This window comes from Panicum hallii, chromosome 3 (assembly GCF_002211085.1).
Source record: "Panicum hallii strain FIL2 chromosome 3, PHallii_v3.1, whole genome shotgun sequence".
Lineage (NCBI taxonomy): Eukaryota > Viridiplantae > Streptophyta > Magnoliopsida > Poales > Poaceae > Panicum > Panicum hallii.
The window spans coordinates 5,289,996-5,356,258 of NC_038044.1; the positions used below are offsets into that span (position 1 = coordinate 5,289,996).

General features: G+C 47.4%; 11 protein-coding genes across 16 annotated transcripts in view; 6 read left to right on the forward strand and 5 right to left on the reverse strand.

The window, feature by feature from the left end:
• Positions 1-10,154: 10,154 nt before the first annotated feature.
• LOC112888049 lies at positions 10,155-11,381 on the reverse strand. The gene is made up of 2 exons (XM_025954385.1): positions 10,987-11,381; positions 10,155-10,884 (listed from the first exon to the last, which is right to left on the reverse strand). The coding sequence occupies exons 1-2, from the start codon at positions 11,103-11,105 to the stop codon at positions 10,761-10,763; spliced, it is 243 nt and encodes an 80-aa protein (XP_025810170.1). The 5' UTR covers positions 11,106-11,381; the 3' UTR covers positions 10,155-10,760.
• A 622-nt stretch (positions 11,382-12,003) lies between these two features.
• LOC112888047 (nudix hydrolase 15, mitochondrial-like) lies at positions 12,004-14,628 on the reverse strand. The gene is made up of 4 exons (XM_025954383.1): positions 14,229-14,628; positions 13,978-14,120; positions 12,628-12,747; positions 12,004-12,497 (listed from the first exon to the last, which is right to left on the reverse strand). The coding sequence occupies exons 1-4, from the start codon at positions 14,617-14,619 to the stop codon at positions 12,270-12,272; spliced, it is 882 nt and encodes a 293-aa protein (XP_025810168.1). The 5' UTR covers positions 14,620-14,628; the 3' UTR covers positions 12,004-12,269.
• Positions 14,629-15,805: 1,177 nt separating this feature from the next.
• On the forward strand, positions 15,806-16,653 carry LOC112884564 (RING-H2 finger protein ATL40-like). Its single transcript, XM_025949975.1, has one exon. The coding sequence runs from the start codon at positions 15,806-15,808 to the stop codon at positions 16,550-16,552; it is 747 nt and encodes a 248-aa protein (XP_025805760.1). The 3' UTR covers positions 16,553-16,653.
• Positions 16,654-18,379: 1,726 nt separating this feature from the next.
• LOC112888039 (mannosyl-oligosaccharide 1,2-alpha-mannosidase MNS3) lies at positions 18,380-22,152 on the forward strand. The gene is made up of 6 exons (XM_025954371.1): positions 18,380-18,644; positions 19,536-20,485; positions 20,627-20,888; positions 21,042-21,239; positions 21,368-21,516; positions 21,599-22,152. The coding sequence occupies exons 1-6, from the start codon at positions 18,546-18,548 to the stop codon at positions 21,867-21,869; spliced, it is 1,929 nt and encodes a 642-aa protein (XP_025810156.1). The 5' UTR covers positions 18,380-18,545; the 3' UTR covers positions 21,870-22,152.
• Positions 22,153-23,055: 903 nt separating this feature from the next.
• On the forward strand, positions 23,056-26,812 carry LOC112888045 (gibberellin 2-beta-dioxygenase 3-like). 2 transcript variants are annotated; one of them, XM_025954380.1, is made up of 4 exons: positions 23,056-23,501; positions 23,597-24,213; positions 24,957-25,290; positions 25,745-26,812. In XM_025954380.1, exons 2-4 carry the CDS (start codon positions 23,753-23,755, stop codon positions 26,021-26,023), a joined length of 1,074 nt encoding a protein of 357 aa, XP_025810165.1. In that variant the 5' UTR covers positions 23,056-23,501; positions 23,597-23,752; the 3' UTR covers positions 26,024-26,812. The 2 variants fall into 2 exon arrangements, with proteins under 2 accessions (XP_025810165.1, XP_025810164.1); XM_025954379.1 differs by having other exon boundaries at positions 23,056-24,213.
• Positions 26,813-28,541: 1,729 nt separating this feature from the next.
• LOC112888046 (mitochondrial dicarboxylate/tricarboxylate transporter DTC-like) lies at positions 28,542-32,159 on the reverse strand. Its single transcript, XM_025954381.1, has 6 exons — positions 31,920-32,159; positions 30,931-31,014; positions 30,470-30,531; positions 29,489-29,850; positions 29,048-29,262; positions 28,542-28,936 (listed from the first exon to the last, which is right to left on the reverse strand). Exons 1-6 carry the CDS (start codon positions 32,052-32,054, stop codon positions 28,880-28,882), a joined length of 915 nt encoding a protein of 304 aa, XP_025810166.1. The 5' UTR covers positions 32,055-32,159; the 3' UTR covers positions 28,542-28,879.
• A 2,825-nt stretch (positions 32,160-34,984) lies between these two features.
• On the forward strand, positions 34,985-38,709 carry LOC112888041 (probable serine/threonine-protein kinase PBL7). The gene is made up of 5 exons (XM_025954375.1): positions 34,985-35,559; positions 36,654-36,789; positions 36,919-37,177; positions 37,361-37,493; positions 37,925-38,709. The coding sequence occupies exons 1-5, from the start codon at positions 35,059-35,061 to the stop codon at positions 38,165-38,167; spliced, it is 1,272 nt and encodes a 423-aa protein (XP_025810160.1). The 5' UTR covers positions 34,985-35,058; the 3' UTR covers positions 38,168-38,709.
• Positions 38,710-59,034: 20,325 nt separating this feature from the next.
• LOC112884700 lies at positions 59,035-61,382 on the forward strand. The gene is made up of 2 exons (XM_025950186.1): positions 59,035-60,057; positions 61,004-61,382. The coding sequence occupies exons 1-2, from the start codon at positions 59,759-59,761 to the stop codon at positions 61,218-61,220; spliced, it is 516 nt and encodes a 171-aa protein (XP_025805971.1). The 5' UTR covers positions 59,035-59,758; the 3' UTR covers positions 61,221-61,382.
• LOC112884698 (putative pentatricopeptide repeat-containing protein At1g53330) lies at positions 61,173-63,213 on the reverse strand. Its single transcript, XM_025950182.1, has 2 exons — positions 61,439-63,213; positions 61,173-61,313 (listed from the first exon to the last, which is right to left on the reverse strand). The coding sequence occupies exon 1, from the start codon at positions 63,198-63,200 to the stop codon at positions 61,818-61,820; it is 1,383 nt and encodes a 460-aa protein (XP_025805967.1). The 5' UTR covers positions 63,201-63,213; the 3' UTR covers positions 61,173-61,313; positions 61,439-61,817.
• On the forward strand, positions 63,066-64,178 carry LOC112884701 (mediator of RNA polymerase II transcription subunit 32-like). The gene has a single exon (XM_025950187.1). The coding sequence runs from the start codon at positions 63,448-63,450 to the stop codon at positions 63,922-63,924; it is 477 nt and encodes a 158-aa protein (XP_025805972.1). The 5' UTR covers positions 63,066-63,447; the 3' UTR covers positions 63,925-64,178.
• Positions 64,179-64,521: 343 nt separating this feature from the next.
• LOC112884697 (putative pentatricopeptide repeat-containing protein At1g53330) overlaps positions 64,522-66,263 on the reverse strand; it is a 2,995-nt gene continuing 1,253 nt past the window's right edge. The window contains exons 1-4 of one of the 5 annotated variants that reach the window (XR_003227159.1): positions 66,063-66,263; positions 65,794-65,824; positions 64,915-64,964; positions 64,522-64,796 (exon numbers count right to left, since the gene is read on the reverse strand). The exon at positions 66,063-66,263 is cut by the window's right edge and continues 1,253 nt beyond it. Coding sequence is in view for 1 of the 5 variants with exons in the window: in XM_025950181.1 (XP_025805966.1) it covers positions 66,115-66,263 (149 nt within the window). In the remaining 4 variants the exon portion in view is untranslated. Of the gene's footprint in view, positions 65,825-66,062 lie in introns of all 5 variants that reach the window. The other 4 variants (XR_003227157.1, XR_003227160.1, XR_003227158.1 and 1 more) reach the window with 4 other exon arrangements.

Consider the following 66,263-nt stretch of genomic DNA (forward strand, 5'->3'; position numbering starts at 1 on the left):
CTTTTTCTTTTTTTTTCGACGAACATGCAAAAGCAAGATTGATAAAGTCACCTTCAGTTCAACAATGCACACACACATGTGCGTGCATCCAATTATTTCATCCAGATGGCATATTCTGCATAGATATCACACACATGGACTGTCCATGGCCATGGAGATAAACAACGAAACAGAGTGATAGCAAAGCCATTGGGTGACCTCAAACTCTTTACCTCTTCCAGTGAACCGTCAGTTGCGAGCTCACATCATCTTTCTTGAACTAGCTCTAGCGTGCACCCGTGTTAGGCATAGTGGTGTGGTTCACATCACCTTGCAGCAGGTAGCTTTTCATGCAGACATGCCCTTGCATGCCTGGACCAAACACTTTTCTTGAGAGGAACTTCGGCAGGCTTAGCGCTGTCCAGAATAGGTTGATTGAAGCATGAAAAGTCCCGGGCATACAAGAATTGTGAAAACAGAGTAAAGGGTAAGCAAAAGCTACAAATCACATTATTATGACATCATTGGACCAAAAAGTTGTGAATGAGTAGTAAGAAGTATGATCACTTAGTTCCACCACATGACTACAATATATACACAGTAATAGGGGAATAAAGGTCAGTAAGCATATATACATCTCATATCAAAGTATATATAAGAATCCTCTTTATTCCTTGACAGCCACAAAGAACCATACTGTTATGAGCATAGGACATTAATTCTGTTATGATCTTTATGAAAAGCAGGACTCCGAGACCAAAGTAGGGAGGTAATCTTGAGATCATACATTAGATTACAGTCACAGCTAAGAGTTCATTATATCAACGAAAAATTCTTAGCACATACTACACACTAAATCAAGGAAATTAAGGGAACGCTATGTCAAATAAAATGAAACAAATTTGTAGGAAGCTTGGAAGATAAACATACTGGTGCAGTACTGCAGTGTGCCCCCTCCTTTTGCAAACCTTAATGCCACTCAAATCAGGACCAATATCAGTTAGGCAGACAAAAAGAGGATCAAAACCGAAACAGTTTGGTGATAACAACACGCGAACAACCACTAGTACTTCACCAACTAGTGGATGCCCAGGGCACTGTACCAGTTAAGCTTGGACATACCACTTGTCTGGGCTCTCTTTCTTTAGTGCTTTGGTAGTAGGCTAGTAGCTTCACAATTAATCTTACTCCTTTTTTGCATGTGAGGCTCTTGGAGGTTCTGTGTGCTTGTAGTCTGTAATTTGGTCCCCTCACATTGCTTGGAAGCTAGACTAGAGCACTAGAACATGCATGGGAGAACATGTTCTTTCCTTGGTTCTCTCATGTCTATGTGTCTTTTTCGTTGGAGATTCTAATCTTCTACCTGCGTGCCACAGTGCTAGCATGAGCTTTAGTGACCTCTTGAAGCATTTCAAAGCTAGGGCCTAGGGTTTGTGATGCTCAAACCTCAATTCACGGTCATGCAAGGATAGATATGTTAGGTTTAGGGATCGACTAAGCGTGAGTTAGCTCGGTGATTAGCCAAAAACAATGTATCATTTGAGTCTAACTTAGAGGGTAACAGAGAGAGAGGGAAAAAGATGCCGTACCCCCGGTTGATGTGCCGGCATCGCCATTGCTTGCCATGGCGATGAAGAACCCGAGCCGTAGACGAAGACGAGGGTGGAGTGGGGCCGGCGGTGAAGTCGAGCAGAGGCGGCGGCGCTTGGTGTAGAGGCGGCGGCGCTTCCCGTCACTTCAGCGCCCCCTTAGATCGCATCGGGTAGGGTTTTAGGTGGGCTACAGGCACGGCGGCGAACCTCGTGTCGCGTGCCCCGGCCCCCACCTCCTATTTATTTTGGCGCTGCGCGACGGGGGCCCACACGCCATTGACTTGGCTGTGCGCCCCCGATCGGGGCGCGTAACAGACTCCGGATCGGTCGTTGGACCGATCCGGGTCGAGATCAAGTTAACATTCTCCCCTTTCATCTCTACTAACGTACTCACTTCTTACGTCCGATTTCATTCAGATTAGTCCATTGAGCATGCCTCGTCTCAACAGTTATTACTATTGGATTAACAGCCACAACATACCTTTCTGTTTGAAACAGAACCATACTTTTGGGCCCTTACTGTCCAGGAATCATAGGCTTTCCCGTAAACCCATGCTGGCTAAGTGTTCCCTGAACACATTGGGCGGTAAGCCTTTTGTGAGCGGATCCGCTAACATCTTCTTTGTGCTCAAATACTCAAGACTGATTGTATGATCCTGGATTTGCTCTTTAATAACATAAAACTTTATGTCAATATGTTTGGCAGCTCCACTTGACTTGTTGTTGTGAGCGTAGAATACTGCTGGCTCATTGTCGCAGTACATCGTTAGTGGTTTTTCTATGCTGTCAACCACTCTTAATCCGGGTATGAATTTCTTTAGCCATTTAACCTGCCCCGATGCCTCGTAACAAGCTATAAATTCTGCATACATCGTAGACGATGCAGTGACTGTCTGTTTGGAGCTTTTCCACGATATAGCTCCACCTGCGAGAGTGAACACATAGCCTGACGTGGATTTTCTATCATCCTTATCTCCCGCAAAGTCTGAGTCTGAATAACCTCTATCACTAGAGATTCAGATCTACTGTATGTTAGCATGAGGTCTTTCGTTCCTTGCACATAACGCAAGGCTTTCTTAACTATTTTCCAGTGTTCTATCCCTGAATTACTCTGGAATCTGCCAAGTATCCCGGTGACAAAAGCTAAGTCAGGGCGCGTACATACTTGAGCATACTGTAGGCTTCCGACAGCTGAAGCATATGGTACCGCTTTCATCTGATCGATTTCATACTGATTTCTGGGACACTGAAATTTTCCATAACTATGGCCCTTGACTATAAGAGCAGGTGTTGGCTTGCTCACGTGCCTACCGTACTTTTTTAGTACCTTTTCTAGATTGCTTTCTGCGATAATCCTAAAACCCCCTTGTTTCTATCTCGGTGAATCTCAATTCCTAAAACGAATGAGGCTTCACCTAAATCTTTCATATCGAACTTTGAGGACAAGAATTTCTTTGTCTCTAATAGCAGATCAATATCACTGCTAGCAAGCAGAATATCATCCACATACAGAATAAGGAAAACGAATTTCCCATTCTTAAATTTTGCGTAAATGCAGTTGTCCTCCTCATTTTCTTTGAAACCAAACTTTCTTACGGTTTCATCGAATTTCAAATACCACTGTCTGGAGCCTTGCTTTAATCCATAAATGGATTTCTTTAGACGACATCCCATCTTTTCTTTTCCTTCTACGACAAAACCTTTTGGCTGTGCCATGTAAACATTCTCATAAAGGTCCCCGTTTAGGAACGCCGTCTTTACATCCATCTGATGTAACTGTAAATTATAATGCGCCACCAACGCCATTATAATTCTGAAGGAGTCCTTGCATGAAACAGGAGAAAATGTCTCATTATAATCTATCCCTTCTCTTTGCGTGAAATCTTTCGCCACAAGTCGCGCTTTATATCTTTCTATATTCCCTTTGGAGTCGCATTTTGTCTTGTAGACCCATTTACAGCCTACTGTTTTAGCTCCTTTAGTAATTTCTTCTAGATACCAAACATCGTTGGTACTCATCGATTTCATTTCATCTTTCATGGCTTCCAACCATTCAGACGAATGAACGCTTCTCATGGCTTCTTCAAATGAAGTGGGGTCACCCTCCATCTGAATTTCCTCGCTATTATAGATTTGATAATCACTCGAAATAGCGGGCTTTCTTATTCTTTGAGACCTTCTCAGTGCCTCAGCTATCGGCACTTCTTCTACTTGGGGCTGCTGTTGCTCCCCCTGATGTGCGGCTACCGGTTCTGTCGAATCCTGAAGGACAGGTTCCTGATTCTGACTCATCGCCGCAGCTGGAGAACTAACAACAGGTGCTGGCACTGTAGGTGAAGCAGCAACTGGTGAAGAACTAAGAATAGGTGCTGACACCGTAGGTGAAGCAGCAACAGGCAACACGAAAAATGGATCTTGGATCATCGGAGTAGGTACGAAAACCCGCTTCTCCTCAAGGTCAATCTTCCGAGCTACCGTGCTCCCCATCATCATCTGATCCTCCAAAAAGACAGCGTGTCTCGTTTCTACGAACTTTGTGTATCCATTAGGACAGTAGAAACGATAACCCTTCGACTTTTCTGGATAGCCAATAAAATGACAACTTACTGTCTTAGGGTCTAACTTTCCGATATTTGGATTGAATATTTTCGCCTCAGCTGGACAACCCCACACATGTAAATAATTTAGTGTGGGTTTTCTCCCTGTCCATAACTCATACAGTATTTTAGGCACCGACTTACTTGGTACGCGATTAAGAATATGAATAGCGGTTTTTAACGCCTCCATCCATAAACTAATTGGTAACGTAGAGTAGCTTAGCATACTTCTCACCATATCCATTAAGGTACGGTTACGTCTTTCAGCGACTCCATTTTGCTGAGGCTCGCCCGGTGTAGAGTACTGAGCTACTATTCTATTTTCCTGTAGAAACCTTGCAAAAGGTTCAGGAATTTGGCCATACGGGGTGTGTCGACCGTAGTACTCACCTCCACGGTCAGATCTTACCACTTTTATCTTAAGATTTTGCTGGTTTTCTACTTCAGTCTTAAAAATCTTGAATTTATCCAATGCTTCTGATCTTTCTTTAATTGGATAAATATAACCATAATGCGAATAATCATCTGTAAACGTTATGAACGAATCATAACCGTCCACAAACTTTATAGGAAATGGACCACAGATATCTGTGTGCACTATTTCCAAAACCCCTGAACTGCGTTTGGCTCCTTTCTTTATTTTCTTAACGTGCTTTCCTTTAACGCAATCGATGCAATATTCTTCATTTGAAAAATCTAACGGATGGAGAATATTTTCTTTAATTAATCTCTCAATTCTCCCCCTCGAAATATGGCCTAAACGACAGTGCCATAATTTCGCTGAATTTTCGTTGTCGCATCGTTTGCGCTTATTACTTGCGTTAGTCATGCGTTCAATACTCGTAGTATTGCTAACAGAATTGACAGTCTCATGCATAGGCAACATATAAAGTTTGTCTTGTCGGATGGCAAGACCAACACACTGACTTTTAAATATAATCTCATATTGTTCTTTGCCAAAATGACAATCATAACCATCATCTGCCAAACATGATACTGAAATTAAATTTCTAGACAAAGAGGGTACATAAAGAACATTATGTAACTGGAGTTTAAAGCCGTTCTCTAATTCTAACGTGAGTTGACAAACTGCTTCAACATCGGCTCTAACTCCATTGGCGACTTTCAGCCATCTATCCCCTCTTTGCAGCATCGTCCTTGTACTTATACCCTGCAAGGAATTCGTAATATGAACAGTTGCACCTGAGTCAATCCACCAAGTAGATTTAGAATAACTTACGTACAGGATCTCAATCTATAAATGTGATAACATCCTCACCTTTCTTAATTAAATGCCTTAGAAAATTTGGGCAATCTTTCTTGTAGTGTCCCGTCTTGTGACACCACATGCATTGATCCTTTTCAATGTGTGGTTGATCTTTCTTTGCACCCTTGCCTGGGTGAGTCGAAGAAGAAGAAGAAGTGGAACCTCATTTGAACTGAGGTTTCCCTTGTGGCCTCGTGTTTTTGTCAGAAGAGTTATTTCTTTTGTTGTGCCTAACATAGTTGAGCGTGTCACCATGCGAGGCTTTAAGTCTTTCCTCTTCTTGCACACACATTGCGATGAGCTTCTCTAGATCCCATGTCTCTTGGCTGATGTTGTAGTTAACAACAAAAGTCTCAAACACTTTTGGCAGGGAAGTCAGAACCAAATGGACCACAAAAGCATGAGGAAGCTCCATGTCCATAGGTTTGAGCTTAGATGCCATGTTGCTCATCTTCAGTATGTGCTCTCTCACACTACCGCCAGTGTACTTGTCATTTACTAACCTCTGAATTAGAGTTTGTGCATAAGCTTTTGAAGAGCCAACAAATTGACTCTCAACTTTCTTCAAGTACTCAACTGCGGTGGCGCAATCTGGGATTGCTCCCCTGATACTGTCTATAATGGAACTCTTGATGACCATCAAGCACTTTCTGTTGGAAGAGTTCCATTTTGCTCTCTCAAGATCATACTTCATTTGAACATTTGCATGTTCTCTTTGGCGAGCTTGCCAATCGGCAAAACTCTCATCCGCTTCCCTCACCAGTTCCCCAGGACTGACGGGACACGGTGAGGTGATAATTAGGTCAATATCTGAGAGTGCGAGAGCCACTTCTAGCTTCTGAGCCCATATCCCGTAGTTGGAACCATCCAACGACGGTATAACATTAATGAAGGTCATTGCGTTAGATCCTGAAATTTAAATCAAGAAAAGTGAGAACTGCTTTATAGAATAAGGATTGCATATCTTAATTCAACGTTGGTCAATATTAAGACATACAAATATCTAGCTGCATTATTTCTAAAACACCGTTGGGCAGAATTAGAACAAATGCATGGAAACTTACTGAAAAAATTATAATACTGCTATTATCAACGTTAGTCAGAAAATAACAATATTATAACGGAAGAAAAACTGAAAACTGACTCCTTTAATTATAATGTCTCGTTGGGTCTAAAATAATTAAAGGATGTAACTTAATTAAATGTGCAGCGGAAAAAAAAATAAACTGTGCTAACTTTCAGAACATTCTAACTTACTGTCTCTCTATAGAAATTATCACGTTGGTGAAAATTAAAACAGAGATTAAAACATACAAGGAAAAGTCCAAAAGAAAAGTTCTGAAAAATACTTAAGAAGATTCACTGTGTGTGTGTGGCCCAAAACGGCCCAGTGCAGCCCGGCCCAGCGCGGTCAACGCGCGCGCGGGGCGCTGACCCGCGCACCAGGCCGCAACCTGGGCCTGGGCCGGGAAAGCCGCGCCCCGCCTGGGCCAAAAGCGGCCCGTGCGCCCGCGGATTTACCACGACCGTCCGATCACGATCGACGGTCGCGCGTCGATCCCGGCGGATCAAAACCCGCCCGCGAGCGCCTCTCCCGTAACCCTAGCTCACTCATTTCTCCGTTCCCCTCCAACCTCTCCGGCCTCCTCCTCGCGACGGCGACCGAGGCGACGGCGCCGCCGCGGGCCTCCTCGCCGGCGAGCGCGCTCGCCTGTGCGTGAGCGCGCCGCCGTCGAGTGGGCCCGAGGTGGCTAGCTAGCCCGCGCGCGAGGCACGGTGGGGATCCGCGAGCGACGGCACGCTCGGGATGGCTCGGCCCATCGACGGCGGTGGTGCGCCGGAGCTCCTGGGCCTCGGCGGTGCTGTCCCGTGGAGCAGGGAGCTCCCGGTGGCGAGGTAAGCGTTCTTGCTTGACCGGTTAGGGTAAGGGTTAGGGTTAGGGTTAGGGTTAGGGTTTGCGGGTTTGGCTCGGGGTGCGTGGGTTCTTTCACCCCGAAGGGTTTGAATCGATCTTTGCTTTCTTGCCTTGCAATTTCTCTCGGGTTGATTTGAAATCCCCTCCTTCTAATTGTTGTTTCTTTCTTACCCGAGCCTAACTTCACTTGGTTAGGCTTACTGATACCATTGTTAGGTTTAGGGATCGACTAAGCGTGAGTTAGCTCGGTGATTAGCCAAAAACAATGTATCATTTGAGTCTAACTTAGAGGGTAACAGAGAGAGAGAGGGGGAAAAAGATGCCGTACCCCCGGTTGATGTGCCGGCATCGCCATTTCTTGCCATGACGATGAAGAACCCGAGCCGTAGACGAAGACGAGGGTGGAGTGGGGCCGGCGGTGAAGTCGAGCAGAGGCGGCGGCGCTTGGTGCAGAGGCGGCGGCGCTTCCCGTCACTTCAACGCCCCCTTAGATCGGATCGGGTAGGGTTTTAGGTGGGCTACAGGCACGGCGGCGAACCTCGTGTCGCGTGCCCCGGCCCCCACCTCCTATTTATTTTGGCGCTGCGCGACGGGGGCCCACACGCCATTGACTTGGCTGTGCGCCCCCGATCGGGGCGCGTAACGGACTCCGGATCGGTCGTTGGACCGATCCGGGTCGAGATCAAGTTAACAAGATAGCCTTTGCCCCTTACAAAATTGGTGAAATAATCAAGCCATTGTTTTCTTGCAAATTCCAAGGTCCGCTGCTCTGACCTCTAATCTTCTGTCGAAAATTAACAAGCAGGCAATATACTCCATTATGAATTTTGCAATTTTTTTCCCTACGCAAACACTCATGACCTTTTTGTAGAAAATAAATAATGCTAAGATGATCCCCTCTAGCCTCTAGGATGCTGGTTAGCTGGTAGACGTCTTATCTTTCGTAATTACAAGGATAATGATGCATCGCGCACGCACACTTGCTTGCCAAGAACGTGCGTCTTCCAGCTAAGCGAGAATGAAGCTAAAGCTACAATAATGTCTGGTCAGCCCCGAGATGAGGATCGTCCTCGGTTTGCATGGCTCCACCGCGCCATCCATCCAATCAGTGCGGCCACGGCCACTTGACGGCGAGAGCCCCACGCAACCCAACCCAGCAATCGAATCCAAAGGTTAGGTTCCTATTGCAGGTTCATGCACGAATCGGTTATGGGTAGGCTTGCCGAGCAGCCAACTTGGACGCTGACACCTCCAGCTCCAGGACAGAGCCTGCATGCATGCATGTATAGCACTGGACTGGAAGCCGCCATGGAGGCACGGACACATGCTTTGCAAACGTTTCATGGAGTAGTATACTATTCCGCGTCCGCCGGATCCGCCGCCGGTGAGCATGCAGGACCAGTCCCGGCGGCTCTCCGGCTCCGCTTTTGCCTTTGCAGAGGTAGAGTCGGACACGGTAGCCAGCCAACCTTCCAAGACCCAAGTCGATTCCTGCACGAGATCGACAGGCCAGAGTCCACCCTGTGAGCTGTAGGCATACATGCAGCTTCAGTCCCGAGGGAGGGCTCCACTCTTCATGATCACGGCTGCATTTCCCTGCACATGGAGCAATTGTTTCCAACATCATCTGCAGTCTGCTGAACCTGGTTTCCAGCTACTCATCTGATTCTTCGCCAAGTTATTCAGGAGAGTGGATGGATCGATACAACCTGCAACTGTGTATAGCAGCTTCAGTAGTTCAGTGCCGCACGAGAGCTTAGAGCTAGCTACTGTACTGGACGTTACGGAGGCAGCATGTCTTAATGTATCCTGCAACCTGCAGCTGCTGAATGCAGGAGTTCGAAAAGCATCATCACCGGTATTCAGGTTCAGACATCGATCAATAAACAAGTTTTCGTCTGCACAGGTCTCCTGCAAGTATAGCTCATGCACACTTTACCAGCAGGATTAGAGCTCATTCAGCTATCCTTCCATAATATAATGATTGAATATACAACTAGTAGTAGTACATCCACACTGTTGTCTTGATAAGGTGGCGGCTACTGAAAGGTCCTTGGAACAGGGAATATAAGCCTTTGGCCAAAGCCGCCTCAACTCTGCAACTGAAAGCCACCGTGGACGCCGGAAAGGCGTCGCCCCAACTGGAGAACAGCAATCGATCAAAGTTATGTACAGGTGGTTTGGTGGCTTGGCTCCTGATCTTGTGATCATGACAAGCAAGGAAGAATCTTTGGGGAAAAAGAAAAGAAAAGAGGGAAGATGAGTTTCTGGATCCGATGGAGGGACAGTTAGTAGTCTGCTTAACAAAAGTTTGATCGTAATGAGCGTGATTGGTCGGAGAATCGTGAGCATCAGGATTAGACCGGTCGAGCGAATAAAGCTTGGCCAAGCTGGTACACTCGTCGGCACAAGCATAGAATAGAACAGGGTGAATTGGTCACTCAGTCAGACTACTCTCAATTGGTGTTTTATTTTTTTATTGATTATGTTGTCATGTTAGCACCTTGTGATGATGTGCCAAGAAATGATGCAGTGCTTGTACTGGGCCAGAAGACAAGGCCGAAGCGAGTCGGTCCGTCCAAATAACTGGGCCGGAAGACTGGGATGAGATTTAAATCAATCCAAAACAAGCCCTTTTGTCAATCCAAAACAAGCCCTTTTGAAATCATGCCATTATGCAATTGTTGTGCAAGGCCTAGTTTGTAACGGCATATATGAAGGTTTTTCTTTTTCTTTTTTTTCAAAACGCCACATATAAAGTACATGAGGATGAAACTCTTTAGAAGGTATTGACTATTGAGGAATTAGAAGCAGCTCAGAGGAATTCCACTTCCCCATGAATTATTTGTCACCTTACCGAGACTACCAAAAAGATTACACTGAAAAGAGCCATCACATACAGGAATATCATGGTAGGCCGCTGGAATTACATCTTGCAGCTCTGTTTCTGCTACTACACGCGTTTGAGATCCCCTGCCCGGTGTTGGAGGCTGCCCAAATTCATTCGTCTCCAGCTAGCTACCGCCCTCCGGATTCCCACTTGGATCAGCAGGAATAATTGTTGGCAGAGCCATCGACAGCGACCTGTGACTGATCGGCTATGTTGCTGCCTCTGAATTTTGGTGGAAATGGAATCGGCGACGGACGAACTGTGCTCACCACCATGAAAGATACTAGTAGTAAGAAAAAAATCATCTTGGAGTGCATGTGTTCCAGAAAGCAACAGGCACGAGAAATCACTCCATCTCATAGTCGAATCAACCCACGAGGAAACAGAAGAACAGGCACATGGATCATCAGTAGTCACAGGCTCACAGCTCAATTTGCACAATAACAAAAACAAATCATCCTGGTCTGCCATGACCCCGTCATCTTTTTTACATGAAGGAAGGAACACATGACATGAAAGGCTAGCAGGGGATCTTGGAGGTGAACCAGGTCATGACATGCAGCGGCGCCTTGATGAGCTCCACCGCCACCTCCAGCACCAGAGTCACGCACAGGCAGCACGGGCAGATGCACGAGATGGGCAGCCTGCACCACCTCCAAGGCCTCAGGTGAGAATTCACATACATGGAACCAGAGCAAGCATACAAAGCCGTCGACGTCGACCAAGTAGGGAGGGAGGGCGCGTACCCGATGATCCAGATGATGGCGCCGACGATGGAGACGAGGACGGCGAGCAGCGCGAAGGGCAGGCCCAGCAGCCACCCCAGCGGCCGGCACTCGCCGCCGTCGCCGCCGCCGCAGCACATCGCCGCCGGCCGGTCGCTCTTCCTTTCCGGCTTTCCCCACTCCCTGACTCTTTGCTTGCTTGCTTGGTTAGTTAGGCGATCGATTCCTGCTATTGATTCTTGGATGGCGATCTGGCCTCTCTAATGCTAATCTAAATCTGCCAGGGTGGTCTCATCCCTTTTCGCAATATTCTATATGGTTGGGTGAGATTTGGCTTGTTGAGTGTGCCAACTGCTGCGTGCGTGAGGGAGGGATCTGCTTCCATGTCGCTTTCAGTGAGGACCCTCCGTGTCAACGAACTGGACGGTCGCCCGTTTTCCATTGACTGATTGCCATAGCCGCCAGGCAAAACGACTCACCGTCTGTTTGGATAATTTTTTAGGGTTTGATTGGTTGGGTACCAAAACATGTCCTGCCAATTTATGGATAAATCTATAAATTTTAACATTCGTTTGGTTCACTTATAAAAATTAGTAATCGGCAACGTTTACCTTGTCCACATTTTGACTGTTTGTGCCAATTTCCTTTTATGATACTTGTATTTTTGGCACCAAACGAATCAATAGTTAAAATTTTAGCTATCACATTTTGGCATCTAACCAATTACTATTCTTGCCCATATTTTAACAAACAAATTTGGCATGCCAATATTTTAGCCTGCTCATGATTTGGTAGGGTAAATTTTGGAACCAAATCAATCAGGCCTTTAGTGACTGTCACATCGGATGTGAGGTAAACTACTACTAGTTGGTAATTTAGCACCGGCAGGCTTCAGTTTCAACAACGAAAATAAGAGCAGTTCTGCAAAAGGAAGTGTAGCTGTTGATCTAAACAAAGACAACCCTTAGATCTGGAGGGTCACTTGGTGGAAGAGGAAGCATGTAAAATAAATTGCCATATTTTCGGTCACAGGAGAAATATAGGAAGCGTGGAAAATAAATTGCCATATTTTTCTAGAGTTTATGATACATTCTTTTATCACAAAGTGCAGTGACCCTCCTCTTACACTAAGTGGTCATTGCCCCAAAATAAGATGGGGGCAAATGTGCCAGTAACATTTGGTGTCTGCTATACATGAAAATACAATTCACATCTATATTGCCCGCCAACATGTGGAGGGAAAGAAAGATATTCTACAACCAAACGAGAACCAAACGACCCCTGACAGTGTATTCATAAAAACATCAGGGTTTGGTCTCATCAGTGCCGGCGATGGGTGCGCTTGCATATTTGGGTCTTGGTAGTTCCACAAACGATGGTTGCCTCTGAAAAACGACTGCCGCTGCACGAGTCAATATGTGTGCGGTTAGGCCCCAAATCACAAACTTTTTGCCGTCTGCCTCGTAGTCGAAAAACTGGACAGGAATATCTATGCCCATCCAATTCATTTGTCTTGTTCTCCGGTGGTCGTCCTGTTGATGCAATACAAGTCGAAAACTAAGCAATGCAATGTTCAAACTCACATCATATGAAGAATCTAACCGGCCAAAAGAAACATTTATGGAATCGTTACATTAAGATGAATGGTAGAGAAGCAACTACCTTTAGAAACATCTCCAGCGGTGCGTCAAAGATGTCCTCCACTTCAGCTTTGTTTAAGACAGGCTTGAATAATGCTCTATCTGAAACCATGCCAATTACAGGAACAACATTGAGGCCATTCTGCAAAAAGAAGGTTGAAGCATAAGTTCTGGCCAATCTGCATTCCCACTGAATCAGTAGAAAGCATGTTCTACATCATAAATATACGAAACTATTGATGTATAACAGATTGATATTCATGGAGCGATTTATGCATGATTTTGAATCTTTGACTGAAAGTTTCTCCCTTTACGATTCCATACGGACAAAATAAACTGATTTAGTTCATTTTGGTTGTCCTAACATCATATTTTCTTGAATGGAGGGAGTACTGGATTTCTTATAGCTATGTGTCCAAAACCATTTGTCCAGCCCTGATTATCATCAATTTAAACAGGTAGACTCATAACATTTACCACCAGAACCTTCCATCAAATTTTCAGGCTCTTATTAACCTCCATTAAATATTTCTGATCAACATAATAACACTTATAAGAAAATGTGAATCAAGTAAAAGAGGGTTTAGAGCCTGAAAATCCAGTGAGCCAAGAGATACACACTTTTTGTCCCCCTTGGTTCTTGCCTAAAAAAAAGGTTTTGGGAGGTAAGAATTCAGTTTGCATATTTTAGGTCCCAAGTGATCCAAGTTCAGGTGTGAGCAAATATGTGGTTTTCTCCTCAAGGTTTCCCCAAAAATTCATTTTTGGAGCATAAATATCACCATTTTGTCCCAGTGGACATGCATGTATTCTCAGAAGTTGATCATAGAAAAATGCTTGGCTTGAGCAATGTGGCTAGAAAGGATTTGCAATACATTGACCAGAAGATACTGAACAGGCAGAATATATCAAAATCGACCAATAAGATTATTACACATATTTATCTAGAGTTATTGTCTCTAAAGGCATCACGGTCAAGCATTTAACAACGACGGTTGTCATATTGGCCCTAGTTGTGTTATTGATAGTTTACAGTAAACCTGGAAAATAACCATGAATAGAGCAGCCATCCTCTGGCGAGAAGGAACTCAAATTGTTCCCATTGAAGCTATTTTGCTCCCTTCGTTCAGAAGAACTGGTATTTAGTTCCCAGCCTCTCACACATCTCAAACCACAGGAGACAGGACTTGAAGATGCAATATAATGATGTGTCCGTAAACTGTTGCTGCAGCAATTACTACTCACGTGCGGCATTTATACAGAGTGCACTACTTACTGATCTCTTACGTGTTTCTTCATCAAGAAGTGGTTGGTAAAATCTAACAGTTGTTGCATAGGTTATGTTTCGTAGCAGAACGAGAATTTTGCTTACCTTGGACAGGAAGGGCTCAAGAACTGTCAGAACAGAGACAAGGGCCGGGTCCAGCCCAATCTCCTCCTCCGCCTCCCGCAAAGCCGTGGCCTTTGCATCCGCGTCCCCCTCGTCCACCTTCCCCCCGGGTAACGACACCTCCCCTGACAATTCTCGAGAAATTCAAGAACTCTAATGGCCGAATAGGCCAACATGGAACGGCAAATGTTTCGGATTTAGCCAATAAGGCAAGAATCGTAATGTCCCCTTACCGGAGTGCGAGTTGAGGGAGGAAGCGCGCTTGGTGAGGAGGACCCGCGGCCCGCTGCTGGGGTCCTCGAAGAGGCAGACGAGCACCGCGGCGTGGACCTTGGAGGCGCCCGGACGCGGGCTTTTCGCGGGGACGGCGGCGGCAGGGGCGCCTACTGAAGAGAGCTCGCCGGAAGAGGAGGAGGCGAGATGGCGTCTGAGACGGGCCAACCGCCTAGACGGAGAGGAAGAGAAGGAGGAGGCCATGGCAATGTGCGTGGAGGTGAAGAGGCGGGTAAGGAGAGGCCTCATGGCTGTGACGGTGATAACGGCGAGGCGGTGGCGATACCGAGGTGGGGTTGGAGGTGTCGCCGCCGTCCGCCGTCCCAAAGATTGTGACCTTCCCACCGCCATTTGGGTCAAGGTCACTGTCCAATCGAAGCGATCTACTGTAGCTCCTTTTAAAAAAACAAAAAGGATTTTCCAACGAAAATGTCAAAAGGAAACAAAGTTATATTTACACCCTGGAGTAGCGCTTAATGCACATAACCATGTTATTTTTTTGTCTATTTGACCCTGCAACTATCAATACCGAGTCATTTTTTACTACTCAATTATAAGTATTATTTTATCAAGATGAAGTATAGAAAATCGTATCATCCTACTGATATTAGATCTAAAAGATACTTTAGTGTAAAATCTATTCTTGTAAAAACATGCAATTAACATACATTAATATGTAAAAATATGTAAACACATGAAGCTAGCTCTGAACGACTTCAATAGTTCGTCTAGCTCAGTATGTAGTTGACTGGATTTCTCCTCTAATGTATAGTATGCAAACAACCCATGTTCCTTGCGCTATTTCATTGAGCCATTTTATTTTTATTTTAAATTAAACACAAAAGGTTTTAAACCACACTATTTTTATTCAGCGGGCAATGGATCTTGAAGCTAAAGCAATGTTGCAGTATTTTAGGGGTTATTTAACACATTTTCAACTCTAAAAAATTCTATTGCCACCGTACCCATAACCAATTCTAGAAATAGCTAGAGCTGCGAATACATGAAAGGTATTTTATTGTAGAAATTTTGTTATTAGACCACTTCATTTTATCATACAGACTCAAAATCATGTCATATTCTTTCTTTTTCTTGTGTTCTTGTCTTCCTCCTACTGATCACCTTGCCATCAACTATTTCGGACAGTTGGTTGGTGCCTGCTTACGTTTTCGATGTTCTCGGTCGACCGGAGATCGAGTGGGGACTGGAAAGTACTAGGGAACTCAAGTGAGACTGACTGTGAATAAACCAGTGAAATGAAAAAAAACTGAAATAAAATCCGGAGAAAGGCAGAAAGAGACTGAAACGTACACACGGCAGGAGCAGGCAGGCTATTCTTGTCAAATGGGCTCGCCGTGGCGGTGAGCGTATCTCCTCTCCTCTCCCCACCCCAAGACCAAGAGAGCCCTTCGCTCCCCCCCGCACTTCCCTCGCGCCACCCACACTCGCCATGGCATGCAACCAACACCTTCAAAAGCTCCTGTGCCCGCGCATGCACCGACTCCTATTGACGACCCCACGCGCCCGCCCGGCCGCAATGCCGTCGCGACCACTGTCCTCGTCGTCGTCGTCGTCGTCGTTGCCGTCTTCTTCTCCTTCTCCCGGAGCGGCCGCCCACGCCCCCGGCGCCGCGGGCTGCCTCCCCGCGGACAAGTCCTGCTTCGCGGTCGCCGTCTCCGTCGGCGCGCCCTACGCCTCGCGCCACGACTCCGCCACCGCCGCCGCCGCCGCCACGCCCGCGCGCCCGTGCTGCACCACCACCTCCTACATCGCCGTCCTGGGCATCAGCTTCGGCTCCCTCCTCGCCATCCTGCTCATCCTGTGCGCCATCCGGTGGTACCTCGTGCGGCGCTCCGCGACCCGGGACGCGGCGGCCGAGGCCGCCGCCGCGGTGGAGCCGGACAAGAAGCGGTCCACGGGGCTGGACGCAGACGCCATCGCCGCGCTGCCGGAGTTCGTGTACCGGAAGGAGGAGGCCGCGGACGAGGCCGAGGAGCGCGAGTGCGCGGTGTGCCTGGGCGCGCTGGCGGAGGGCGACGCGGCGCGGCTGCTGCCCCTGTGCATGCACGTCTTCCACCGGGGCTGCGTCGACGTGTGGCTCAGGGAGCACTCCACATGCCCCGTGTGCCGCGCCGAGGCGGTGGCCGTAAGGCCGGCCGATGAAGGCGCCGGCGGCAAGGAGCAGGAGGCCGGCGGCACGTCTCGAGCGTCCACGTCGGCGGCCTGGCCGCCGCAGGACAGCCTGCTGGACGACGGGGAAAGGGACCTGGAGGCGCAGCTGTAGACCTCTATAGTAGTGTGTATCGATCAGAGGTACATGTAGGAGTAGCTTTATGCTGTTTTCTCTCCCTCTTTTTTTTTCTCTTCTGGTTAGGGAAGTAGACGGTTTGGTTGGAAGAACTTGGAGGATAGATGGATGTACGTAGTGTGCTATCTAAATGTTGCACGTAGCACTGCTCTGCTGGGTGAAGTGGTGAGAATAAATCAAGAGATTAAAAAAGACGAAGCTCAAGACTTTCACGTCGCATTTCGTGTCGTATGATGATCTCAATTGTTCCACTTAAATTCATTGAAACATCTTATTAAAAAAAGTTCATTGAAATGTCCTCGCCGGAAAAAAAAAGACACTAAAATGAACCTTGGAGAAAGAGTCTCAATGTTGCCGCACGGCACCTCATTGAAATAAGCATTCATCGCCACAAGTAAAAGGGTACTGTTATGCTGCATCCAGTCCCAACACAACAATGGTGCATGTGTCACATTGATAGATCACAGGTTGTCCCAGTCTTCCGCTGCAGATCGCTAGGTCTTTGAAAACTATACTTGTATAGTTGATGAAGGCTTCGGATTTAAGTAGACATATTTAGATGTTTCCTGATGATATGTTGGATTTTGAGTTGGGCAGACATTATCATGGAAAATTTGCAAGAAATCAAGATGGATTTGCACATCCATGAGTGGAAGTTTCTCGATCTAATTTCGAAATGATTGCTTTCTTAATTAAAATGCGATAGTTAGAAGTAATTTTTTTTCTGATATAATGTCAAAAGTGAATCCACTTGAACATTTTGAATTATTTATTTTCTAGTTTATCTCAAAGTGGAAGCTTATTTTCTTATGCTTGCACCTAAAATTTGAAATGCTCTTATATATGCATTATATATATTTTCTGGAGTATGGGAGAAAAAGTTGGTAAGAATGCATAATTAGCTATTTCGTTAATTAACCACATTACGGTTGCCAATTTCACGAAAAGAAAATTATGTATGCTATTGTTAGTATTTGAATACAAGATTAAGCAACATTAAGTCAAAGCTAGGCGCTGACTTGATCGGTTCCTCAGCATCCAACTTTTGTTGACTTCGGGCAATAAAAAAAATTAGAAAACATCGAGTGCCTGCACATTGCAACAAATAACTATAATGACAATAAGTTCAAATAGAATCATTCAATCCTATTTGGGTCGTTTATAACAAAAGAAAGAGATACCTGGACAAATTGGATCTGTACCACTAAAATATGCAAACTTTAGGGGGGAAAAATACCATTGAAAGTTTGAGCTATGGAAAAGTACCATAAAAAAATGTTCTGTTATAGTCTTTTAGCATCTTTGTTAACTTCACGTTACTTGTACTCTCAGGCTCCATTTCGGGAGCCCGTTGGCCCTCATTCCAGCAACATAACAACTACGCTCGAATCCCATTTCCAACAGCATTTGCCCCATGTTTGGCCAGGGTGCGTGCGTGAGTTAGCCTAGGGTGAGTTTTTCTTTTTCAATCAGCAGCTAACGTCCGCTTAACGGAGCAACCTTTTCATGCTGCAATTCTAAAACTCAATCTTTTGATGGTACTTTTATAAAATTTAGATTTTTAATGGTACAGATCTAATTTCCTCTCCTCTCTTCTGTACATATCCAATAATATACGACAATACCTAATTAATTCTAAATATAGATATACAGTGACATTTTAGTTAAATACGTCATTAAAGAGCAGTGATACAAATAGGAGCAGTCACATATGTTCTAAAGGATAGATTTGTGAATGTGACGTGTTGGAAGTTGAAGTAAACAGTCAACACCGGAAACGGCGAACCGGACCGGACAGGCGGACATCGAACCCAACCCACCCGCTTCTCCCTCCTCCCTCTCCCCGTCTGCCCCGCGTCAAGCTCCTCCCTCTCACCCCACCCGGATCTCGCGCGCGACGCAGGCAGGCCCCGCCACCTCCCAGAAGCTTCTAGAAGGCCCTCCCCGGCGCCACCCCGCTCCCGCGCGGATGAGCGGCGGCTCGGCCCCCCTCCCCTACTCGATGCGCGATGTGGGCGCCGGCGGCGCCTACAACAACGCCAAGTTCCGCCACCGTTCCCGCCTCAAGGTGCCGCGCCTGCGCCTCCCCTCGCGATCCGACCCCCCATTGTTTTACCCCCAAAATAGGATTTTTTTCCGCCCTAGACTAGAGAGGTAGCTCTACTTGGGGGCTGAAGCTTGATCTCCGTGGCGATTGCAGCGGCGACTTGACTCGTCGTGAGGAGTGATTTGGTGCGATTGGTTGGTTGCGTCGTTGGGGAGGTCGAAGGTGTCGCGACTTGCGACTTTGGTTGGAATGAAGGTTCCGTGGCATTGGATCTGCGGTAGTCACTGTTGAAATTGCCTCTGGTTGGTTGTTCAGATGTCTGTGGCGCTGTTGCACTAGGTTGTTTCGATCTGCTTGAGGTCATCTCCTAGATCAAATGGTTGTTTTCATCAGGAGGTTGTGTATGCGCGTCAGCGTGTGGCTTGGTTTACCTTGAGGGTTCAAGAAGTTAGCATGGTCTTATATAATTTCTCTTTCTCGCGCATGTACTTCAACATTTGTACCTCGTCCATTGCTTGTGGTGTAGATACAGCTAATGAAATAAATGTGATGACCGTCTCAGGTCATGGATTGAAGAATTTGTAGATCATGTTACCTTATGTATCTGCAATATTTGAGCATGTTTGGCGCCAAAATTCGGAATATGTTATTAAGTTGTAACGCTCGTTTGGATATTATAAATAGTAGTAACGCTTGTTTTGGTACTTTCAATTTGGTTGCTGTTTGTCTTCACTTTTGGGAACTTCAGTACTACAGTTGTCATGTCTGAGAAAAACTGATCTTTGTCTATCCTTTAGAGATGATGAAGCAACATCCCTTTGCATAAATTGTTTTTCGTTTCTTGCATACCAAGACTGTTATGGTATCGTTAGTTGGTATTCTCTCTAATTTTTTTTTTATTCTCATATGTAGATGTTTGTACAGTCCCTGGCTACTAACAGCAGCAAGTACCGTTGTGGAAAGTTCACTGTTGGTAAATTCTTGAGCCTGTTGATGGTTTCTGGCTTATTATACTTATTTCTGCACAAAAGCCCGGAGGGTCCTGTACCTGGTGAGCTACATGGCAAAGAAGTACATAGTAACAATGTCAGGAGAGCTCCCAATATTCGCACATTTTGGAGAAAACCACCAAGGCTGCCCCCACGTCTCCCACCAAATGAAATCTACAAAAATAATTCTCTGCTTCAGCAGTCTCCATCTGAGTGGACATCTAGGCAGAAGAAAGTTAAAGAAGCATTTGAACATGCATGGTCTGGTTACCGGAATTATGCGATGGGTTATGATGAGCTTATGCCTTTGAGCCACAGGGGCACTGATGGACTAGGGGGTTTAGGTGCTACAATTGTGGATTCTTTGGACACTGCGATAATAATGGGTGCTGATGACGTTGTTTCTGAAGCATCAAAATGGATTGAGGAGAACCTAATGAAAAGAATCAGTGAGAAAGGGCAGGTTAATTTATTTGAAACTACCATCCGTGTCTTGGGAGGGCTTCTTAGTGCATACCATTTGAGTGGTGACGATCATGCAGGATCAGGTGACTCTGGGATACCAGCATCATATAAAAAAGCTAATCCGGAGCGACTTCTGGAAGTTTCAAAGGATTTGGCAGACAGGTTATTGTTGGCTTTTACATCAAGCCCAACAGCTATACCTTTAAGCGATGTTATTCTTCGTGACCGCACTGCACATGCAGCCCCAGATGGCTTAAGCAGTACCTCAGAGGCTTCAACATTGCAACTAGAGTTCAGTTACCTCAGCAGAGTATCAGGGGATCCAAAGTATGACAGGGAGGCAATGAAGGTGTTAGAGCATATGAGAACACTCCCAAAGGTGGAGGGACTGGTGCCTATTTACATTAAGTATGCATTGTTTCGACCCTCCTATATTTTTCAACTAAATTGCTTTTGCATTCCATCTTAATGCTATTCCATTGTACTGCATTCAAAGACATCAAATTTTAGAGGAAATCTTTATTTTCTTTTTCTTGTTTTCATGTGCAGCCCCTCCTCTGGTCAATTTAGTGGTGAGAATATTAGATTAGGATCTCGTGGTGACAGTTACTATGAGTATCTACTAAAAGTGTGGATTCAGCAAGAGGAAAATCGTGACAGTAGTTTGAAGTATCTGTTTGAAATGTATACTGAAGCAATGAGAGGGGTCAAGCATCTTCTTGTTCGGAAAACTGTTCCAAACGAGTTGGTCTTTGTTGGGGAGCTTCCATTTGGACGAAGTGGTGATTTTAGTCCTAAAATGGATCACCTGGTATGTAGCTCTCATTGAACATCAATCCTCTTGCACTCAATTGAGAAATCATTTATCCTTATAATGATTTTTCCCTCTGGGCAAGCTTTTGAGACCTTTATTGTTTTCTGCATGACTTCCTTTAACTAGCAATGGGATGTCTTCATTTTGCAGGTGTGTTTTCTTCCTGGTACCCTTGCCCTTGGTGCAACTAAAGGTATCACCAAGAAAAAAGCTCTTGAAAGTAAATTGTTGACTGATGAAGACATCGAAAATCTCCAGCTTGCTGAAGATCTTGCCAAAACATGTGTTGAGATGTACTTTGTCACCTCTACTGGCCTTGCTCCTGAAATAGCTTATTTCCACATTGAGGTAAGGGGTTTTCTTGGTTAGTGGGTATCCTAATGCTGAGTTCAGTCAATATTACATTTTATTTTCTGATGTTTAAATGTACATGTTGATTTTGCATACAAGTCACTAATGGCACGTGGTTTCTACAGGGTAATGCAGAAGGGGGACCTGATGGCGGTAATAAAAGCAACAAATATGTCAATGATATTATAATAAAACCACTTGATCGTCACAATCTTTTACGCCCAGAGACTGTGGAATCACTATTTGTTTTGCATAGAATTACAGAGGACCCCAAGTAAGGTTTTGTGAAATTGGCTACTTTTCAGATCGCATCATGTCACTGTTTGCTCATCTTTTTATTCCTTTTCCACAAACAGGTATAGGGAGTGGGGTTGGCAGATCTTTCAGGCTTTTGAGAAATACACAAAAGTTGATTCGGGTGGTTACAGTTCCTTAGATGATGTCACGAGCCTACCTCCTCATAGGAGAGACAAAATGGAAACTTTCTTCCTTGGAGAAACATTGAAATATTTGTATTTGCTGTTTGATGAGAGCAATACTCTTCCGCTAGATAAGTATGTATTCAATACAGAGGCCCATCCTCTTCCAGTCATGCGGTCTGTGGAGCAGGCATCACATTCTGTATAGTTTAGAAGTGTATAACTGTTGTATGATCATGATGAGAGAAGTAACAGATGCATGAGAAATATACTTGACAACATAGTCGGAGGAGTGAGAATTCCTTACATGAGCTTGAAGCGACATAAGAATCTTTCTTGGAGGCAGAGTCATGATCATGGAATAGTCATGCTTGATTTTGAGGATTTTGGCTTTTCAATTGTGTTTATTGGAAGGCCATACAACTTTTAAACTCTGTACAATCTAACTTCAGATTTTGAAATCGGTTAAAATCAGTTGGCTGTTACACCAAGATTTTGTCTATAGTTGTATGACTATGTGTCATCCATCCTTTCTTGTCCGTTGATGTTCCAACATTTCTCCATGGTTCAGGTATGTCAAATCTGAGATAACAATTTTGTATTTTTTTTTCCATTCAGTGTATCGAGACGTGGGAGATAAGCACGTCAGGTATGTCAAAACTCCTGTCAAGCTGACATCACAAACTGGAGGAGAAACAAACAGATTCCAATTCAGATTGTTTTTCACTCTTGGTGCACGAGCAGTGGGACTTGCAATTGCGTTGGTGAAGCATGTTGTAAAAGAAATTACACAGTATAACTCAGATATTTTCTTTGGAGCTAATCCCAGAAACCGGGCACAATACAGTGGGCGGAGGGAGCATCATCAATATGGTTGCGTTGCGTTGGGGCGACTGTGGCCCGTGGCAAGGAAAGCGGACGGTACCGCCGCCGCTGCTGCCGCGCTGGAGGCTGCTGGTGGCGGCGCGTCCACCCGCGCCAGCGCGGCAGCGCCACCCGCGCCGACCGCGACGCGCGGCGGGCGCGGCCAGCCCACGCCACGTCCCAGCACATCCCCCGCGCGACGCGTCGGACCCACGCGCCCGCTGCCCGTTCTGGTCTGGTACCCTGGCCGCGACCGCGCGATACCCGCGGCAACGTGCCGCAATTCCTCCGCCCGCGCCACGCACGGCGCGACGCGGGGGGCATGGCACGGGCATGGGCACCGGCACGGGCGGCCTCGCTGTCCCGGGCGCCAGCTCCCGCTGCGTCCTTGCCGGGTTGGTGGCGCGCGTCCTGGCCGACCTGTCTGACTGGCGCCACGCCAGCCGATTCCTCTGCGGCCGGGGGACAGGCGGCGGCCGGCGGGGCGGGCGGCCGCGTGGGCGCCTCCCTCCCGCGGCGCCCGTGGGTTTCGTAGAGAATAAGCGGCCACGCGGCGGCGTCGGGCGGGGGTTGCCACCCGCTGCCTGCCGGCGAGGTCCAAGCGCCGGGCTCTCTCTCGAGGTGGTCGTGGGTGGCCCTTGCGTCGCTGAAACATGGCTTTCGGTCTTGGGGGCTCCAACTCCAACCGATCGCTGCTACAGTTGATATGAAGCCTCAGGAACATTTTCTTCCTCCACCAGATCGATCACTATTCATTGGAGAAACCTTCCAAATTGACTGCCTGATCGTGATGGGCTATCCTTAAACTTGATCACCTGATTGTAATTGTAAACCTGCTGTGCTCTCTGATCAGGATTTAGGACTGGTCCGAGAAACAGTTAAGAAGTCCAGTGTTGATCCGGCAAGCAAGATATCACAACAGTGCATTGTATCCGGCTCCTGCTCCTCCCCCATGTGATCTGGAGTACGCAAACAGGTGACTGTCGGAAATCTGAAACAGTGTCATACACACGCATGCACCATCAAGGTATCATACGCCTCTGACCGCTCTCCCCATGCCTATATAAACAGAGGCCACCCTTCTCGAGCTCAACCAAACCGTCCCCCTGCTTCCATTCCATCCTCCTCTGCTTCTTGGAGAGACACACACATACACACACACAAGCGTCGGGGATTCCAGTACATTCTGCGGCGCGCATCCTGTCCGTGCGATCCTGTACTGTAGCCATGGTGGTCCTTGCCAAGGGCGAGCTGGAGCAGATCGCGCTCCCGGCGGGGCAGCGCGCGGCGCCGCCGCTGGCCGCCGTGCCGGAGGTCGACCTGGCCATGGCGGCGGCGAATGCCGGGGCGCGCGCGGCTGCGGCGCGCGCGGTGGCCAGGGCGTGCGAGGAGCACGGGTTCTTCAAGGTGACGGGCCACGGCGTGCCCGCACCGCTCCTGGCGCGCGTGGAGGCCGCGGCCGCCGCCTTCTTCGCGCTGCCGCAGCAGGAGAAGGAGAAGGCCGCCGCGGCGCCGGGGGGCGGCAGCCCGTTCGGGTACGCCAGCAAGCGGATAGGCGGCAACGGCGACCTCGGCTGGGTCGAGTACCTCCTGCTCGGCGTCAACGCCGCCGGCGCCGCGGCGCCAGCTGCGTTTCCCGGCGCGCCATTGCCTGCTGCGCCAGCGGGGGCGTCGCCCTGCTCCTTCCGGTGAGTTCCCTCGTCAGTTGGTACTCGGTAAATCGAATTGGACATTGGCGGCGGCATTGCTGATTTTTCGCTTTGGCCAAGAGGGGCAAGAGCGCTGTCACTGCATTTTTTGTGAGCCAGATGTGGAATAAGGAATATGATTTTTACATAGATTTCAACATGTAGCATGGCACAAAAAAAAAGCAGAGAGCTTGATTGGGAGAGGTGAGGCACAAACCGGCACGTGCCGAATTGCGCCTAAAGGTTCACAGAATCTTTCTCCACTGCCCCACCAGAAATTCAAAAACCCCTGTGGAGATCGTGCAATCTAGCGTCCTATCAATGATCTATGGGTAGCTATCGGAATGCAATGAACTTCCAAACAGCACTCGAGCTCTCATGCGATGCATGCACCTGACCGACCGGCCATCACCCGTGCATCACATGGCCGATGGCACCACCAGGCCACCATCTCCTGCGACTGCGAGGAAGGCAGGCGTACGTGTCCGCTGGGCCGGCCACCTCCATGATCGCCGTCCCTCGCTTGCTTAGTCACTGTTCTTATCCCATCACCCTCTTTTCATCTGCTTTTCTTTTTTTAAAAAAAAACTTTGGGCTGGGCGACTACGAGATGTCGCATGGCCACCTGCCGGCACAGCCGTTAGGAGTTCGCGTCACGTGTGGTTGGTTGGCTACCTGGGTGCACGTGTGCAGCCGCTACTCCGCCACTCCGGCGAGCTTCTGACCGTGGTGTACACGCGCAGGGACCTTCTTGACGAGTACGTGGCGGCGGTGCGGCGGATGACGTGCGCGGTGCTGGAGCTGATGGCGGAGGGCCTGGGGCTGGAGGACACCGGTGCGCTCGCCCGCCTGGTGCTGGCCGGCGACAGCGACTCCATGCTGCGGGTGAACCACTACCCGCCGCGCCCGGAGCCCGGCCGGCTCACGGGGTTCGGCGAGCACACCGACCCGCAGATCATCTCGTTGCTCCGCTCCAACGCCACCGCAGGACTCGAGATCTCGCTGCGGGACGGCACCTGGGTCGCCGTGCCCGCAGACGCCGACTCCTTCTTCGTCAACGTCGGCGACGCACTCCAGGTACTGATTGCTATTACTGTTTCGATTTGATCTTCTTTTATTTTCTTCTTCTGAAAATCATCGCAATTAGATTAGATATTGTCGAGTCTGCCATGATTTGACATCACTTTATTTACAACTACTACTACATGGGTGGAAAGGGTGTCTCCCCGACACGTCGTGTCGTCGCTCTTTTTAGCTGTAGGAAAAAAAAAGAAAGAAAGCGGCTGTCTTTCTGTGTCTCCGTACGGCTCGCGCAGGCAGCGATGCTCACATGTCCCTTCCTTGTTGCCTTTGATCCGTGTCCGAGGCAAACGTGTGCATGCATGCCCAAGTGGCGATCGATCCCGTCCCGATCGACCAACCATTTTTTTATTTTGGATTCTATTTGCCTCTCAGTCAGTCACTGTTCCAGTAATCTAATCCGCTCGTAATACCTGAATTGTGATCCGTGCTGGTGCCTGCAAATAAACAGGTGCTGACGAACGGGCGGTTCCGGAGCGTGCGGCACCGGGTGATGGTGAGCAGCGCGCGGCCGCGGGTGTCGGTCATCTTCTTCGGGGGCCCGCCGCCGCGGGAGCGCCTGGCGCCGCTGCCGGGGCTGCTGGACCGGGAGGGTGGGCGCCGGCGGTACAGGGACTTCACCTGGAGGGAGTACAAGACGTCCGCCTACCGGACCAAGCTCGCCGACAACCGCCTCGGCCGCTTCGAGTTCGACACCACGCCGGCAGCCGCCGCCGCCGCCTCCAGCTAGCGTAGCGTAGCGTGCAAATGTTTTGTTTTGTGTGTGGTTGTGTACGTATAGCTTCGTGCTCACACGGTCCGTGGCTTCGTGCGTGCACAACTGGTGCCCCCCTGTGCTTTTGTGGGCACGATCGAGAGCAACCAGGCCGGGCCAGTGGCCAGCCATGAGTGAGTTCATGATGGCAAGCGTGTGACACGGCAGAGTGGCGTAACGAAGGTGATAGAAATGTGCAGCACAGTAATCACGGCAATCCTGAAACACATTGGTGGTGACGACGAGCGCCACCCAAGGCGCCACGGCGGCGGCGGCGGCTGCTCCAGCCATGCTTGTTCTAGGCTTTCTCATCTGTTGCGAGGTCGGAGGTAGAGCAGCAGACCGCACAAGACATTCAACGTCAGCGGCGTCGCCACAGAAATGGCCACAGCTATTTCGCCGCACAAGACACAAAAGTACAACGGATCTATTATGGCTCTTCGGCCACGGATTGGTTTCTTCTACCGGGCCTCCATATTTGCTTTTGGGCTCTCTTCGTGTGTTTCACTTCCTTTTCATTTGGGCCCAATTTGTGCCTCTTTTTTCCGTTTTGATTATCTACTGGCAAATATACTCGTGCGTCGTCACGGTTGAAAGTCTGTACCAGCCATCTCAAAGCTCACAGGGCCAAACGCTCTATTGGAGATTTTTCTTTTCTGCGACGGTTTTTCTTTGATATAGATTTTGTTGTACTTTTACGTTCTCATTATATTTGAGGTTGTTTATTTTGATTATCCATTTATTACACATTTTGTTTCTTTTTCATTTTTGTGTTACTTTTCTTTTGTCCGTTTTCCAATTTACACTAGTATGTATAATTTGTTTTTCTCGAGGCCCTTTCCTCGAACACTAAACGGCGCAACACATCTCAACGCCGCGTCTTACAGGCGGGGTGTGTGTCAGACGGACGCGGCCGTGTGCGTGTGCTAAGTGCCTAAAAATGTCACGATTAGTTCTGAAGTAGCAAATGTGTAAATTTCCACATCAAACCCAAAGGAAAACATCATTCACTGCACATGTATGTAGCGTTCCCATAATTGAACCGTGTTTCTACAGAAGACGAGAACGCGGGAAGGAGAGGGAGAGCGTGGGGGAAAATACGCGCGCGCGCGTTCCGTTCCCACTTCTCATGCACCGTACAAGAAGGCCACCACCACCTCCACTCGTCACATCGTCTTCTACCTCTCCCCCATACTACACCTCTCTCGATCCCCGTACGCCGAGAACAATGGCCGCCGGCTACTGCGCTCAGGAGCTCGAACGAGTAGCGGCCAACCACCTTCTGCCGCCGGAGATCATCGCGGAAATCGGCATCGTCGTAGACACAACAGTGAACTCCGCCGCCGCCTGCCGCAGCCACGCCGTCATCGAGGGGCTCGCCGCGCACCTCGCCAGCATCCTCGGCCTCGCCGGCATGGGAACTCAGCACCGACCTCCTCCAGCGAATGCGACCCCGCACAACCAACACGCTGACCTGAAGACCAATGGCGGGATGATGGCCCATGTCGCGCCAGGTTCCGGGAAGAACGATGACATGGTTCTTTGTCCTGGAACCGTGAAGATGTTTGCGACGACGCCGGTCGTCGCCGCTCCACCTGCCAGCAGCGCTGACCTGCTGCCGGAGAGGCGTCATCAGAATGGACGCGGCACCGGCGTGTTCATGCCCCTTGCCGGCGCGTACCGTGCAAGGCCGTTCAAATCTCGCAGCAGCAAGGGTAAGCGGAGTTGGAGCCGCCGCGACGTCTGCCTGTTCTTGAACCATTCCAAATTGCCATCGATCGTTCAGTCAGGACGTGGTGCAGCCACGCTTGATCAAATTCTAATTTGGCATTCCAAATTCTCACTAGCACTTTTTTTCTGCGCAATATAATTTGTTTCCTGCGCATACTGAACGATCCTGGTGGCAGTCTGAGGGTTCTGAACATGTCTGGTGATTGTTGCCTGAAGCAGGTGTGAAACCGCCGCGGCTGATGAGGAAGGAAGCGGCAGAATGCAGATGCAGCCGCGTTGCAAGCCTGCACTGATAAAATTAACATGCTATATGTTGGCGGCTACATGAGCGTGCCCTGGGTGACGAAGTGTGGGTTTCGTTTCTTAATCCGTTGCGGGTAACGGGTTGGAAAATTTTTCGTGGGAATGCTGTGGTCTCTACCTGTGGTTAATGTGCCTGTTGCCATTCGCAAAGTGCATTTTCCATTTGCCCTCATGGTAACACTGCTGCTGCTTGAAGATTGGTGAAGATTCGCGAGCGGAGGGATTTTCCCTGTTTCCACTAGGCCGTAGCCGATTTTGCATGCACGCATCTCTCCTTGTTGGGACTTTGAGAGAGTGCTTCAGCTAATCAGCTCATCAGTCTCAAGGAAAGCGCAACGTATTTTGTGGTACACTTATCAGAAACGACATTCGACCAGAGGGAGTATCACGCCATACGGGAACAGAAACTCCCTGCCGATTCTTTGACATTAACTGTTCCCAGCATTTTCATTACATAAAAAATGACTCAAATGCATTACTAGTTTAACAGGCTCGGCAGAAGCTTGACTGCAGAAAAAATATCTGTATAAAACATGGTCCGGTTCCATTCAATGGCACGACTAGGCAGCATCCCCTCTTCTTGTGGCTGCATCCCAGCCAACTAGCATCTCCACCCCCCCAAAAATGCCCCCAATACAACAAATAATACGATTATTACAACAACAATAATTGGCATGTAAACTAAGGTAAAAACTGGTCCAGAATTGTCCCTACCAAAACCAACTACTGGAGTGTCAAAGCAGCTGGAATGTTATTATGATAGGATGGAGCGATCAACCCCACTCTGATATGTAGATCTTATATGCCAATCTTCTTCTCGAACTTCTGGATCTGATTCAAGAATATCCAGGTCATCTGCACAAACAGTATCATTCCGTGAGCATACCACAAGAGTCAACAGACTAGAAGACAATGTAAAAAAAAAATGGACTGTCCAACAGAGTATCACCAAGCATTTTCCCTTACCATGACATGGGGCGCAATCCTGACACAGTACACCGGGAAGCCAGTGTAGAACTTGAATGGCCCGCCACTCTTGAAGGTCTTCATGGCACAGTCCAAAGAACCTGTGTACGGGTACTTGCCATTGACATCAGGTTGCATCTTCTGAATCTGTGTCTTCACGTAGTCAAAAGGCAAACTGCATGCTGAGGCGAAGAATCCAGAAACAGCACTGGCTCCTGTAAACAAATTCGATGATTGCATCATGAAACCGATTGGCCTAACATGGCTACATATAGAAACGGATGGAAATATGCAAACATGAGCGTTGTAAAATGAGTGATAACAAAAGATTTCGGGTAACATCCCATACATGTAGGGCAAAACGTCAGTTGCATAAGATAAGAAAATGGGCATTCGATTTCAGTATCATAGCACACAATGCACAAGGCACCAGAATCTTACCAATGACAGTAGAAACTTCTCCTGCACCAAATTTGTCCCTAAATAGCTCGACACTCTGGTCATAGGAAGCAAGCATACCCATGTTCAATGCCATAGCTCTCACAACAGTAGGGCCTGCACCCTTCCAAAGTGCAAGGATTCCCTCATCAGCGGAAATGCGGTAGAGAGCATGGAAAGCATTCTTGTAGTTGCGCCTTTGTGCAGCTGGCAGGGTCGAATCAGCTTGCATCCTAATGAGTGCCAAATCAGCAGGGCTACCAACACAAGCACCAATTGCTCCAGCAGTAAGACCAATAAAAGCTTTCTGAATTAGTGGCAATGGCTTTCCCTCATTCTTTTCAACTGCTTTGTTGGTTAGAACCCTGAAAAAAGGTACCCAAGTACAAGGTTCATAATTAAATATAGAACAATTGTTGGAAAGAAGGCAAAAATTTACTTCAAAACCAAGCTAAAACAGCTCAAAAAATTCATAGCTGGTCTTAGATATGCATGCATGACCTTTGGAAAATAAGGGGGTCTGGCAATGTTTGTTCACACTATATAGTATAGAGATAAAAATTACAGCAACTACAAGATCATATTATTCACACAAACAAACAAAAGAGAAAAACTGAATTTATAGGCCCCTTTGTGGAAAAAGAAATTTATATTAACATCAAGCAAAACTTTTTAATAGCATTATTCCTTTGTGAAAAATCATCATACAAAAACAATGCAGATGAACAAAAACCATCAATCTCATGGCACTCCTTTAAGGTCAAGTCATATTTGACGACTGCACAGCTCATCAGACAAAGTTAATTAACCACAAAAAGCTAGCAATATTTAGATGCAATCCCAACAGCAACTTGAGGCCGTTCTTCACATTCAAATGGAAATCATATGCTATGACAAGCAGATCTTGGTCCACAGATTTATGTCCAAGAAAATAAAAAAGGTAACAATAAGTGAAGTTAACATTAAAGAACACAATATACAAACCTGAAGGATCCAAGACGAGCAGTCGTGTATGTCGCTTGCCTTAGCAAACCGGCGGACAGACCCTGCGAAGAAAAATATACAAGAAGTTTAGCAATATGGCAATGCAAGATACCAATTAATTGAAAATGTCATATGGAACACAACCACACTAGCTCAATGTTCTGTACTGTGCAAGATAGAATAAAATTGCCACACCTTGGATGCATAAGGTCAAGCAAAGATCCTAAGCTTAAAGCACGCAACACCATGTACTGGATTAAAAATGCACAGATAACATTATGAATATCTAAAATGAAAAAACATAATCTTCTAAAACCATAGGGTCAAATCCTCAAATCTAGTACATTCTCCGGCTTCTCTTGAACAAAATATGCCAATTGTAGAAGCATTGGATCAGTAACCAAGAACATATACAAGGACTTTGTAAAACGAAAAGATTAAAAGCAACCAGAGAAACAAACCTTGTAGAAGGAACGGATCCCCTCATTAGCAAGCATGTTCTTCGTGACCTGACCAGCAGAGCCCTCACCCAACTGGATCCTGACCTGAAACCAGAAAAACAATAAGAATTACAAGTTGGGCTGAATAGGACTCCACGTCCCAAGGGTGATATAGTATAAAGCTCCAAAAGACATGCCACCAAGACTTTGACAGTGACATCTACTAAGCCAATTTTCAAGTTGGAACAGAATTTGAAACATGTAGTTCCCTTTCACCATGACCTAAGGTTCTTTTCAGGGGGCAAGCATCATAAATCATGTCAGTCCATTGAAAGAATTCCATCAGGAGCGGATCTTCATCAATAAATTAATTGTCAATCACAATATGGTTCTATTTGATCAACTCCACTCAAACCTAGGGCCAACCAAAGACTATTACCCGAATTGCAGCAATCCTCTTCCAAGAGAAGATCACAGGGAATCTAATTAGCAACAAACTACTAGAAACGAAATCCAGTTCGATGGTCAGTTAAAGACTTCCATAGATACCCAGATCTTACCCAAATGAGAACCGAGCGTGCATGCCCACCTCACATCAGTTCAGTCACAGTACACCCGATCTCCATGGATCTAAGTGACCCAAGCAAGCTAATTCTACCATTTATTAACAACAGATCGCGCGGCCGACAAAACGTATAGCTTCAATCCCACCAACCCACGGATACACGATCCATTTCCGGCAATTCTCACGGATCTAATGCTAGCCGCACCGAAACACCCGACACCGAGCTCAGTTCCACTGCTCTGACCGCAAGGCCACCCTGAATTCCCCAGATCCAACCTCCAGAGCGCAAATTCCGCGGGTACCCATCACTCCGAGCAGCAAGCATCCGCCATCACTGTAGATCTACGCCCGCCAACCCCCGATCCCGCCACCCAGCTCACAGACACACACACCACCAGCTACTAGGAGGACGCCGAACGGGGGAGGGAGCGGCGTGGTGCGGTACCTTGACCATGTCGATGGGCTGGATGACGCAGGTGGCGAGCATCCCGGAGGCGCCGCCGTTGACGAAGGGCTTGATCGTCTTCCAGACGCCGGTGGCCGCCACCGCCGTCTGCTGCTGCTGCTTCGCGTCTGCCATCTCTCTCCCCCCTTCCGGATCGGGCTTGCGCTGCGCTCGGCTCGGCTCGGGGAGGGAGCGGAGCGGACGAGGCGGCGAGAGCGAGAGGGGGGGGGGGGGGGCGGAGCAGGGGAGGCGGCGGCCTAGATCACTGGGCGGCGTTGCGCTTTATTAACGCGACGGGGAAAAAAAAAAGAAAAATGGTTGCGGGTTGCGGCCAGCCAGCCGGGCGCGCCGGGGCCTCGTGAGCGACGTCGCGTGCGGGATCGCCCGGTTCGGCGCGTGGGCGCGGCGCACGGACGTTGGGGTGTCGACCGGTGGCCGCGTGTGGGGTCGGAGGGTGGGTGGTGTGGTGTGACTTGGGAGGCAGGGGTGTACGGGCTCGGTCTCTGGAGCAAGTGAGGTGCGGTAGTGGGGCCCGGTGGCAGATCCAACTTGCGGCTGCGGTGCGAGGCGAAGTCGGGGGGTGGGCCACGGAGCTCGTGCCCCCCGTTTACGCCTCCGGGAAAGCGTATTTGCGCTTGTGCCGCTGTGGTTGGTTGATTGGTTCATTGGTTGGTTAGCGCGGTAATAAAAAATGGTGTGCTTCGCTTGGTGTCCAGTGACGAACTACTAGCATGTTTGGGGGGGCCGGCTTGAAAAGGCTGGCTTTGATCCTTCCGGTTCCAAAAGGACAAAATAGATCCATGATCACATGGTATTTACCACTCGTTAATCTCAGTCCGCATATCCCAGATCTGGTTACCAGCACCAGTGACCACATCCCTCGACAGATTAACCCACAAATTACAGTGTGAATGAATCCCAATTCATGTTTGGGAAAACCCCGCATGACTTGAGTCTCGAGAGTAAAGGTGTACACTTCCTTTGTTCCTAGATCATCGTCGAAGAAGTGATGGCCAGTTTTTTGTAATGAGAGGATTGCATGCGAGACTATTACATTGCCTTTTGCGGAAAGAAGACTATGATCGATGTTTTAGCATTCATAGGAAACAGATGGAAGCACAAACATAAAAGTAAAGACGTAATCTAGGAGAAGCTAGGTGTGTTTTCATTAGGAAAGAAAAGTAGGTATAAAACTTGAGCTAAGGAAAGGTTGAGATGCACAACACTAAATTCCTGAGTTAACTCACTTCCTGACTTTGTGCCATGTGGATCTGCTGATCCACTAGATATATTGTTCAAGTATACAGAGAATATTCCTACTTGAGCACTAACAATTTTTTACTACCAAATACATCAGGATCACGAGCTTTTTATTTGCCCCCTTTGCTTTTTATGTCCACTGAAAAATGCCCCCGAGAGGAGATTCCTCGTCGAAATGTCGTTTTCTTTGTATAAACTAAAGCTGATGCTTTTCCTGTTGACCTTTTAGATTTAGAGGGCCACATGAGGTGCAAAGTATCGCGCAGATAGTGCAGCACCACTCGTCATGTGAACCGAAGGTTGAGTCGGCTGTCTCAAACACTTGAGCTATGGATTTGTCACCTGCGCCTCTTCTGATCTGTCACTTTGGGCGCATTTTCAATTTACGGATCGAAGTCGCCAAGGTAAGCTGAAAGAGGACGGGAATCGTGAGATACAATTTTGTTGTAACGAACAAGACATTTTGAACATGCATTGAGACCCTTGTAATTAGATTGATATTTTCAATGCTTGGCTAATGAAACATATCGCCGTTAATAAGCATGCATGGTCACCGCAAAATGGACCAAAACTAATTACAGATCGAACTGGCTGGCATAAACTAGTGAAAAAGAATCACAGCACTATTATGCAGCAAAATTCAATTCTTTCAAAACTGTGGTCCATATCAACTCCTTTTCCACTACACAATTCAAAACTATTGCCAAGAGTTCTCTTTGACTGGCTAAAGGGGATTCCACCCCCTCTAATTGCCGGAAGTATTTCAGCTAGTGTCATAGGACTATTTCTCAAGAGTAAAGAGAGAAACTGAATGCCCACAAGCTGAGAAATTGTTTTACATCTCCCAGTGTCTTGGACCTTGGACCTATACGTCCATATCAGAAATGTGGACGTTATTCAGATTTAGACACCAGAAATTCAGCTTTGCTTTTGATTCAATCCATGTTCGTCAACCAACCTTTTTGGTCATTTGCCGTGCAAGCAATGGATGTCAGATCGTAAGGCACATCGCCAAACTGATACACGTAATCTTGGCGAAATAAAGTTGTTTGAGCCGTGCAGAGAAAGGTTGAGAAGCCGTTTCTTGCGCTCATGAGTCATGCGCCATTTCCTTTTCATTTCATCAGAAAGTGTAATATGAAAAGCCTGAAAGGGTGTGCCCATCACGGATTTATGTGTTTGCGCCCCTAAATCATACTGGTCTGGTCATTTCCCAACGAGAACATTTTTCTGTGTTCAAGTCATCCGAGATAGCTGCCGATTTGCAATTTCGGTCCCTTCAAGTCCGAAGCGAGAGGATGCTGTGCTCATTCTACGGTGGAAGAATTATACAGCAGTGTAATTTGACCTTGTATGCCCCTCAAAAACTATGTATGCAAATTCAATAACCTAGCATTAGTATAAAGTTTAGGCCGGCTTCTTGCCTGCCATAGTTCCAAAAAAAAAAACAAATTCTTTTGACTGGTACCTGCACAGTTCAAATGTTGCAGTTCATATTTCAAACGATCTAAAAGCAACAAAGAGGTTTTGTTTCTGACTTTCTCTTTCGGGTCGATGTTTTTCTTTGAAAAATTCAGAAAAGCGCACCTATCCACAACATGGAGCAGTTTTTTCGTTTGAATTATTTACCGCAAGCACTTCCGCTGCCTCCCACCCGCTGACAGGTGGGGCCACTTACTCCTCGCTGTCCCCGACCTCGGGTTCCGCGCGTAGAAAATGAATCACACCCCTGCGCTGCAGTGATGAGCCCACTCCCAAACCCACCCAAAAACCCTCGTCGCCTCTTCCTCCAAATCACTCGCTTGATCTCCCCTTCCCCAGCTCCCTGTCCCCGTCCCCAATCCCTCGACCCTAGGGTTCCGGCCACCGCCCGCACCAAATGTCGGACGCCGGCGGCGGCGGCGAAGAGTACAAGCGCGAGGAGTCGGTTGCCCTGCTGGTCATAGTCTCCCTCGCAGCACTCTCTCTCCTCTCCCTCATCGCCGCCTTCGCCTACTACTGCTACATAACCCGGAAGGTCTCCCGCCGCCTGCACTCGCTCCAGCCCCCCAAGCGCTCCGGCTCCCCTCCCCCGCCGCCTCCGCCGGCACTGCCGCCGCCGCAGCAGCAGGGAAAGGAAAGCCCGTCCAGCAACTCCGCCAGCGATGGGGCCGGAGCGGCGGCGGCGGGGATGGCGGCGGTGGTGGCCGGGGAGAGGGGCGTGCAGGTGTTCAGCTACCGGCAGCTGCACGCGGCGACCGGCGGCTTCGGGAGGGCGCACATGGTCGGGCAGGGCAGCTTCGGGGCCGTGTACCGCGGGGTGCTCCCCGACGGGAGGAAAGTCGCGGTCAAGCTCATGGACCGCCCCGGGAAGCAGGGCGAGGAGGAGTTCGAGATGGAGGTAAAAATAAAATTTTTGCGTTTCGATCGAGTCCTTGCTCCCCAGCTGTGAATCCACCACGTCTTCTAGTGTGCTTCCCAGTTGGTAGATACTGGATCTGGCCATTGAGCCTTGGTGAAGTTTCTGCGGTCCATGCGGACGCATTGCGGGGCTTCGTCGGTGGAAATGGGGTCACTGTGCGTTGGGGCTTTATGGGGTTCGTCGCTTGTTTTAAAGATCATATTCTCTTTCTAAAAATGAAGCAGTCGGTTGCGTGGTGGGTAAGTGCGAATTAGTACTCTATAGTTTCACTAATTGTAAAAAATTGGCGTGTTTCGGCCGGGTACTTGAGGATTCTCGATTGTGACTTTCAGCACTTTGGCTTGTTTATTTAGTTAATAGTTTGTAAGCGACTAAGGTGGTGTCTCTTGCAGTATTTTTACGGGGAGGGTGGTATAATCTTTTTTATTTGATCTGGAGGTTGGTGAAATTGAAATCAATTTGGTATGGTGTGGGTAAAATTGAAACTACTGAGTCCTGAATCCTGATCCTGTCCATGCTGGTTTGTTAGTGATACCTAACTGTATAATCTCTTCGAGATCTTCATGTACATTGGACACTTTGTCAGTCAACTGGGAATAGGAACAGAAGGAACCACTCCCCTTTGGTTCCACCAATGCTTCAAATGCCCCAATTTTTTTCATGGGGATAGTAGTAAACCAACAACTATAAAACAATGACCTTGTTACCGGGATAGTGCACAGGGTTGATCTCTGATAAAAAATAGCAGATTTGACAACAAGCAGCATATTGAACTCAGTAACCAGCAATAAATACTTGCCAAGCAGGGAGGCGAACACACTTTTGATGTGCTAGCAGCTAGCTGACTATAGGAACAAGACTATATTTATAATTAGCATTAGAGAAATCTATGGATGTAATGCTGTTGTTTAATCAGCTATGCTAACTTGGTAATGGAGTGAGAGGAGCTTTCGTGTATGACTGAAATGTGATTCATTGATTCTTCCATTTGGGATGGTTCACATATAGTGCATGGACCAAAAATTTTCCCTGCAAGTCTTGCAATATTTTCTGAACATTTGATGTTTTTGTAGGTGGAGCTGCTGAGTAGGCTCCGATCGCCATATCTGTTGAGCCTGATTGGCCATTGTTCTGAAGGTGGACAACGGCTACTTGTGTATGAGTTCATGGCCAATGGGGGTCTCCAGGAGCATCTCTATCCAAGCAGAGGTATACCCATTTGGCACCCGCCAATTAAATATTTTCCTACAACTTAACACTGATAATTTTGGTTTTAACACTGTTAATTAATACAGCTTCTTTATGCCAACTGAGAGTTCTGAAATGTTGTTGCTTTAGGTTCCTGTGGTGGGATCTCAAAATTGGACTGGGATACAAGAATGAGAATTGCACTTGAAGCAGCAAAAGGTTTGGAATATCTTCATGAGCGTGTTAATCCACCTGTCATACACAGAGACTTCAAGAGCAGCAATATTCTTCTGGACAAGGACTTCCATGCAAGAGTTTCAGACTTTGGTCTAGCCAAACTTGGATCTGATAGAGCTGGTGGTCATGTCTCAACTCGAGTTTTAGGCACACAAGGCTATGTTGCGCCCGAGTAAGACTAGTCTAATCTAATGCTCATTTAGCATTTTTTTAACTTAACTGTTTGCTAAACCAATTGTGCAAGATCATAAGTTTGATACTGGTTTGCCATTTGTGCAATCACTTTCTTGTTCTAACTTCTAACCAACTCATTATACTGTCTCTAATATGATGCACATGCTACAAATCTATGTAGATACGCATTGACTGGGCATTTGACTACCAAATCAGATGTGTACAGTTACGGTGTTGTGCTCTTGGAATTGCTTACCGGCAGAGTACCAGTTGATATGAAGAGGCCTCCTGGAGAAGGTGTTTTAGTGAATTGGGTAAGTATAACATTAGATGATCAACCGAGTTACTGATTGATGTATAGCTTTGCTTTGAGCTGTTTCTTGCCATCTTGGAGCATAATATTGATGTAGTACTGTTAAGTTAATCTAAAATGAGTATCCCTTAAACTGTAAAAGTTTAAGGTTGTTGCCAAAGCAAATCGGATGTACACATGTACTTCAATTTCTTATAAGGAGTTTAGCTCATGGATTTGTTCCTCAAGGCCATTGACTTCAAATTGTCTCTACTCCTATACTTAGATTTTTATGTACCATCTCATGGCATGTCTTCATTAGAATCCACCTGTCTCTTGTCCTTGTACTTACTAGGTAGGAAAATGTCAACTTTCATGGTTTATTTTTCAAGTACCAAGAGTGGTATTTGAATGCTACATATATCTAACCAGTCACTTGTTGAATTAATGCAGGCATTACCTATGCTCACTGACCGAGAGAAAGTTGTGCGGATCTTGGATCCAGCATTGGAAGGCCAATACTCCTTGAAAGATGCTGTCCAAGTGGCTGCCATTGCTGCAATGTGTGTTCAACCAGAGGCTGACTATAGGCCACTAATGGCCGATGTAGTACAGTCATTGGTTCCTCTTGTCAAGAACCGTTCTGCTCAGAAAGCTTGCAACCCCAACATGCAAGCATCGAAGCCACTCGACTAGAAAAGCAAGTCTTTAATATGCAGTTTGGGTCTTCTCTCTCTGAAACTCCTCTCGTCTATAACTAACTACCACTGCTGAGACAATAAGACCAGCATGTTTCTTGACATGGTCCTCTTGCTCTGCTGGCGATCTCCTGATTTTGTAAGGTGCGTCGTGAGTTGGTAGGTTTCGAATTCATGGGAATTTGGTTGGAGAGTCCTGAGAGCTTATTTGAGTTTCAAGGCAGGTTTCAGTCATGTGTAATTTATTAGTCATGTTAGGTCGTTGGGATCGGTACGTGTGGTTGTGGGGAGTTCATCATTAGATGGTAGTGTTTGGTATGAGCTTGCAGTACTGTGTTGTAGAGTACTGCTTGACTTTCGTTTGGCTTGTCAGTTATGTCAGGAAATTAGCTTAGAAGATCCTTGTCCACTTGTAGGGGGTCTGTTAAGCTAAATGCACTGTAATCGTCGTAACTGAGAACTATCGTCCTTGGAGTTCATATATATGTAATGTATAGTAGGTCTCTGGAATTGGTTTCAAAATCTTTTGCTGTTTCATTACCTGGTTTTTACCTAATCCTGGCGGATCTTTTTTACGCTTTCTACTGAGTCAGAGAGTAGAATATAGGCAACAAAAAGGAAAAGATCTGTCCAAGAGAACATCACAATGTCGTTCAGGTTACCTGGGTTCATATGTGTTCAGTCACCTAACACTCTTTCCCTGCCAAGGGTGCTAAACTATAGGGTTAACACTCTTTCCCGACCAAGTGTGCTGTAGACCCTCTTGGTCTGAACTCGCCTCCACCGATCGGTCAGGGTGGCAAAATTCCCGTGGGAGTGGGGATCCGCCCCATTCCAAACGGGGATGGGGCAGATTTACCCTAGCAGGGGAAACGCGACAGGGCTCTGAAATATAGCGGGTTAGGGATGTGGATTGAAATACCCCTGCAGAGCTCCGTCAGGGACCCGAACTTCGGTGCCAGATGTAAATTGGGATTTTTTGCTCCTGCACACTCTGCAATGTCGTTTTTTTACCATAGAATATTACTCAATCTTACCTTTGCTGCTGGACACTTTTTAACTGTGCATCTTTGCCAATGGACACCGCAGTGATTATAATATTTATTTTCTGGTTGGAAGGATAGAGAAAATGAGTAATTTGACCAAAATACCCTTGCAATGGTAGGCTGCTCACAAGCAAAGGTAATTTTGCTCCTAGACACTCTACAATGTTGGTTTTTTCCAAAGTCACTCTTTCAAGTATGCATCTTTCCTACAAGATATAATAAAATAATGATTAAACATGGCTAAAATGCTCACATTCATAATTCACAAAAGATACAAATCTTAGACGTTGATAGGCATTCATAGTTTCATAATTCATACATGTTCAGAGCCATTAAAGGGCTAATATTGATACATTTAGGAGGCATTGCAAGGCTAAAAGTCCATACATGCTAGCAGCCATAATAAGGTTCTAAAGCCATACATGATAAGACATACAAGTTCAGCCATAATTAAAGGAAAAAGTAAACAGCACATGCACTTCAATTTTGTTTGCCCTACAGTGCCTTCTTCGCCCTAGTTAGAGGAGATCTAGGGTGAGTTGTCAAACCCATTTCTTGATGGTTTGTGGCTAGTAGGAGTGCCTTCCTCGCCCTTGTAAGAGGACTTTTAGGGCTAGTTGTCAAGCCCATTTCTTGATGGTCCAGTGAAGTTACTTGACGTTGGGGTGTTTTTCTGAAAAAAATTGCTAGTGTTATAATTTCATAAAACAGCACCAATAATTTCATGAAACAAAAGAACAATAATTCCATTAAAGAACAACACTCACATAGATGCTTCAGGAGCATTAGATGCAGCAGGGACAGCTTTAGATGTTTCAGATGCAGCAAGCACTTTTTTAGTTTTTTTTCCTTGACTTGGTAGGTGCAGGGGCATCTTTAGATGCATCAGTGGCAACATGCACTTTTTTTAATTTTCTTCCTTAACTTGGTAGGTGCAGCAGGGCCATCTTTAGATGCTTCAGGGGCTGTAGTGATATGGACCTTCTTCGACTTCTTCCTTGCACGCTTTGGCTTGGGTGGTGCAGGAGGAGGAGTATCTGGGTCAGGTACAGGCTCAGTGCAAATTTTTTGCAAGTGTCCAAACCCTTGACATCTTTTGCACTTAGCCCTCCTTTTGGTTGAACCACCTTCTTCGACACCTTTATACCTCCTAGTCCTTAGCCTACCAGCAGCTCTCTTTAGTATGGCACCCAAGTAGCATAAGCTGCCTTAAACATCTGAACTGAATAATATGGGCTTACAAAATCCTCTAGGTCTAACTCTCTCCGAGAACAAATGTAGCTGATAGCATGTGAGCAAGGTATGCCTCTCATCTGCCATTTTCGACAGGAGCATTCATGAGCTTTCAGATGGACAATGTGCCTCCAAACTTTTAGATCTTTGTCAACTCCACTCACTTCACCAATAAATAGATGACTTTTGTGTAGCTTGTAATTCAAATTCCTACTCTTGTCATTCATTTCTTTGACAACAGTTTTAAGGATCTTTCCTGTTAACTTTTCAGCAATTCTTGCCCTTGTGAAATATCTCTCCATTATCATCTGTCTAATCCTATCCATAAGATCAATGACAGGAAGTGATTTCTCATCTCTAATCCAATTGTTGAATGCTTCTGCAATGTTGTTTGTAACATAGTCGACATTGCTATAGGTAGAGAACATACTCCTTGCCCAAAAGTGCTTGTGATTTTCCTCAATCCATTTCATTGACTCTGGACATGCTTCCTTCATGGTGTTGTAGTGTGCTTCAAAAAGCTCAGCTCTGTACACCCTTGATGCAGGCCACAAATGCCTTTGAAATACTTCACCAGAATATCTCTTTTGAAAATTCTTAACTAAATGCCTCAGCACTCCCTATGTTCAACATCATTTTCAAACACATTTGTGACTGTTTTGTCTATCCCCTTCCCAGCATCTGTAGACAAGACAAGTCCTATGGGTGAACCAATGGCTTTGTGCAGCATTTTCATGAACCACTCCTAATTTTCAAGTGTCTCACTTCCAAATACACCATAACCTACAGGGAACATCCAATTGTGCCCATCTATCCCAATTGCAGCCGCTAATTGACCCTTCCATTTACCTGTAAGAGCTGTAGAGTCAACGCCTAGGTATGGTCTGCAACCATTTAGAAATCCATCTATGCAAGGCTTCAAAGCAACAAATATCCTGGTAAATCTATGATTCCCATTAATTTTCTCATACTCCACCTCCACAACACTACCAGGACACTTGCTCTCTAATTCTGCCTTAAAGGAAAAAGCATGGTCAAAACTATCCTCCCAGCTGCCAAGTATGTCATCCAGAGCCTTCTCCTTGCCATCCCACACAACATAATAAGACAACTTAATGCAGTACTTCTCTTCCAACCACCTTTTTAAGGCTGCAGCCCCAATCGTAGAGTCTTTCTTCAATTTTACCCTATCCCTTACCCATGCACTGGTTGCCATGCAATTCTGCTCCAATTTGCTAGTGCTTGGACAAGTGTGCTTGTGGGGCATCTTCTTAATCTGTACAATAAGAAAAAAAGAGAAAGTTAGTACAATACTAAAACTGGTAAAAAAGAAAAATAGGACAGCAAGAAAGATGACTTCAAATGACATACCATCCATATCTTCCCATCATGCAACCTAGAAGCATGAATTCTCACTTGCATTTCTTTGATTTGCAATAGGCTCTGTACCTATCAGCCTCACTATATGGCACTGCAAGTTCAACTTCATTAAGGACTGCATATTGTCTAATGAATTTCTTAAAACATAACCCATCTTCAAATGTAACCCCAACTTCTATCTTAGGATTTTCTACATCAATGACATGCACATGCATTTCACATCCCTTGTCATCATCAACACTCAACTCATCATCGCTATCTTCCCCATCAGAATTAGGAATATAATTTGGATCTATCATAACATCATCGTCTAATTTAAAATCCTAATACTTCTCCTTCTCATCATCCACCCCAACATACTCAATTTCATCTTCCTCTTTGTAAGCATCTAGGCCCTTAAGGTATGTTTTGGTGATTAATGACAACCATTATTGTGACTAATGAGTTTGTGCAGCTTTATAGATCATTATCGCTCATTTGGTTATATGTCAAAAGAGGCCCCAAATTTTCATTATTCAAAAAGGCGATCTCGGCATTCAACTCAATAATATGTCAAGACTAAGGATCTTTCTAGTCCTAAGTGTCATAAGGTTGAGCAGGACACTTAGGTTAGTATAGGTTTTATAGTTTTGTAGTGATCGCACTATTAAGAGGGGTTTAGGCTTAGTAACCTGAGCATGGACATGGTCATTTAAAAATGGATGCACACAATGGTCACTCAGGTTTCTAGAAGCTCAAATAAGTGGTTCTTAACTTATATCTCAAGAATTATTTGGATTTCATTCAAGACTCAAGTCAGAAAAGGCAAAATCAGAAAAATCCTTATCACCGGATTAACCGACGCCTCAAGTTTTCTATACGTCGGTTAAACATGGTCTACAGGTCAGGACAAGTCAATACACCGGTTAAACCGACGTTATTTGAAATTGGACGTCGGTGCAGTTGTCCAGAGACTCGGTTTTCAGTTGATCAGTGGACAACTACACTCACCGGTTAAACCGACGCTATTTGAAATTGGACGTCGGTGCAGTTGTCCAGTGACTTGGTATTTCAGTTGATCAATGGATGACTACACTCACCGGTTAAACCGATGCAACGACGGTTAATCTGCCCAAGCTGTAACGGCTAGTTTTCAGAAGGGGCAGTTTACATTCACCGGTTAAACCGACGATGACTATTGGAGGGACGTCGGATTAACCGGCGCTACGCAGTTTTTCTGGCAGCTTTTTCTCCAACGGCTCTATTCGTGTGAGCTGCCCATATATACCCCTCCAATGGGTCATTCTACTACTCTTGACACCAGGCAACACCCAAACACACATACTATAGTCAAGAGCCACCTTGAGCTTCAACATTCCATACACTTGTTCATTCAATCATTCAAGAAGCAAGATTAAGGACTTGAGTAGAGAGAAGCTTGTGTGCATCCATTCTTGGTGATTGGTTCTTGCTCAAGTGAAGGCCTTAGCTTGTTACTCTTGGTGATTGGCATCACCTAGGCGATCTTGGCGATCGAGGTGATTCTCGCGGAGCTTGCCAAGGATTGTGGAAGCCCGGAGAAGAGATTTGTACGTGGCTTGATCTCCACCACACCGGGATGGTGAACGGAGACTCTTAGTGAGCGCCCTCGTCTTGGTGACTTGGGAGGTGACAATACTCTTTGTGAGTGTCACAACGTGGATTAGGGGTGTGTGCCAACACATCGATACCACGGGAAAAATCCGGTTGTCCCTTGTCCTCTTTACTTATTCAAGCATTATCTTTCATGTAATTCATTCATGTGCTTGATTTAGGGATCACTAGTTAGCTCTACCTTGCTAGACTTTATCTCTTTTTATCTTATCTAGCTTGTGTAGGTTGTTTAGTTATCCGGTTGGTGAATTGGTGCCTTTCTAGTTTTGCATAGGTTAAGATTGCTTTATCTTGTTTTAGAAATTGAAAAAGTCCCAATTCACCCCCCTCTTGGTCCATCGATCCTTTCAATTGGTATCAGAGCCTCGTTGCTCATTTGGATCATTAGGATTCACCGCCTAGAGCTATGGCCAAGATGGGTGGTTCACCGCCTCACTTCGAGGGCAAGAACTTTGCCTATTGGAAAGTTCGCATGGCCGCATACCTTGATGCGATTGCCCCCGAAGTATGGTTGGCAACTAAAGTCGGGTTCACCGAAGATCCCACCCCCGATCAATTAAAATGGAATGCTAGAGCTAGAAATGCAATTTTCGAAGCTATTAGTGAGGAGGTCTTTGCTAGAGTAAATGGAATGGACCTAGCAAGTGATATTTGGAAGGAGCTCATTGAAATACATGAAGGTTCCACCAAAGTTCGTGAGCAAAAATATCACTTGTTTAGAGCTAAGTATGATTCCTTCAAAATGCTGGCTCATGAAAATTGCAATGATATGTATTCACGCTTGAATGTCATTGTCAAGGACATTAATGCACTTGAAATATCCAAAATTGACAGTGCATCCATCAATCGCAAGATCCTCATGCTACTCCCGAAGCCCAAGTATAACATTATCAATGCTATGCTTCAAAAGGAGGATCTCGCCACAATGGAAGTAGGAGAACTTGTGGGCGAAATTCGCGCTCATGAAATGAGCATTCTTGGTATGTCCGAAGAGCCAACATCAAGCAAGTCAATTGCTCTAAAGACCAAGACAAACAAATCCCGCAAGCTCAAGATGGTCAAACAAGACTCAAGCTCAAACAATGAAGAAGATGATCATCATGAGAGCTCATCCGATGTTGAAGATGATGGAGAACTTGCTCTCATGATGAGAAAGTTCACACGCTTGAATGAGAAGATCAATAAGAAGGGCTTCAACTTTGACTCCAAGAAGGGAATGTTCCGGCCAATGGATGTTAAGAACAAGATTTGCTACAATTGTGGCGAAAAAGGACACATCCGTCCAAATTGCCCCAAGCCGGACAAAAGAAGCAAGGACAACAAGAATAAGCATCGCCATGATTCAAGCGATGATGAAGAAGAGGAGAGAAAGAACAAAAACAAGAGATTTGGAAAGAAGAGGACCCATGACAAGAAGACCAAGCTCTTCCCAAAGAAGAAAGGGCACACCAAGAAAAGTTTCTTGGTGGAGAAACAAGAGTGGGTGACCGATGTCTCATCAAGCGAAGACTCAAGTGATGAAGAAGATATTGTCACCATCGCCCTCACCAATGAAGAACCATCTCTACCTCCGCCTCCTATGTGCCTCATGGCAAAAGGTAACACCAAGGTATGTGAGGTAGATAGTGAAGATGATAGTGATGAAGAGTTTGATCCTAATGAATTTACTAACCTCATCAATGAGTATACATCCGTTATCAAGAGGGAAAAGGGCAAAGTCAAAATTCTTGAGAGCACTCATGCCAAGTTAGAGCTTGCCCACTCCGACTTACTTGGTAAGTACAATGACTTGCTCAAAAAGCACAATGAGTCACTTGTACTTGCTAAGCAAGTTGAAGAGAGCCACAAAAAGCTCAAACAAGAGCATAGGGAGTTGGCTCACAAGTATCAAGAACTTTAATTTGCTTATGAAGTAATTGACTCAAGTCTTGAGAAAGTTGTTCATGAAAAGGTCAATGCTTCTATTTCATGTGATGACCTACTCATTGATGCATATGCCACTAATGTTGTGCCCAAGCTTGCCTCTTCTAGGGAAAAGGAATTGATGGATCAAGTGGCAAGCCTCAAGAGTAGTGTGGAGAAACTCTCAAGGGGAGAATACATCCACAAGGAGATTCTCTTTAACAATACCCGTGACTATGGTAAGAGAGGTCTTGGTTCATTTCCGGAGCCAAACATGGCTACAACTCCTTCTCCGGAGATCAAGACAAGCTTCATCAAGGAAGTGGGATCATATTGCCAACATTGCCAAGTCACCGGGCACCACACTAGGGAGTGCACTTTTCCATCACGTTCTCTTCCCAAATTACCCAAGAATTACTCATCAATGTTCCAAAATAATCATTTTCTCTTGAGTAAAGTGAAGGGCAAGGTGAAGGCCAAGTTCATTGGCAAAATTGCTAAGGAGTCGAAGAAGAAGCTCCCCAAGCAACTTTGGGTCCCAAAAGCTCTTGTCACACATGTGCAAGGCCCAAAGCTTGTTTGGGTTCCGAAAACTCAAAAATAAATTCTCATGTGTGTAGGTGAACTACAAAGCCGGTGGAAAACATTGGGTACTTGATAGCGGTTGCTCTCAACATATGACCGGAAATGATAGCATGTTCACCTCACTTGAAGACCCCGGCGATCATGAACATGTCACCTATGGTGATAACTCAAAGGGGAAAGTCTTAGATTTGGGTAGAATTGCAATTTCAAAAGATTTATCCATTTCAAATGTTTTGTTTGTAGAAGCACTTAGTTTTAACCTCATTTCTATTGCACAATTGTGTGATCTTGGACTAAAGTGTGCCTTTGACAAGAATGGTGTTGTAGTGACTCATGAAAAAGACAAGTCATTGGTATTCACGGGGTTTAGGCATGGCAATATCTATTTGGTGGATTTCTCTTCAAAGCAAACAAGCACCATGACTTGCCTCTTCACCAAGTCGTCTCTTGGGTGACTTTGGCATAGAAGAATTGCTCATATTGGCATAAGCAACCTCAAGAAAGCCCACAAGAGAGGGATGATCACCGGCATAAAGGACGTCACTTTTGACAAGAACAAGCTATGCAAAGCATGTCAAGCCGGGAAGCAAGTTGCAACTCATCATCCTATCAAGACGATGTTGTCTACCTCCAAGCCGCTCGAGCTACTACACATGGATCTCTTTGGTCCAACTTCATACAAGAGCATTGGTGGTAACCTCTATTGCCTAGTAATTGTTGATGATTTTTCACGTTACACTTGGGTCATGTTTCTAGGCGATAAGGGTGAAACTCCGGAAATCTTCAAGTTATTTGCAAGAAAAGCTCAAAGGGAATACAATTCCCCAATTGTGAAGATTCGGAGTGACAACGGCACCGAGTTCAAAATATGAAGATTGAAGAATGGTGCGATGAAGAAGGAGTCAAACATGAGTTTTCCGCCACCTACACGCCTCAACAAAATGGAGTGGTGGAAAGAAAGAACAAGACACTCATCACCCCAGCAAGAGCAATGTTGGATGATTATGGCACGTCCGAGAAGTTTTGGGCGGAAGCAATCAACACGGCGTGTCATGCATCCAACCGTGTGTATCCTCACCGACTCCTCAAGAAAACTCCATATGAGCTCATCACCGGGAAGAAACCAAATATATCATACTTTCGGGTCTTTGGTTGCAAATGCTTCATTTATAAGAAGAAAAGGCTCGGTAAGTTAGAAAGTAGATGTGATGAAGGTTTCTTTCTTGGTTATGCATCAAACTCCAAAGCATATAGAGTATTCAATCAAACCTCCGGGTTAGTTGAAGAAACATGTGATGTGGAGTTTGATGAATCTAATGGCTCCCAAGAGGAGGTTGTTGGCTATGAAAATGTAGGGGATGAAGAGATTGAAGAAGCTTTAAAGAAAATGTCCATTGGGGATATCAAGCCGGAGGAGGCGCATGAAGACAATGATCAAGGGGGAGGAACTTCCTCATCTTTGCCAAACACCTCCACGGCACCCCAAGTGAATGAAGATCAAGATAAAGTTGATCCACTACCTCAAGAAAATGTGTCAACGCCAACACCCCAAGTCCAAGATCAAGAAGAGCAAATGTTCCACCACAAGCACAAGTCACTCATGATCCACCCCAACAAGCATCCGCGCAAATACCGCTAGTGAAGCATAGTCGCATCTCCAAGGATCATCCAATTGGTCAAATCATTGGTAGTCCTTCCAAAGGAGTAAGAACTCGTTCTAAGCATGCTTCATTTTGCGAACATCACTCGTTTGTTTCTTGTATTGAACCCACTAGCATAGAGGAAGCACTTGAGGACTCGGATTGGGTGATGGCCATGCAAGAAGAGTTGAATAATTTCACCCGCAATGAAGTATGGGTCCTCGAAGCTCCTCCGAAAGACAAGAACATCATCGGCACAAAGTGGGTCTTTCGAAACAAGCAAGATGAACATGGGGTGGTGGTACGCAACAAGCGAGACTTGTGGCAAAAGGGTTTTCTCAAGTCGAAGGTTTGGATTTTGGTGAAACTTTTGCTCCGGTCGCAAGACTTGAAGCTATCCGCATTCTTCTCGCTTACTCTTCACATCATAATATTAAGTTATATCAAATGGATGTGAAAAGTGCTTCTTAAATGGCTTTATTAACGAACTTGTTTATGTTGAGCAACCTCCCGGGTTTGAAGATCCGAGGAATCCTAACCATGTTTATAGGTTACACAAGGCACTCTATGGACTCAAACAGCTCCAAGGGCTTGGTATAAGAGGCTTCGTGACTTCCTAATCATGCAAGGCTTCAAGATCGGGAGGGTGGACACCACTTTGTTCACAAAAGACGTCAACGGGGATCTTTTCATTTGTCAAATTTATGTTGACGATATTATCTTTGGCTCAACTAATGATTTGCTAAGCCATGAGTTTGCTACCATGATGTCTAGGGAATTCGAGATGTCCATGATTGGCGAATTGACTTTCTTCCTTGGTTTTCAAGTCAAACAATGAAGGAAGGGACATTCATCTATCAAGAAAAATATACTAGAGATATCTTGAAGAAGTTCAAGATGGATGAATGTAAGCCAATTAAGACTCCTATGGCTACAAATGGGCATCTCGACTTGGATGTGGACGGTAAACCTGTTGATCAAACTCTCTATCGTTCTATGATAGGGTCTTTGCTTTACCTTACCGCATCTAGGCCGATATAATGTTTAGTGTGTGCTTGTGTGCCCGTTTCAAGCTAACCCTAAGGAATCACACCTTTCTGCTGTGAATAGGATCCTTCGGTATCTCAAGCACACTCCTAGCATAGGCTTGTGGTACCCAAGGCGCTAGCTTAGATCTCTTGGGATACTCGGATTCGGATTTTGCCGGAAGCCGTGTCGATCGCAAGAGTACCTCCGGGGTTGCCATTGCTTGGGCATTCTCTAGTTTCTTGGTCGAGTAAGAAGCAAAATTCCGTGGCTTTGTCCACCGCGGAAGCGGAATATATAGCAGCCGGTGCATGTTGTGCCCAAATTCTATATATGAAGCAAACCCTTTTGGACTTTGGTGTGAAACTGGGAAGAATACCACTCCTTTGTGACAATGAAAGTGCCGTAAAAATTGCCAAGAATCCGGTTCAACACTCTCGCACAAAGCACATTGATATTCGCCATCACTTCTTGCGTGATCACGAAGCCAAGGGGGACATTTCCCTTCAAGGTGTGAGATCCGAGGAGCAATTGGCAGACATCTCACAAAACCTTTAGACGAGAGTACCTTTGTTAGGCTAAGAAATGAGCTAAATGTGTTAGATGCGGCAAACGTCATTGTAAGTTGCCATGTCATATAGAAAAATGATACATATAGGACACTTGTCTAACCATGGTAAGATAGTGATGAGCAAGGGTTTAGCTAGAGGTGGTGGTCCATTTGTTTTCCTCTAGGCTTGTAGAAAGGCTCATCATGATGAAGCTTTCCGTGGGATCAAACTTGACAAGTAATCTTAAATTCTCGCTATGCATCTCTTGTCATATAGTTGTGCATTTCATGTTTACCTTTCTTTCGCATGTGTTTGTAGTTTGCATTATCATTGCATGCGTAGGGTCACAAAGGAATCACTTGATGAAATGAGACTTGTTTTACGTGCAAGATCTTAATTCATGAGAAGTGAAAAGAGTAAATGTTAGGTGCGTTATTGCCTAGTGAGCAATGTCATGGTGAGTTTGAAGCTTTCCTCCTTCAATATTTCCTATGACATGGCTCATACATTTTAATTTGGCGCTTTGTCTCTCTTGCGAGAGGGTTTTTGGGTTCACCGGTTAACCGACGTTCAATGGATCTATACCCATCGGTTTAACCGGCGTTACTAAGTGTCAGCAACCTCAGTCATTTCAGGCGTTCAAACCGGCGTATACAAAGTTTGCAGCATCGGATCAACCGATGAACAGAACACATTCTGACCTGAAAAATCAACTTGTTATTTGCATCGTTCAACCGACGAGTTCACTTTTCAGATCATCGGTTCAACCGGCGTACAGATACAGATTTGGCAGGGTTTCTGGTAAACTACACCGACGCAATCAACCGGTGTTCAAACCTAAGCGTCGGATCAACCGGCGATAAGAAAAACTGCGGGGTCCACATGTCATATTAACTCTCTTGCCCGCTTGCGTCCCCTCACGCGCTTTCGATTTCCGCTCGACCGCTCGCCTTCGCCGTCTCCTATTCACCTCCGCCGCCCGCTCGCCGTCCGTGCGCCGCCGTCCGCCGCCATCCGCCGCCGTCAGCCGCCACTTTCACATCCTCCGCGCCGTCCGTCGCCCTCTTGCCGCCTTGCACCACCGCTCCGCTCATCGCCGCCCGAGCATTCCCGCTCATTCCCGCGCGCATTACCGGCGTTGCAGCGCCGCCCGTACACGCTTGCTCTCCACCGCGTCGCCACCGCCGCTCGTGCACTTCCTGCACTGCGCTCCTGCGCAGCCCCGGCGCCGCCACCACCACCTCCCACGTCGCTGCTTGCACACCGCCCACGCTCCACCGTGCCATCACTGCACCTCCACCGAGCCGCTGCACACGCACATTGCACCGCTCTCGCGCATTCACGCCGCGCTCCCTTTCGCTCGCCGCATTCACGCCGCGCCGCCGCATTCCTTGTTTCTGTCGGTTGTCGTGATGGGTCGTGACAAGAGGAAGGGGAAGGAGATAGTGGTCGAGGAGCCCTCGCGCAAGCGGACTCGCGCAGCGAGAGAGGCCGAGAGGGCCGAGATGGTGGCTAAGGCCGCCGAGGAGCAGGCATCAGGCCATGCTCGTCCGTTTGCTATCAGGGACTCGTCAGCCAGGGGCAGAGGCAGAGGCAGAGGGATGGGCCGAGTCCGAGGTGCCAGGGCCACCAGAGCCACAGCCGCAGCAGCAGAGTCAGAGCAGTCACCTTCAGCGGCAGAGTCCGAGTCAGATTCAGAGACAGAGCGGTCTGTGCAGTCTCAGGGGCAGGATACACAGCAGTCACCAGCTCTACGACGTTCTGGACGCACCCGGCAGACGTCCCCCGCAGAGGAGACTTCACCAGCGACCGAGCGTCGCACCGGACCTAGGACGCGAGGAGGCCACCAGCCACAGGAGCCTCGCAGGTCCACCGCAGCAGCAGCAGCAGCTCGACGAGCCGAGGCCCTAGCGGCCGAGCGCGCAGTGTTCCGCATGGACACTGTCGTGCGTCTGGAGCCAGGTGTGCTGCTCCAGAACTTAACCAAGGCCAATGCGGCGAAGGTCAAGAGGCTCAGGTGGAGTGTACAGGAGGAGGAGTGGTTCCCGGTGACACGAGACAGCAGGGTCGATCGTAGATTTTGGACACTCCTTCAGGCCAGTTTCTACGAGACCTATCAGAGGCGGGGCCACAGGATCTTTCCTCACAGAGTACTAGACTGGGTTTCACTGAGGACAGCTGCAGGGGGAGCCGATGTCAGGGAACACTTCGATCACTTCAGGGGTCTGCCCAGGTTGCTCTCGATTGAGAGGAACAGATATATTGAGGACTGGGTCAGAGTCTTTTACGCCACAGCATGGATTGCCCCAGAGCGCAGAGCTGTTCACTTCATGTTTGGGGGGCAGGTGTTTGGTTTGTCCAGAGCGACACTTGCAGGGATTCTAGGAGTTGATTTGGTTGACGTCTCCCTGCACGAGATGGTATATGGTGATGCAGATCCACCTCGCAGGGCCATGATTGGCGGGATTGCACCTTCACACGAGGCGATCTCACAGTGCTTCCGCCAGCCCTTTCCAGCTTCTTACGCCAGAGTCCCCAGCCTGCTGACCCCAGAGGCTTACGCTGTTCACATGGCACTCCGGAGGACTTTGCTCCCGAGGAGTGGCTACCCAGAGGGGTTCACAGGCCTGCAGCAGCTGCTACTGCTTCACATTCTCACTCACGAGCCGTTTGATATTGTTGACTTTATTTTGGCTGAGATTGAGGATGTTATCACTGACGGGATGGGCGTAGTACGACAGTTTCCTTATGCTCACTGGATCAGTTTCATTTGCTCTATGATAGTGCCAGCTGAGTCACCCGTCAGTGCAGTCTACAGGCAGGACGAGGTCCCCTGGTTTCCAGTTTACCGACCGACAGCACCCTCAGACAGGAGGAGAGGGAGACAGGCAGATCGTGCTGCCATGGCACGGCTGTCACCTGAGGTTCAGGCCCGTGTTGTCCAGGAGGACGAGGCACTGCTAGCCGCAGAGGCACAGCTTCCCGGAGGAGATGATGAGATTCATTGGTCAGACTTAGAGTCAGACTCCTCCGAGGATGAGGAGTACTTGCCTGCACCTGCTCCAGCGAGTCATGATCACGAGGCAGGAGGTTCCGGAGAGCCAGCTCCAGTGTCAGCTGCTGCAGCTACCACAGTTTCCGAGTCTCAGGTGTCTCAGCCGTCTGAGCTCACCGCACTTTTGCAGCAGCTGGTCACACAGCAGAAGGAGGACCGCCGTGCACAGGAGGAGGCCAGGAGAGCCCATGAGGCCCAGCTTGCAGAGATTCAGAGGGAGGCCGCCCGAGAGCGAGCTGCTACAGAGGAGCGTTTTGTCGGCCTTATTGACCGAGTATCTCAGAGGACAGACGCTCAGTTTCAGCAGATGCAGCAGGGCATGATGGCGATGTTTGGGATGATTTCACAGCTATATTCTCACACCGGACTCGCCCCACAGCAGCCAGGACAGTCAGGCCTTCAGGGCGCCGGAGCACCACCACTTGCAGTTACACCAGCTCCGGCCTCCACTGCTCCAGCTTCTTCCGCGACCCCGGAGATCATGTTCTCATTGTCAGCATTACTTGGGTCTGCGAGTCGTCCTCTCTTCTCTCTACTGCCTGCGACCTCACTCTTCCAGGAGTCACCCTCAGCAGTGCAGTCTGCCGGCCTCCCCGTCGTTCCACAGACACTACCTTCAGGGGGAGGAGGAGAGGTCTCTTTGGTTCAGCAGTCGTCACAGCCGGCAGCATCAGCACTCACTACTTCAGATGTTGACACATCCTCTGCTGAGCCGGCTACTACTTCGACGGACCTTCCTCCAGGCAGCGCCAGCACACGAGCCTCCACGACAGCTACTCCTCCGGTCAGCTCAGCACCTGCCGGCAGCTCAGATCAGTAGCTCCCTTCCGTCACCGAGGATCCTCCGTCTGACGACGACGATGATGATGACCCGGATCGCTTCCTCGCCGTCCCTCGTCAGCCGGATCAGTAGCTATCCTTTTTGTGCTTTGATGCCAAAGGGGGAGAGTGAGTGAGAGTCAGGGGGAGGGTAGCATTAGAGAGAGCTCGATCAGGACTTTGTTGTTTCTTATTGTATTATATTTGGTGTTAGTTCATGGATATGTACATTTGTCATTTGAGCATGCTGAGCTTTTGAGACATATCTATGGATTTCGTTTGAGCCGTTGAGTTCTTTGATTCTCTCTTTTCGAGTTTACTTGTGTTTATTCGCGCCTTATCTTTCTCGCTCTCTCGTTATTTATGTCTGTGTTGTCATCAATCACCAAAAAGGGGGAGATTGTAAGCATCTAGGCCCTTAAGGTATGTTTCGGTGATTAATGACAACCATTATTGTGACTAATGAGTTTGTGCAGCTTTATAGATCATTATCGCTCATTTGGTTATATGTCAAAAGAGGCCCCAAATTTTCATTATTCAAAAAGGCGATCTCGGCATTCAACTCAATAATATGTCAAGACTAAGAATCTTTCTAGTCCTAAGTGTCATAAGGTTGAGCAGGACACTTAGGTTAGTATAGGTTTTATAGTTTTGTAGTGATCGCACTATTAAGAGGGGTTTAGGCTTAGTAACCTGAGCATGGACATGGTCATTTGAAAATGGATGCACACAATGGTCACTCAGGTTTCTAGAAGCTCAAATAAGTGGTTCTTAACTTATATCTCAAGAATTATTTGGATTTCATTCAAGACTCAAGTCAGAAAAGGCAAAATCAGAAAAATCCTTATCACCGGATTAACCGACGCCTCAAGTTTTCTATACGTCGGTTAAACATGGTCTACAGGTCAGGACAAGTCAATACACCGGTTAAACCGACGTTATTTGAAATTGGACGTCGGTGCAGTTGTCCAGAGACTCGGTTTTCAGTTGATCAGTGGACAACTACACTCACCGGTTAAACCGACGCTATTTGAAATTGGACGTCGGTGCAGTTGTCCAGTGACTTGGTATTTCAGTTGATCAATGGATGACTACACTCACCGGTTAAACCGATGCAACGACGGTTAATCTGCCCAATCTGTAACGGCTAGTTTTCAGAAGGGGCAGTTTACATTCACCGGTTAAACCGACGATGACTATTGGAGGGACGTCGGATTAACCGGCGCTACGCAGTTTTTCTGGCAGCTTTTTCTCCAACGGCTCTATTCGTGTGAGCTGCCCATATATACCCCTCCAATGGGTCATTCTACTACTCTTGACACCAGGCAACACCCAAACACACATACTATAGTCAAGAGCCACCTTGAGCTTCAACATTCCATACACTTGTTCATTCAATCATTCAAGAAGCAAGATTAAGGACTTGAGTAGAGAGAAGCTTGTGTGCATCCATTCTTGGTGATTGGTTCTTGCTCAAGTGAAGGCCTTAGCTTGTTACTCTTGGTGATTGGCATCACCTAGGCGATCTTGGCGATCGAGGTGATTCTCGCGGAGCTTGCCAAGGATTGTGGAAGCCCGGAGAAGAGATTTGTACGTGGCTTGATCTCCACCACACCGGGATGGTGAACGGAGACTCTTAGTGAGCGCCCTCGTCTTGGTGACTTGGGAGGTGACAATACTCTTTGTGAGTGTCACAACGTGGATTAGGGGTGTGTGCCAACACATCGATACCACGGGAAAAATCCGGTTGTCCCTTGTCCTCTTTACTTATTCAAGCATTATCTTTCATGTAATTCATTCATGTGCTTGATTTAGGGATCACTAGTTAGCTCTACCTTGCTAGACTTTATCTCTTTTTATCTTATCTAGCTTGTGTAGGTTGTTTAGTTATCCGGTTGGTGAATTGGTGCCTTTCTAGTTTTGCATAGGTTAAGGTTGCTTTATCTTGTTTTAGAAATTGAAAAAGGCCCAGTTCACCCCCCCTCTTGGTCCATCGATCCTTTCACTCTTCCCAAGATGCTGGCTTGTTTAGGTCTAGTTCTTTATGGCTAGGAGCGGAAGATGGCTCGACACATGCAACAACTAGAGTAGTCTCTAGGTTAGTAGAAGGAAGAACCTCTTCAAGAGGTTCGAGGTCATGAACTATCACTTTTAATGGTAGCCTCCTTATGTCCCAGTACTGAGAAAATGCCTCAAGCAGTGCAGCATCAGAAGCAATCCGCACATATTCATTGCAAGTTTTGTTCAAAAATGATACATGCAACTCCTGCTGCTCACGATGCTTGACCATTGCATCTAGCTCAGCCGAGAAATCAATCCAATTTGTAGTGTCCTTGTCTACAATAATGCTGTTTTTGCTAGTGACATGATACTCTTCAACAGGTTGCTCCACATACGCAGAAACCTGAATCACAACTCGACAAGCCGAGCTACGATCCATCCTACGCATTCGTAAATGCAAATTAAACAAACAATTAAATTAACCCATAACCATTTATCCCTAAACCTAAATCATAAAATGCAAATGACTGGTCGATTGAAGACATACCCTGCAGGAATCCATGAAAGGTTGAGTTTCTTGGGTAAATCCATGACGATTTGCTCAGTTCATGGCGAGAGAACAAGGTGGCCGGGTCCTGATGGTGCAGATCGAAAGCCGGAGGCGGCTCCTGGCCGCGCGCGGGCGGGGGGAGGGGGGCTGTTTGCTGTCCACGCGCGGGCGGGGGGGGGGGGGGGGGCTGCTGCTCGCCGCGCGCCGGGGGGGGGGGCGGGGGCGGGCGGCGCCGGAGGGGGGTGGCTGCTGCTGGCCCCGGGGGGGGGGGAGGGGGTGGCACACGGGTTTCCTTATGAACAAGGGGTAGTTTGGGTATTTAGAAACTTTTCTCCCTCCATTTTTCTTAAAATAAATATTATAATCACTGCGGTGTCCATTGGCAAAGATGCACACTTAAAAAATATCCAGCAGCAAAGGCAAGATTGAGTGATATCCTGTGGCAAAAAACGACATTGTAGAGTGTCCAGAGCAAAAATCCCCATGTAAATTTGGCCTGGAGGATACAGCCCAACAATCAGCTCATGTATGTAGGCAGCATATGTATCTTCTTGAAAAAACACTAGCCCTCTACTCCCCTCCAAGGCTCCACATTGAGAGTGCGGCGGCCGCCAGCCCGCCGCGCCATATGCGCGATGCGGAGGTCCCGAGGCTATCCTCGCGCCGCCGCCCTCCTTGCATCGTTGCTAGCCCTCCTTGCGCTCCGCTGGCCGCCCCCCTCACTAGCCATCCTGGCGCCACCATCGTTGTCCTCCTCGCGAGGTAGCCATCCATCCTTGCGCCTTCACTGCTCGCCTTCTCACGCCGCCGGTGACCTCCTCATGCTCTCGCTGCTCCTCTGCGCGCCTCGCCGGCCGTCCTTGAGAGTCCAGGACGTTGCCCTCACGGGGCCACGCTGGGACCGGGGACCCCTCGGGGCTGAAAACAGATTCCCCCGGTGAGCACATCAGGAGCAGGACGGGGAATGAAATTCGGGGATCGAGGCGGGGACAGGGCCATGTCCTAGACCTCGCCCCGCCCGTTGCCACCCTGACCGGCCGGCAACCTCTCCCGGAGCTCCCTATATCCTTGCATCACAGGTAATCCAAACCCCCAACCCCAAAATTCGAACCTAAAACCTAACATCGTCGGAGTCCGAGTTGCTACTTGGTTGACCAGTTTTGTTACTTCTTTGTTCTTCCCTTTTTTTGGCAAAAATCTCGTCTAACATTCTTCTCTAGCATCCTGCATTTCCAAATCGATGGAGCTCTCATGTTAGACTTAAAAGTTAAAACGAGATCCCTATCATTTTAGATTTTATGTTTAGAAATGGTGACCGGCACAGAAATAGAAATATCAAAAGAGATGTTGAGTTCTATTATAGATGATGTTGCCCCATATAAAGAGCTCGCATTTCTGTGTGCTCAGCGAAATGATTATATCTCCTAATGGATGAATGTAACTTAAGTCATAAGACTTAAGTTACATTAATTTGCGGGTAAAACACTTTGTGTTATACATGTGTCATGTGTGGGTATAACACTTTATAGTAATAAATATGTTGGTAACAATAGTATGTTTGATGCCAAACAAGCAAAGACTCTGCCCATCATGCCATGCGCTCATCCAAATCCAAATCGGTTCCCTCATTGATTCTAATGGTCGTTCTTATTACTAGTATTAACTTAATGTGATTTCATCGACCCCTGCAATCGTTGGTGAGCCTCATCAAGGCTAGACTCTCTAGCTATGGTATAAATAATGACTCAGAGTAAAGTCTCCTAGCTTCAACAAATAGCCTTCTGTGCATTCAGAATATATAGTCCCCACTAAATACTCCTTCAAGTGTGTACCATCCTTCTCGTTAGCCCGGCAATGTGGCAAGCACAACCAATTCCTATTGCTACTTAGCACCTAATCCAGCTGGATGATTCGGCAGTAGGAATTGTGTTTGATCCACCCAATGAACCGTCATCGACTGGGGAGCATGAGATCAAGACTATATAGTATATATATTGATCCATCCATTGAACTATTGTAAGCCAAGGAACACAAGTAAGCATTCCCATTTGCGAATACGACTGAAATTTCAAGCACTCCTAGCTCATCTGGTAGATTGTTTCCTGTAGATTCTCATTTTGTTAGAACCAAAAAGTTGGCGTGAACACAATTCTGTGTCAATGAAATGATTATCTCCTAAAGGATGAATTTGGGAAGCATGCACAAGATTATTTAAGGCATATAGTGTAACACTTTAAGTAACAGTAATTTGTGGGTAAAACACTATGAGCGATACATGTGTGGGTATAACACTTTATAGTAATTAATTCATATGTGGGTACCAATCTTCTAATCTTATTTGCTAATCCGACAATGCAGCAAGCACAATCAATTTCGGTTGCCACTCAGCACCTATCCAGACTGGGCAGTAGGACTTACGTTACGTTACAGTAACTTGTGGGTAAAACACTATGAGCTATTCTCATCAAAGGAGCACAAGCTCAAAATTGCCCAAGCATGCCCATTTACAAACACAAATGATACTTCAATTCAGTTTTGCCTTTTCACTTTCTCCTCGGACAGAGGCAGATAGGTCATATCTGGCACCATAGTTAATTCAAACATCAAGCAAGTCGAGTTCAATAAGAATATAAGGAGGATTTTGTTTGGTTTACTATGATGTTCAAGAAGTGCATGGGGTACCATCAAAATACCATGGATATTACAAGGATTCAAGTCTGAGGAGTGGGGCCATCATAACATCAAATACCTCTAAAACTAGCACACTTATGTGAGGATGGCTTCACCATGTGCTAGCACTACTACAGACTGACCCATTCTAAATGCCTCGTCACCGCCGGTTCTATTACGATCCAGCGGTGATAGGTTTGACGAGCATCACCGCCGGGTTGTAATACGGACCGGCGGCCGGTTCGTATACCACCGGTCCATATTATGATCCGGTGATGCCCCTCGCTCTATTTCATCCCCTCCTATCCTTCTCTCTCCCTCTTATTCCCCTCCTCTCTACAGTCATTGTCTTCCCCACCACCCCCTCCTCTCCCTTCTCGCACCTCCCCTCCCCCTCTCCTGCAGCGAGGGACTGCCGGCGCGCGGGGCCGGCGCGCAGGCAGCCGGCATCACCCCCCCCTCGCAGCCTCCACCCAGCCACCATCGCAGCCTTCCCTCCCTTCCTCCACTGTTTCCCTTCCCCGCTCACTTCCCCATTCAGCTCGCTGCGCCGCCGCCTTCGCTAACCTCGTGCATGCACGAGCCGATTCAAGTGTTTCCCTTCCTCGCTCACCGATTCCGCTCGCTGCACCGCCGCCTTCGCTAACCTCATGCATGCACGAGCCGATTCAAGCGTTTCCCTTCCTCGCTCACTTCCCGATTCAGCTCGCTGTGCCGCCGCCTTCGCTAACCTCGTGCATGCACAAGCCGATTCCAGTTCCTGCTAATTTGGACGAAATCCGTGAGTCTCGGGTCGGGATCCGTTGATTTGGATTAGGCTCGGGGGCGATTGAGTTATGATTTACTGGATTTGGTGTGCAGGCATGGGACCGGAGAGGGGCCGCCGCCAGCGACGCGAGAAAACAGTGTTAGGCGGCAGCGCTGAATGGACGTGCGGGGCCGGCGCTGTCACGGCGGCATGTGGAGCTTTTTTTTTCTTTTCTAATTTTTTTTAACCAACTGCACCTGCCGGTTTTTAGACCCGGTGGTGATGCGCCACCCCATCACCGTCAATCCTAATCCAATGGGCGGCCGATCCGGCGATGATGTCGGTTTCGACCCAGCGGTGATGGGTTGGTCTATACTGGTGTAGCATCCTTTTTAGGTGATTTGTGTGTTGCACACAACTTTGTAGGTCCGAGTAGTGGTTTTGGTGAAGGAAATACATTGACCTTCAAACCCTGAGTGTCCAGTACTTTAGTAAACTAATTTGGCTATGCCGGAAACTGGAGATGGCAGCGAAATACCTTTTGGTGTCATCGAACATGAAGGAGAGGAGGAAAATGTTGGCCGCCGGACTCAAATTAAGCTGCATACAGAATTGCGTAGCTGAACGCTGCAAGCATAAACATGCTCAATCATTCCGCTCCGAAAACCAAGATTCCTGCGGATACGAGCGCCAGCCATGGGAACAGACCTCGACCTGGCCGTGCCGGCCGGCGTGAGATGGTGAGGCGGCCATGGCAGTGATCGCCCTCGCCGCCGGAGAGGCCAGGGCCGGCCGCGGCGGAGAACGGCAGGTGGCGCCGGACGGGGAGGTGGTGGCGCACGTCGTGGTCGACGTTGCCGACGGGAGCGCTGCGAGCGATCGGGAGCGGCAGTGGCCCGGGTGCAGGATCTGCCACCTGGCCGACGGGGACGGCGAGCTGCCCCAGCAGCTGAGCGGGCGGCTGGTGAGGCTCGGCCCCGGCTGCCGCGGCGAGCTGGCGGCGGCGCACCGGCGGTGCGCCGAGGCGTGGTTCTCCGTCCGGGGCAACAGGTTACAGGTACATGCTTCGTTCCATGGTCTCGCTTGCTCGCAGCTTTTTCAGCCTTGGCTTTCCATTACGACTGCTTCGTATTATGAGGGTAATTTTCATGAGCAAACGAGCAAATTGCTTACTTAGCTCATCGAAAATTCGATTCTGGAATTAATTCCAGCATGATATATATGTCGAACTATTCCTCGTAAAATATGCGTTGAATCAATTAATAAAATAGCCTTTGCATAGGGATGGGTATGCATGCACTCTTGAGTCTTGACAGACTATTACAGTACAATACTTGGTAAATGCAATGCTCTGCCATTCGCTCATATGGAAGAGGCGATACGAAAGGCCTTTTTGAGCCTTGGCTTAGAATTTGGATGGATTTTGTGCAAAACTTTTGAAAATTTCTTACGTGATACAGTACTAGCTAGTGTTCCAAACAAGACCTTATGCTTTTTACATAAAGAACTAATATAAAGTATATACTTTTAGAAACATATGACCAATATGTAAAGCACTACATGAAGAGTTCATGACAATGAAACATGGCAACATAAAAGTAAAACAGACTAGGAAAGGAATCTTTGCTGGGTAATAATGAAAAGGAATAAAGCTCGGGAATCATGGTGGAATAATCCGTGACAATTCCTAGTAGAGAGCACTGTAGGATGTGTTGTCATTAGGCAGGTCCTCTCTGCATCTCTGATTGGTGAACAATACCAACGGCCAGCAGTTCCTTTCTATACTAGTGGCACCATGTGCAATGCTCAATTGCTCATGGATGAAGACGGTAATTATTGCTACCAATCACTTCAGAATCAGCTGTCGCCATTTCTTTGCTGTGCCAAATAGTATGCATCTGCTCTTTTTTTGTATTAGGTCGAGATAGCCTCATACTGCAGAAATATACTATGTTTCGCCTGAACCTGAACTTTTCTGTACCATGGCTGCATGCAGGCGTTGCGAGATTTGTGGCGAGAACGCGGTGAGCATCACCGGAGGCGGGGGCAAGGAGTTCATACGGCAGTGGCACAACACGGAGGCGGCCACGGACGGCAGAGGCCTGTCCAAGGCGTGCGGTGGCTACTGCAGGAGCCAGTCGTTCTGCAACCTGCTAGTCCTGTTGCTCGTCATCGCGTTCCTCCTGTGGTTCTTCCATAACCACATGATTTGAAGTCACTTTCAAAATGATTTGGAATCTTTAAAGAGTTTCATGTAAGGTACTGTCTTTAGATTGTGATCTTGGAGGCACCCAACTAGTGCTGGCCTGTGAAGGAAAATTTGTAGATTCTAAGCAAACCTCGAGGAAAAACTAAGTTTGTAGATTCTAAGCAAACCTCGTGGAAAACGAAGTATCCAATTTCCAAGTTATGAGAACTGAGAAGCACTTACACGCTGCCCCCGATGTAGCACGAAGTGAAAGATCACGTGACCAAACCTCCTTGTGTCCACAAGACCACAGCCTACGATAGCGATGCGTAATGCATACCGTCCCGAGTTCCAGCCTTGGAGCTTGGAGGGCAGGTCGCCATCGTCTCAACGCGCCCACATACACTTGTTTCTCCTGCTGGATCGCCGATACCGACATGCAAACGCCTGCCTCGATATGGCATCAACCTCGATCTCGATCGATCTACCAATGCCTGGTTCTCTGTACGATCAGCCAACAGTACGTGCTTGCTGATCCAAGCTTTGATTGCTCCTCACTCTACTTCGTGCTTGTCATTTTTCACAACAACACTGCATTGATCAAATCCGCAGTGATGTCTACTCAAGCAATTCGTAAAGAATCTAGCTGCTTCTCTAGCCTCAACTTTGAGGGACCATTCAGCACACCACTCACAGCCTTCTCCCATCCACTCGACTCCAAAGCATTCACCTTCGCTAGTCTGCACAACACTGCCTCCAGCAATGCCGCATCTCCTTCCCTCTCAATCCCCTGAACAAACTCCCTTGCACCATCCTTGCTTGGTGCAAAACCCTTGAAAACCATCTCATTCAAAACCTGATCTGCCTCAAGAAACTCCCCAGCAGCACACATCCCATCAAAGAGCATTCTGTAGGTCACCACATCCGGAGGGCACCCCCGCCTTGGCATATCCTCTACCAATTCAGCAGCATCCCGCCACTGCCCCAACCTGCACAGACCCGCAACCAGCGTATTATAGGTCACCGCATCTGCCTTGCACCCACTCTTCTGCATGTCGTCAAGCACCGCAAATGCAGCACTTGGATCCCTCTCATCCTCGCAGAAGCCTGCGACCATCGCATTGTAAACCACCCTATTAGGCACAATCCCCCTCCCCTTCATCTCCTCCAGCATTCCAACTACCTCACCCTTCCGCCCTACCCGGAACAACGCTCGTACAAGTGTCGCATATACAGCTGAATCGAGCACAAGTTCTGCATTCCCCGCCATCTTTTCCTTGAGCCTCACCGCAGCATCCACATCTCCTTTCTCACAGAGCCCCTTCATCAGACTCGCATACACAAAAGCATTTGGCGACACATTGTACAGCCTGATCATCACCTCCTTCACCTCGAACGCGTCTTCCGGCTGGCCGGCATCGCACAGCGCGGCGACGACGGTGCTAAACGTGACGACGGTCGGCGCGATGCCCCGGCGCAGCATTTCATCGAACAGGTGGCGCGCGTGCTCGAGGGAGCCAGAGGCAGCGGCGGCTCGGATGAGGATGTTATAGGTGCACGCGTCGGGCGGGATCCTGGCGTCGCGGCAGACCGCGAGGAGGTCGCTGAGGGGGGCGCGGCAGGCGAGCAGGGCGTGGAGGAGGGTGTTGAGCGCCCGGGCGGTGCGGGGCTCGGGGAAGGCCGGGTGCGCGAAGGCGCGGCGCGCGGCGGCGGGTAGGCGGGCGCGGCCGTATGCGGAGATGACGCGGCAGAGGAGCTGCTCGCGGGGACGGGGAACCGAGGAGGAGGCGAGGCGGGAGAGGACGGACTCCATGGCCGGGAAGAGGCGCGCGGCGGCGAGCTTGGAGATGATGAGGTCGTAGCAGCGGAGGGAGTAGCGGAACGGCGCCGAGGATGGGATGGTGGAGGTCGGGGGGTTGAGGAAGAGGCGCAGCGCGGCGGCGGGGTCCGGCTCTCGGCGGAGGGCCGCAGCGAGGTGGTAGGACGAGAACTTCTTCCCCGCCATGGCGGCCTGGGGCATTGCGGCGTTCTGGTGGCGGCACACGTGGCAGTTGACACCTCTGACGTCATGTTTGTCGTCGTTCTATACTAGCCCTGGGCCCGGGCCCAGATACAGGATATCAAGTAAAGGCCCATCCTGATTTCGATTTGATTGGGCCTTCTCCTGAGCCTGCTTGGGGTCGTCGGCGAATCGGGGGCGATTCGATTCGCGTCGAGTCGTCGGAGGAAGGCGGCGCTTGGGCGGAGGAAGGATGGAGGCGACTGTGGACGACCTGAGCGCGGCGTACGACGAGTTTGTGGCGGCGGCGGCGGCCGTGATGGAGGCCCGCGCGCAGTCGGGCGGGGAGAAGACGGCGGCCACGGACGCCGCGCTCGAGGCCTTCAAGCAGCGCTGGGAGCTCTTCCGCGTCGCCTGCGACCACGCCGAGGAGCTCGTCGAGTCCATCCGCCAGCGCATCGGCTCCGAGTGCCTCGTCGACGAGGCCACGGGATCCGCCTCCTCCGGATCCGGGCCCGCGCCGCTGGCTGCGGCCCCCGGCATCAAGCCCATCAGCGCCGTCCGCCTCGAGCAGATGAGCAAGGCCGTTCGCTGGCTCGTCATCGAGCTCCAGCACGGCGCAGGAGGAGCCTCCGCCCCTGGGGCCGCCGGAAGTGGTGGTGCCGCTACCCCCAACGCCGGCGCCGGCCCGGGCCCCGGTGGGCAGCACCCCGAGGAGGGAGGCCAGTAGGTATGGAGTTGCTGAGTTAACTACTGTAGCTGTGTCGTCCTTCAGGAATGAACTCGTAGCGTCTCTCCTTCAAGAGAGTACAAAGAACATGTGTTTGCATCTCCGACTTACTGCATTAGAGCTTGCGATCACTAGCATGGTACTTGATAATGCCCTGCGGTGTTCATATTTTGAAGAACTGAACCAAGTTACTTGTACTTTGCTGGCTGTTTTTCCCCTCCCATTATGAGATAATACACTATGAACTAGTGACACACAATGCATGGCAACTAATTGTTGCTCGTCATAACTAGTTGTAAACCGCCAGTGCATTGCTATGGTCGGCTTCTGAACTGTGCACTCAAAATTAAGCTTTGATCTTACTTCAAAAAAAAAAAAGAAGCAGCTTTGATGCTCATTGCCTAGTACTTTACTCAGCTAGCAAAAACGCTGCTTCCCATAAATGATTGTAGTGTTGTAAGAAGGAATATGAGATACGTGAATCTAAATAAAAACTATAAGGCACAAAATGATAATAGAAAAATACGTGCTCACAGATACATATTTGAATACAATTTTTCTTCCATAGCTGAAAACAACACAAGAATCCAAATCCGTCTGCCCTGCAGGAAGTTGATCTTGCTCAAAAATAAGTAATTACATAAATATTTGCTTGATACTTCCTCCGTCCCAAATTATTAGTCGTTTTAGTTTTTCTAGATATATATTATGTCTAGGTGCATAGCAAAATCTATGTATCTAGAAAAGCCAAAACGACCAATAATTTAGGATGGAGGGAGCAGTAACCTTCGACCAATTCATCCCTAGGCTTGGTTCCTTAACACGGGGGATGTGTATTGCCATCAAATCCATCATCTGACTTTTCTGAATCACTTGAAAGAAACAAAATGGAGACACTAAGAATTATACTATACCATGTAGTGCTGGTATCTTCGACAGCAAGAAATGATGTTGTGACACTAACAAGAGAAATATTGTAATTCTTGAGACCTGATTATACACAGCAATTGATACAACTACTGTCCCAAGTTCAACCTGACCTGTTTGACAAATGAAAAAATATCAAAGCAATTAGATTACCTATGAAAATGAGTAAAATCCCTATTTGTCCTTAGTTTGTCCCATAGTGTCAGCTAGGTTTCTAAATAAGTCTAAGGACCACTGGTGCATTTATTTAAAAAAAATGAGTCCACGTTATTATAAAAATGAGTGCGTTCACTGACAATCTGCTTCCAGACAGATAAAAGCTTTTCCACAACCTAGGAGTTAGTTCAATGCATTTAACAAGGAGAATTGGAGAATGAAATTGGCCAGGTTGATATCACTGGGCGCACGTTTAGTTTCTTTGCCTACTAGCTTGGTATAAGACAAACCTTGTGAGGAGAAGAGAGCCAATTGGTCACTCCCTTAGTTAAAAGCAGGTAATTTCTTGCTTGCTTCGCTCAAATTCAAACCAAGCAAAGAAACCAAATATACTGGCTTGTCCTCCAACCTTGCCAAGCAAGGCTAGACAAGTAGACATGGATGGCATGAGGACCAATCACGCCCTTTACAATCAGAAACTCTGCTGGGGGATTCTGTTATTTCGAATTTTAACGAACCCCAAATGTTCTGGATATCAACTCACCCTACCTTGTGCGAAGTCTACGAGGCTATAGGAACTTGTTATGGTTTTTCAATTGGAATCGCCTTTCATTTACAAATAAATTGCGTGTAAATCTATTTAAGCATCAGGTCTAAGTATATACTTTGATAGCCAAAGCCAAGTACCCTGTTTGTGTACAGTAGCCCCTAGATGGCTAGATCTGAATTCAACATTGTGATACATATGCGGTACAAAATTGTGATACATTGGCACGTGGAACTTACCTGTCCAACCTCCTGCCCTTCGTTTACCAGCCTACAAAATTGAGATATCTTCCTACATTACATAACTCTTAGACAGAAGCAGTAGGATGCACACGACCATGTTTTGGTCAATAGGGGAACACAAAACGTTTGACACAATCATGTGTCAGAAAGCATGCTAGAAAATTCAGTAACTACAATTATACTGCAAATCTTCTATGCGTAAGACCAAATTTAAACTGATGGTTTACCGCTATGGAAAGTGTATCCATGATCCGAATGAAACTAACCGATATTTGTAGAATGGTATTTACCATTGATTAAGTCCATGAAGAAATCTAATCAAGCAAATCTTATAGAAGCTAGCGGCTTCTCAATACTCAGCTCCACAGGATCATTCAGAACACCACTCATAGCTTTCTCCCATCCACTTGACTCCAAAGCATTCACCTTTGCTAGTTGGCACAACACCGACTCCAGCAATACTGCAT

Excerpts from the sequence above, each read along its gene's own strand:
- LOC112888049 (XM_025954385.1), bottom strand. The coding sequence starts at position 11,105 with ATGTGCTGCGGCGGCGGCGACGGCGGCGAGTGCCGGCCGCTGGGGTGG. Across the intron at positions 10,885-10,986 it reads GCCATCATCTGGATCATCGG|GCTGCCCATCTCGTGCATCT; the intron begins GTACGCGCCCTC and ends GAGGTGGTGCAG.
- LOC112888047 (XM_025954383.1), bottom strand. The coding sequence starts at position 14,619 with ATGGCGGTGGGAAGGTCACAATCTTTGGGACGGCGGACGGCGGCGACA. Across the intron at positions 14,121-14,228 it reads CTCCCTCAACTCGCACTCCG|GGGAGGTGTCGTTACCCGGG; the intron begins GTAAGGGGACAT and ends GAGAATTGTCAG. Across the intron at positions 12,748-13,977 it reads TTGAGCCCTTCCTGTCCAAG|AATGGCCTCAATGTTGTTCC; the intron begins GTAAGCAAAATT and ends TTCTTTTTGCAG.
- LOC112884564 (XM_025949975.1), top strand. The coding sequence starts at position 15,806 with ATGCCGTCGCGACCACTGTCCTCGTCGTCGTCGTCGTCGTCGTTGCCG.
- LOC112888039 (XM_025954371.1), top strand. The coding sequence starts at position 18,546 with ATGAGCGGCGGCTCGGCCCCCCTCCCCTACTCGATGCGCGATGTGGGC. Across the intron at positions 18,645-19,535 it reads GCCACCGTTCCCGCCTCAAG|ATGTTTGTACAGTCCCTGGC; the intron begins GTGCCGCGCCTG and ends TCTCATATGTAG. Across the intron at positions 21,517-21,598 it reads AGAATTACAGAGGACCCCAA|GTATAGGGAGTGGGGTTGGC; the intron begins GTAAGGTTTTGT and ends TTCCACAAACAG.
- LOC112888045 (XM_025954379.1), top strand. The coding sequence starts at position 23,753 with ATGGTGGTCCTTGCCAAGGGCGAGCTGGAGCAGATCGCGCTCCCGGCG. Across the intron at positions 24,214-24,956 it reads GCGTCGCCCTGCTCCTTCCG|GGACCTTCTTGACGAGTACG; the intron begins GTGAGTTCCCTC and ends GTACACGCGCAG. Across the intron at positions 25,291-25,744 it reads ACGTCGGCGACGCACTCCAG|GTGCTGACGAACGGGCGGTT; the intron begins GTACTGATTGCT and ends GCAAATAAACAG.
- LOC112888046 (XM_025954381.1), bottom strand. The coding sequence starts at position 32,054 with ATGGCAGACGCGAAGCAGCAGCAGCAGACGGCGGTGGCGGCCACCGGC. Across the intron at positions 29,851-30,469 it reads GCTCGTCTTGGATCCTTCAG|GGTTCTAACCAACAAAGCAG; the intron begins GTTTGTATATTG and ends ACCTTTTTTCAG. Across the intron at positions 28,937-29,047 it reads GGATTGCGCCCCATGTCATG|ATGACCTGGATATTCTTGAA; the intron begins GTAAGGGAAAAT and ends CTGTTTGTGCAG.
- LOC112888041 (XM_025954375.1), top strand. The coding sequence starts at position 35,059 with ATGTCGGACGCCGGCGGCGGCGGCGAAGAGTACAAGCGCGAGGAGTCG. Across the intron at positions 36,790-36,918 it reads GCATCTCTATCCAAGCAGAG|GTTCCTGTGGTGGGATCTCA; the intron begins GTATACCCATTT and ends TTGTTGCTTTAG. Across the intron at positions 37,178-37,360 it reads CAAGGCTATGTTGCGCCCGA|ATACGCATTGACTGGGCATT; the intron begins GTAAGACTAGTC and ends AAATCTATGTAG.
- LOC112884700 (XM_025950186.1), top strand. The coding sequence starts at position 59,759 with ATGGCAGTGATCGCCCTCGCCGCCGGAGAGGCCAGGGCCGGCCGCGGC. Across the intron at positions 60,058-61,003 it reads TTCTCCGTCCGGGGCAACAG|GCGTTGCGAGATTTGTGGCG; the intron begins GTTACAGGTACA and ends GGCTGCATGCAG.
- LOC112884698 (XM_025950182.1), bottom strand. The coding sequence starts at position 63,200 with ATGGCGGGGAAGAAGTTCTCGTCCTACCACCTCGCTGCGGCCCTCCGC.
- LOC112884701 (XM_025950187.1), top strand. The coding sequence starts at position 63,448 with ATGGAGGCGACTGTGGACGACCTGAGCGCGGCGTACGACGAGTTTGTG.